This window comes from Coffea arabica, chromosome 2c, assembly GCF_036785885.1.
Source record: "Coffea arabica cultivar ET-39 chromosome 2c, Coffea Arabica ET-39 HiFi, whole genome shotgun sequence".
Lineage (NCBI taxonomy): Eukaryota > Viridiplantae > Streptophyta > Magnoliopsida > Gentianales > Rubiaceae > Coffea > Coffea arabica.
Window position 1 is genome coordinate 31,703,487 of NC_092312.1, and position 56,400 is coordinate 31,759,886.

At 34.7% G+C, this 56,400-nt stretch overlaps 4 protein-coding genes and 1 long non-coding RNA gene across 25 annotated transcripts; 2 read left to right on the plus strand and 3 right to left on the minus strand.

Annotated features, from left to right (window-relative positions):
• Positions 1-5,466: 5,466 nt before the first annotated feature.
• LOC113727204 (uncharacterized) lies at positions 5,467-9,038 on the minus strand. The gene is made up of 5 exons (XM_027251233.2): positions 8,932-9,038; positions 7,809-8,083; positions 6,822-7,062; positions 5,725-6,379; positions 5,467-5,623 (listed from the first exon to the last, which is right to left on the minus strand). The coding sequence occupies exons 3-4, from the start codon at positions 7,051-7,053 to the stop codon at positions 6,156-6,158; spliced, it is 456 nt and encodes a 151-aa protein (XP_027107034.1). The 5' UTR covers positions 7,054-7,062; positions 7,809-8,083; positions 8,932-9,038; the 3' UTR covers positions 5,467-5,623; positions 5,725-6,155.
• A 4,540-nt stretch (positions 9,039-13,578) lies between these two features.
• Positions 13,579-21,308, plus strand: LOC113727205 (uncharacterized). Its single transcript, XR_003457723.2, has 3 exons — positions 13,579-13,736; positions 19,247-19,402; positions 20,744-21,308. It is a non-coding gene; the product is annotated as an uncharacterized lncRNA (long non-coding RNA).
• Positions 21,309-32,497: 11,189 nt separating this feature from the next.
• Positions 32,498-43,103, plus strand: LOC113724272 (putative disease resistance RPP13-like protein 1). Of its 19 annotated transcripts, none has more exons than XM_072075722.1 (6): positions 32,498-32,790; positions 34,451-38,439; positions 38,558-38,607; positions 38,745-38,821; positions 39,073-42,386; positions 42,456-43,103. In XM_072075722.1, exon 2 carries the CDS (start codon positions 34,513-34,515, stop codon positions 38,359-38,361), a length of 3,849 nt encoding a protein of 1,282 aa, XP_071931823.1. In that variant the 5' UTR covers positions 32,498-32,790; positions 34,451-34,512; the 3' UTR covers positions 38,362-38,439; positions 38,558-38,607; positions 38,745-38,821; positions 39,073-42,386; positions 42,456-43,103. The 19 variants fall into 19 exon arrangements, with proteins under 19 accessions (XP_071931823.1, XP_071931816.1, XP_071931824.1 ...); XM_072075723.1 differs by lacking the exon at positions 38,558-38,607 and having other exon boundaries at positions 32,536-32,790; positions 39,073-41,466; positions 42,305-42,386; XM_072075726.1 differs by lacking the exon at positions 38,558-38,607 and having other exon boundaries at positions 32,536-32,790; positions 39,073-40,741; positions 42,305-42,386.
• A 1,255-nt stretch (positions 43,104-44,358) lies between these two features.
• Positions 44,359-46,164, minus strand: LOC140035304 (basic leucine zipper 19-like). Of its 3 annotated transcripts, none has more exons than XM_072075734.1 (2): positions 45,820-46,164; positions 44,359-45,605 (listed from the first exon to the last, which is right to left on the minus strand). In XM_072075734.1, the coding sequence occupies exon 2, from the start codon at positions 45,563-45,565 to the stop codon at positions 44,768-44,770; it is 798 nt and encodes a 265-aa protein (XP_071931835.1). In that variant the 5' UTR covers positions 45,566-45,605; positions 45,820-46,164; the 3' UTR covers positions 44,359-44,767. The 3 variants fall into 3 exon arrangements, with proteins under 3 accessions (XP_071931835.1, XP_071931837.1, XP_071931836.1); XM_072075736.1 differs by having other exon boundaries at positions 45,805-46,144; XM_072075735.1 differs by having other exon boundaries at positions 44,359-45,615; positions 45,820-46,143.
• Positions 46,165-47,485: 1,321 nt separating this feature from the next.
• On the minus strand, positions 47,486-51,838 carry LOC113727194 (protein EIN6 ENHANCER-like). The gene is made up of 3 exons (XM_027251225.2): positions 51,583-51,838; positions 50,246-50,313; positions 47,486-47,865 (listed from the first exon to the last, which is right to left on the minus strand). The coding sequence occupies exons 1-3, from the start codon at positions 51,755-51,757 to the stop codon at positions 47,734-47,736; spliced, it is 375 nt and encodes a 124-aa protein (XP_027107026.1). The 5' UTR covers positions 51,758-51,838; the 3' UTR covers positions 47,486-47,733.
• Positions 51,839-56,400: the final 4,562 nt, after the last annotated feature.

Genomic DNA, 56,400 nt, shown 5'->3' on the forward strand with positions numbered 1-56,400 from the left:
CATTAAAAATGACCATTAGAGCATTGAATATATGATGGAACAAAAATTGAACACTCTTATGTAGGCTTGTCAACGGGCCGAGTCCGGGTCGGAATTCATTATTCCAGACCCGGACCCGGCACACTATATCGGATCCGAACCCGACTCGTTTACCCGATGGGTCTTTACTCTATGTTCCGGATCCAGATCCGACGGGTCCCGGATCCGGATCCGGGTCTACCCGAAAAAAAACTAACAAAATTTATAATTCCTAACAAAAATAAGAAAAAACATATATTTATAAACTAATTTCTAACTAATACAAAAAAAATCAAATAAGAAAAGAAATCAAATTAACCTTACTCAAATACATCATCCTAATCAAATTATATTGATTAGGATCCGGGTCCAATTATATTGATTACTCAAATACATCATCCTAATCAAATTATATTAATAAATATATATTTTTTAAATTAGTAATTCATTTATATCCGGATCCGGGTCCAATACGGGTCGGAATACTATATTTCATATCCGACCCGTTTTTTTGTTTGGCAAAATGGATCCGGGTCCGGGTAACGGAATTAAATCCCTACCCATACCCAGATAAATTTAACGGATCCGGTCCGGGTCCGGGTCTAGACCCGGACCATTGACAGCCCTACTCTTATGCAGCAGAAATGGATGGCTAAGCTAGTAAGATTTTATTATGAGCTTCACTACAGGAAAGAAGCATATAATATGGTGAGAGATACTCTCTTTAGAAAACTAGCAGAACCAAGAGAAGCTCTTGCCATCATCATTGTTAACAGTGATCTTTGATAGTGATTAAAAAGGGATGGCAAATAGATATAAGGCTATAGAACTTCATCACTCAATTACAATTTGATCTTTCTAAGGTCTCACCTTATTACACATGGAGCAACTAGCAGTTAAGGAGGATGGGGAGACTAGTGGTAGAAAATGACTGCCAATTCAAGAATAATATAATTCACTTGTGGCATTCTAGTGCTGTTGGAGGCATTCAGGAGTTTATGCTGCCTAAAAGAAGTTGAAGTCAGTGGTTTATTAGAGAAGAATGTATCAAGACATAGTCAACTATGTGGCTGCATGTGATGTCTGTCAGTGCAACAAATATGACAATACTGCTGATTTGGGTTTATTACGACTTTTACGTGTGCCTCAAAAGGTTTGGAGTGAATTTCCATGGACTTTATGGAAGGTTTACCTAATGCACATGGTAAACAAGCCATCTTGGTGGTGGTTGACAAGTTAGGTAAGTATGCACACTTCTTGGCATTGTCACATGCTTATTCAGCATTTATATTTGCACATATTCCTGGATCAGATCTGTAGACTTCACGGCTTGTCTCATAGCATTGTTAGTGACAAGGATGTGGTCTTCATTAGCACTTTTTGGCAAGAACTTTTTAAGTTACTAAAAGTGCAGATTAATACCTCTTCTACCTACCACCCTCAGTCAGATGGTCAAACTGAGGTGGTAAACAGGTGTTTGGAGTAATATTTGAGGTGCCTGTGTGGAGATTTTCCAAAGCAGTGGTCTATCTAGTTACCCTTGGCTGAATATTGGTACAATACCAAATTTCATGCTGCCACTAAGGTTATCCAATTTGAGGTGGTGTATGGTCATGCACCATCTCTGCATATGCCTTGTCTACTTGGGAATTCAGTAGTGGAAGTGGTGGATAGAATCTTGGCAGCAAGGGAGATAGTTTTGCATCACTTAAAGTACAACCTTCATAAGGCACAAAATAGGATGGAGCAACAAGCTGACCAACACAGGTCTGATAGACAGTACTCAGCAAGAGATTGGGTATATGTGAAACTACAACTGTAGAGGCAACACTCTTTGAAGGTACACTCTTGTCAGAAGTTAGCTTCTAAGTTTTTTGGACCTTTCCAAGTGATCAAAAGAGTACACCCTGTTGCATATCAGCTTTAGCTGCCTAATATGGCAAAAATACACTCTATTTTTTATGTATCTCTTCTAAAGAAGAAAGTGGGCACTCACTAGTTACCTCACACATTCCTTTTGCAATCAATACACAATCAATACATAGGGATAATTATTAATGGAGCCTATAGCCATACTTGATCAGAAATTGGTGAAATGTGGTAACTCTCTTGCTACAAAAGTTTTGGCATAGTGAAGCAATTCTTTTCTTGAAGATGCTATCTGGAAATTCTGGTTTGACCTTAAACAACAATTTCCTGAATTTAATCCTTGAGGACAAGGATTCTCTGAGGGGGAAGTATTTGTTACCTTAGTTTTATTGATAGGGTTTTTTTTTTTTTTTTTTGTAATAAAGCGAGTATGATAGGGACTTAATGAATAAATCCTTATAATTCTTGTATGTCGGTTGGTTGTAATGAATTAGCTGACTTGGACAAGTGTAGTAGCCGAATAAAGAGAGAGGAGGGTGGTAAGTTGAAGGCAGTTCTTGGATTTCCGATTTCCATTACTTGTAATTGATTATCATCTTCATCTACATTCTTCCTACTCATTCATCAATTAATAACAATCCCTAATTCTCTGAGTTGTCTTCTTTCTTTCTTAATTACAGCTCCTTGAATTAGTAAATTGTAGTGGGATCTTCTACTTTCTGCAACATTCACCTTCAAGTGCTTCTTGTTTCCTAAATAACGATATAGCCTTTGATACTATTTTCTTTGTTTTCTGTCTTCGACAGAATTGTTCTTGGAAACTAGTTTTAGGGTTTCCTTTGTTTCCTTTAATTCCCATTTTCAGGGATTTTCTCTGTTCTTCCCTTAATCAATTGAATTGCAAACTCTCTTACAGGACGCAATTACATCAATCTTGGTTTAGCAGTCTGTTAGGATCCAAACATGGAATAAACAACTATTGAGATATCAAGTACGCTACAATTTAATGAGAAACAAGCTACAAACATGAAAGATAAATGACACACTATTTTTTAATGTGGTTCGACTCCACCATTGAATCTACATCTACAGAGAGAAACTCGTTCTTTATTATAAGAGAAAAATTCTATACAAGAACACAACTTGAACCCCAATTCAACTTTTGTATACCATCTCTCATCTCCTAAAAATCCTCTCTCACCACCCATGTATAAGGCTATATGTCGTCTCTTGTGTGCTTTTGTGTGTCTCTTTGTAGTATGCCAACCCACCTATTTATAAAGAATATTATTTGGCCAAAAAATTAAATAATAATAGGAAACCAATTCTAATTTCTAGACTTGTATAGAATAGGAAATAATTTTTAATCCTAAACAAAATAGGAAATTCTTTGGCTACTATTTCAACTAAAACTAATTAGGAAATTAGTTACTTCTACACAAAACAAAAACCTATCTGAAAAGAAATTAAATCAATTTCCTAACAAATCTCTATCTTGGCGAAAATTTCTTTTAACAATTATTTATTTTCAACTACCAAATAATATGGTACCGAACTACACACCCGAATCAATACAGTTCTGATACCAAATTGATTTAATTGCCAAATGAATATGTGTATTTACACCTAGTACAACCTCCAGTTGATTCGTGAGAAGATACCCCAATTCACCTTTTTTCTTTACAGGATTTCTTCTCACCACCACTTACAACCCAAAATCTCCTTGTATGAGCTCTAACCTTAACCATTGAGGCAACCAAGTGATAAAATCATCATACTTCTTCCCTTCCTCAAGACTATCTCGCCACGTGTGGTTTCCAAAAATTCACCTGAAACAAAAGACTCGTAACTGTCAGAATCTTCTAGCGCATAGAAATTAAATCTCTTTATTTTTTTGGGACACATGCCGTACCACTCAAAAAACATAAGTGAAATCTAAAAATCACCGAGATGAAGTATCAACCATTGAAGTTGTGAGAAAGTTTCCACCGATTCACGTCCAAAATCGATATTGGATTCCACCTTTTCCTTGACTCTTGAATCATCTGCCTAGATTCACCATCAAGTATCTCCATGCTTTTCGACTTTTCATCATTCACCGTCAATGCTTTTTTGCTAAACTCTTGAAATAAGGATACCGCCCATTAAATTGTTCAATTGGTAACAGTCACCAACCTACTTGATCTCAATAGCTAACTAGGATCCATCCTTGAACAACCAAACTCTTGATCCAACTATTCAGTTTGTTGGGATCCAAGTGCTTGTGAGCAGCCCAATCTCGCAATCAAGTTCTGATACCATTTGTTAGGAACTAAATGCAGAATAAATAACTATTAAGATATCAAGTACACAATAATTTAATGAGAAACAAGTCACAAGTATAAAAGATAAACAACACACAATATTTAACGTAGTTTGACTCCATTGAACCTACGTCCAAGGAGAGAAACTTGTTATTTATTATGAGAGAAAAACCTTATACAAGAATACAACTCGAACTCAAGTCCAACCATTGTATACCATTTCTCATCTCCTAAGAACTCTCTCTCACCACCCATGTATAAGGTTACATGTCGTCCTTGTGTGCCCTTATGTGTCTCTTTTATAGTATGCCAATCCACCTATTTATAAAAATATTATTTGGTCAAAAAATCCAAATAACAACAGGAAATTAATTCTAATTCCTAGACTTGTAGAAAATAAGAAATAACTTCTAATTCTAAACAAAATAAGAAATTTTTTGGCTACTATTCCGAGTAACTAAAACCAATTAGAAAACTAGTTACTTTTGCACAAAACAAAAACCTATCTAAAAAGAAATTAAGCCAATTTTCTAACACAACCAACTTATGAATTGAACTTTAACAATAATGACATCGGAGAAGAATGAAAATAGATTAAGTAAATCTAGCAATATAAGCCAAACACCTTAAGAAATCTTAGCTGAGCCTTTCGTTATCTTCTGAACCTCCTGCAATTGCGACATCAACAGAACCGTAAGCCTAAATTATTTTTGAAGGGGTTTGGTGCAAGCCTCTCTTGCAGCTGCAATTTCAGTCAATCAGTGGGAATGCTCATTATTTTAGAACCATTGTGGTATTTTCTTTTTCCTTTTTTTTTTCACTTTTGGGGATTCCAACCTTTTGACTAGACTAACCTCTTAAAGCTGCGCAGAGTTTTTACCCCAAAAATACGTAGCAATGTAGAGTTTTACGCCAAAAATATGCAGCCATGTAGTACACGGGGATTAATAATGGGATCTGCCGATAATTATCAGATTACGAAATTAGTCGGACTACCCGTGAAGGATTTGTAGTGATTTTCATTTGATGATACATAAATGTTTATTTTGGCATCCAAATGTAACATAGTTAGTAATAAGCCAGGAATTAGAAATAGCTCGAAGTTTTATATCCAATGAAATTTACAAGTTTGTCTTCAAAGTGAGATAAAAAAAAATTGGGATGAAAAAAACTATAAGTTCTCATCAATTATGTGGATTAATTCTTACGGAATGATATGAAACCTTAAAGGCTATAAGATAATAATTGAAAAAAAAACTCAAAAGAAAACAAGAAAGCGAAAAGTTAAATCATCTATAAATTTAACATTGAATTGGGTGGTAAAATCAATTTAACATTCTCAGGTACCATGTTCCTCGGTGGGTAGTGCACTCATCTGATTAAGTGATAATCCTGTCCCTATCCGCCTCCCGTAGGTTCAGTTGGATCTCTCCCTGTAGTTAGATTAGGATATAAATACAAAAATGATGATTGACAAAAAAAATAAAAAAAAATAATAAAAAAAAATAAAAAATGCTGGGTTTATCAATTATACCCTCAACTCTCTCGTCTCTCTTCAATGGCGGCCAGTAGTCACATTCAAGGCGTGTACGACGTCGCATTGAAGCCTTAGATGCTGCGGTCACTTCTCAGGGAATACATCCCGGACGAAAAACACCCATCAGAAACCTTTCGGACCTCTCTCACGTTGTCTCTGCCATTAAAACTCATTGTCTCCTCTCGGAATGAGCCCCATCTTCCACCGACCAAAAGCTCATTGACGGATGGAATAGACTGATGCCCCAAATCACCACCTTCATGCTCATTTCTTTCGGAAGGAGAATCACCACGAGGAAGCTTTTCAAATGCTGGATGGGTAGAGGTCCCAGAGGATTCTTTATCACTGCTGGTATATTTTCCAAGGTCATTGACATCTGTTTCATCGCCATTTGCCAACCACCTTTCGTACAGATCATCATCCCCAGACTATGGCTGAGAAGGCTCCTTTCCTAGTGTGCTAAAATGAAATGAAGTGTTCTTTCTGTGATCTGCGAAGTGTACGTCTGGAAGGTTGAGACTAGCACTACCATAATGGTCAACTGCCGATTGAATATCTATAAATGGAAGGGCCCTAGGATGTATGAGAACTTCCAAGGTCAAAAGAGCATGACAGCAATATTCAGAAATTTTTGTTCCAGATTCTCGACTGCCTGCAGTCACCAGAACACATAAATCTATGAGCAAGAAGCTAAGAAAAGTAGACTTTTTCAATTCTGTTAACTTAAAAAAAAAAAGGAAAAAAGGTTCAAGTAGCTCTGCAGAAGAACCTCTTACAAGTACCGTTATTCCTTCCATATCTTACAGAACTGAAATAATGAAGACCTCTTACCATCAAATGAAATTACCACGACAAATTGCAGGGATATATCACTCATTTGACAAGCATTTTAACAAGTACTCCAATTATACCGCTCATGTTAGTTACACAAAGGACAAAATCAAGCAACCTCTATTTCAGGTTTACCAACTTGACCTGGTATCCCCTTATCTATCTTAATTATATAAAATTGTTCGTGCCTCCAATTCACACGTAAAACTTGGAGACAGCCCATGGAGATGCATGGGAAGAAGATGACATTGAACAGCACTTACCTCTACGAAAAAGTTCGAGACCCTGAGCAAGATGTGGAGGGCGAACACGACCAGGAGAAAGAAGGGATGCCAAAAGTGCGCGTAAAGCAGCAAGTTGGAAGTCTGCCCATACAGGAGTAGCTTCACCATAAACTACGGTACTATTGTTGTTAGCCCATCCCACTTTGCAAGCATTTGTTGCAACTGTTATAAGGAGACGATCAATATTTGATCGCCAACCATCTGATCTCATGGCACCAGCCTGTTGACAAAAAATAAAAATTTTCATTGTAAGCTCTGAAAGCATATACAGTTTATTGGAATCACAATTAGAGAAAAATAAGAGCTGCATTCATTTGAATACTGAAATACTGACAAGTACATCCAATAAAGTAGATGCCTACCATCTCAGAAAATCAGGCTAATTATCCCATTAAGTGACAATATGGAAACATAATTACACGTGCAAGGGGCAAATTCAGTGCATAGGCCTCCTAAATAAGGCCTGAAAATGCCTGAAGTCTGGGTCAACTTAGCACCAACTATAACATCACAGCCATAATGGATGATATTTAACACTAAAGCAAATTAGATGTGTATGACATAGCAACGGCAAGACTAACTAAGCATACTACTTTAAATAGATACCGGTAAGCATATAACTCCAGATAAGTACAGCTAGATAGACCGTTACACCATCTACATGAAGTTTTAGCACCAGGTGCTTAAATACTGGCTACATAAAAAGCAAAATTAACAGGATCTACCATAGTACAAGACCAAAAATGAAGCACCTCTCTAAGGCTTCCAAAGTGAATTCTTATTCCAAAATAACCACGGAGACAGTAGAAAGAAGCATACTTTTGAAAGAAGCAGAATGAAAGACCAACTTGAGATAGTTTGTGAGCACACCTTTTGCTAAGTCAATAGCTAAAGTAGTATTCTCATAAGCATATAAATGACGGTAACTCAATGCATTTAATTAGCTAAAGAAGGAACATGCCATACTTAAAAGAGCTTCTAATGCCTCTAATGCAGCAATCCTGACAGATATTGCAGTCATATTTTGGTATGTCTCCACTTCTAGACCACCTTTAGCAGATTGGTCTCCAACAGATTCAACTGAAGTTGGATGCTTCCTTTTTTCTGAAAAGATTGTTGCGGTGCTTCCTCCAAGGTCTTTGAGCGTTCAGCAGAGTACGAGCCACCACTGTCATGACCATGAGGATCCAGATCAAGCAATGCATTGTTTATAACTTCTTGGATCAGATACATTGCAATCCCTGTCAAGAACCACCACCATTAGGAGAAACAATTCCATGTGACAGATCTCTGAGTGCATCTGTATTTGTTTGCGAAAGAAGGAAAGAGATAGTAAAGGGTTATTGAATTGAACGAATTACAAGAAGATTTTTTTTATTAGTATCACCAGTACTACTCTAAAAAACATCACTTCAAATTTCATAAGCACCAAAACTATTGCCACTGAGTAAGATGCTAAAATCCCTCCAAAAAAAAGTAAGATGCTAAAAAAAAAAATCTGTTGTAGCATGCTACAAAGTCAAACCTATATCAAATATGGATTAAGAGAAAGGCAGGTAAGGGAAAAAAATTGTCACACAAAATTGGCATAGGATGCACAATGGGTGCACGATTTTTTTGTTAGTAAATTTGGCAAAAGATATATATGAAAACATATTCTAAATCACAAAAAGAAACAAACGAGGTTATATAACAAAAGAAAAAATGTATATACATGCATATACTAATGAAAAAAAAACTGCATAACTTGTTGGAACCACAAATTAAGATGTTCACAGCTTTCAGTTATGAACTTAATTTAACTCATCGGTTTACAGTCCAATTTTCTCTATTACTACAATCAACATGGGGTTAAACTTCTTATAAATTATAAGGGTTCTAAACTGATGTTTTGTGAAGTTGAGATGGGTTGTATTTTTGCTAATTTGAGACTCTCTGACTCAGTTCCATACCATTTTGACTCATACTTTCTCAGTTTACATACCTCTAACATAAATGCGTGTCCCATCTTGTTTTACAAGCATATGATCAAGTGTTACTAATGATTGAGGAGAAATGTAAACATAGAGTGTGCTCTAGAATATTTTACCATGGTGCTGGAAGCAAGGGCGGAGACTCGATTGACCCAGGCATCGACGGAGGACTTCCAGCCGTCAATGAGCTTCTGGTCGGTGGAAGATGGGGCCCATTCCGAGAGGAGACGATGAGCTTTAACGGCAGAGACGACGCAAGAGAGGTCCGAAGGTTTCTGAAGGGACGTTTTTCGTCTGGGATCTATTCCCTGAGAAGTGACCGTAGCAGCTAAGGCTTCAATGCGACGTTGTACATGCCCTGAAAGTGACTACTAGCTAGGGATGGCAACGGGGCGGGGTTGGGGCGGGGGACCCCTCCCCCGTCCCCCGCCCCGTTGCCTATTAGTTCCCCCCGTCCCCCGCCCCGTCCCCCGCCTCCTGCTCCCCCCGCCCTGCCCCGCTTCCCCCGCGGGTGCCCCCGCGGGGTTAATAAAATTTTATTATAATTAAATTTTAATAAATAATCAAGTACTAAAATATCAACACATCACCAAATTATTATTTATTGTAATTTTACAATTGAAACTCATAAAAATAATCAAACAAAAGTTATTTTAATACAATCCAATATGATGAAATAAATATAACTAAAATAGTCAAGTTTTCACTTTTAGTACAAATGCAATCACTAATTCATTATTGTGTTTGTGCTTTTTTTTTTAGAAAAAAGTGTTATTCTATTAAGTGTAATTAGAAATTTAGTATAAATATATTAGTAAATTTAATATAACTAATTAATAAATTCTATTAGTAGACATGTAGAATTATTCATATAATTGATTATATCAATTATATTACATAAACTAATATACATTATATAGTATATCTAACTAATAATATCATTATCATAAGTTTATAACTAATTAACTTATATGTTATATATAATTATATATATATTTTTTTTTTGTTTTGCGGGGGGCGGGGCGGGGGATGGGGCGGGGGAATACTCCCCCGCCCCCCGCCCCGTTTCTAAGCGGGGGGAAAAAATTCCCCCCCGCCCCCGCCCCACCCCCCGCCCCAACCCGCGCCCCGAGAGCCCCCCGCGGGCACCCGCCCCCATTGCCATCCCTACTACTAGCGGCCATTGAAGAGAGACTAGAGACTTGAGGGTACAACTGATAAACCCTGACTTTGAATCAACGAACGAACGTATAATTTAAGGGTTGCAATGGTCATTAGATGGTACTTTTTTTTTTTTGGTCACTGATCACTTTTTTTTATCTATATTCCAATCTATCTTAATTAGGGGTGTACAAAATCAAAAAATTCCGATTTATCGACCGAATTCGAATTGAATTCGGAATTTTGAATTCAGTAATTCGGAATATCCGATTTCAAATTGGTCGAATTCGTTAATGAGATTTTTCAAATCGGTAATGAGATTTTTCAAATATATATATATAACATATATATAATATATCATTTATATTATAATAATAATTTTTATATTCATGAATTCTGTGAAATCAAAATTCCTATTTCGATTTCAATTTCTTTTTCACACACATATATATAATATTTTATATATATATGTAACATAATATTTATATAATAATAATAATAATTTTTATATTAATGAATTCGATGAAATCTGAATTTTCCGAATTCCGAATTGAATTTGAAACGAATTCGAATTCGGGATTGGTGAATTCGAAATCGAAATTGGTCAAAAATTCTGACACCAAAATTTCAAAAAATTCCGATTTCAAAGTTTCAAATTACCGAATTCGATTTCAATTCACACCCTAATCTTAATATAACTATGGGAGAGGCCCAATTGGACCTACAGGGACCGATAAGAACAGAACCACCATCGAACCAAATGGATGCACTGCGTATCCGGGAACATGATATCTGAGAATGTTAAATTCATTTTACCATCCAATTCAATGTTAAATTCATAAATGATTTACCTTTTCACATTCTTATTTTCACAGTGGTCGATGATCAAATGAAAAAAGAAGAAATTATTGTTGCTTTTTCTCGATGCTGTCTCTTTCAACAATGCTGTCCACAGTGCAAAGTATAAAAATAGTCTCCATGGTCCATAGTCAAAAGATTCCCATTAATTTTCGCAAGACCCACATCAATAGACTTCCCTATAAAGCATGATTGATATTCTTTGTTTTGTTTGTCCACGAAAGTTTGCTACAAAAAAAAGCCATTTTGGATGCTAAAAGCAATTTTGAAATGTTTGGTAAATATTATTCCATAAAATTAGGGGTGAAATTTCTGATGTTAAAAGTATTTTTAGTAAAAGCTAAAATTTGATACTTTTATAATAGATTTTATGTTTTAAAAAATAAAATATTAAATTTAATTATTTTATCCTATATTATGAACTAAATATAAAGAGATAAATACATTTAAAAAATTTAAATTTACACATTATCTAGTATAATAAGTACTTATTGAATCATGTATCCAAACAATATACTTAAAAGTACTTGAATACTTAACAAGTGCTTTTATTAAAAGCTTTATTAGGTAAAATACTTCTCAATAATTTACAACAATCCTAAATGGACCCTCAAAGGATGCCATGGCACTTCTACTTCCATTATCTTCTTATAATCTGAAAATACTACATTCTAGTTTCATTGAGTAATTGACGTCTACGTTTTGTGAGTTTCTAGTTTCAAAGTACATTTTAGATTTTAAAAAGAAAACATTTCATTGTTGGACCACTAACTGTAATTATCTGCACCCATAAAACTAGTTAACTTTTTGCCCACCTCAATTGCCTTTTTCACTGACTAGCAATATTGAAAGAAAATCAATATGGGTTTGTGTAAAGCATAAACTATTGAAATTTTTTTATAAACTAAGAGCCCACCTGGATTGCTAAAATGGAAATGCACACCGGAGGTTGGAAAAACAGAAGAGTATTTGTTAACATCCACTATGGGGAAAAATAAAGGTTCAAGGCGAGAAGTTGGCTGAATGTTCTAATAGGGCAAAATACTCTTTACCTCCCCATGATATATAGTATTTTCTCACGTAATCCCCTTATGATTTTAAAAGTTATACATAATCCCCTCATGAATATTGGACTTGACATTAGGAGATGGGAAGGATGCGGAGAGAGGTGGAAAATGTAAAAAAAAAAAAATTATCCTATTTGATAGAAATGATATATAATATCTTCATAATTTGGACTAAAGTGTCGAATTGATAGAAATGATCCTCTGTAACGGAACCCGTGAAAATATCAAAATTATTCTTATTTAAAAATCAAAATGGTTGGAATGACCAACTAAATGGTCAAAAATACTCCTATGTAAAGTTGAAAATTATTTATTAATCACAGGGAGTTATATATATTTTTTGAAAATTATAAGGGAGTTATATGGTAAAATACTAAACTATAAGGGAGTTATATGGTAAAATATAAAACCGTACGGAGTTAGAGTGTCATGTATATTATGTTGATATATTTCGGTCACTTCAGCCATTTTAGTTTTTAAACAATGGTAATTTCGATATTTCTATGGGTTTCGTTACAAATGATCATTTCCGTTATTTTGACACTTTAATCTAAATTATGAGGGATTACATATAACTTTTGAAACTATAAGAGATTATGTGAAAAATTGCTAGACCACAGGGGATAAAGTGTATTTTACCCATTGAATATTGGACTTGACACTAGGAGATGGAAAGCGTGCGGAGAGTGGTGGAAAAGGTAAAATTTTTTTTTTCCTAAAAAAAATCTCATAGAAAAATACCATAAAATAGCCTATTTATAACCCTCTGAACTTAAGTGAATGAGAAGCCACTCAAACACGGGATTACTTAATATAACACCAATTGCTAAATTTAAATTAACGAAAGTCCTAAAAACTTGTTTTATTTTGTCAGCAACTTACAGCTGCCAGTTTCAATAGGAGTAATTATTGTGAGGCTTTGTGCTGATACAAAGTCTTGGTTAATGGTTCATTGACTTGACACTACCCGGACGTGGGTTTTATTTTGATCTTCTTTTCTTTCTAGGCAGTTTCCGGGACGCTGGACGGGTCAAGGTCATCCTCGTTGCGACCGCATTCGCCCTCTCGTTTCTCGTAAGGTTATTGCCTTCAAAATTCCTCTGTTCACTTTTGTCCTTTGAACTGGCTTTCAAATCGTGTAAATTGCATATTAATTCTTCAAATTATTCTTGGAAACCCCCTGTGGCTTTTCTTTTTTTAAGAAAAAAGAATGAAAAGCATTGCTTAATTAATTGGTCAGTAATTCAGTAAGTTTCGCTACATCTCCATGCTTTAGTAAACTTCTCAAATTAATATATAGCAAAGTAATATGTTTCCCCTCTATACAAAACTTGAAGCTAAAGACAGTAGGCTAGGAAATAAAACCAATTCTAATTCTATTTTAAGCTCGTATAGCCATATTAAATGTTACTATTTCAATATTACGAAGATCGGAAAGGAACATATTTATGGGATTTGGACTGTAGTTAATTGCTATGCAGTCATTAATTTAGAATTATTTGAACGCATTTCCCTTGCTAAAGCGGGTAGAAACTTCCACTTTCTTTCTTGCACCAAATATGATAATAATTGCTATAGGTCCCATACTCTTTTGGATTATTCACATCAAAGGACAATTTCTAGTCGCTGGTCCTTCTCATCATTTCATTTTTTATGACTTGGTAACACCTTCTTATTTCCAAACCTTTTCTCCAACTTCACTCGTCACCGTTTCTCATTTCACCAATTCACCCTCTGGACTGAGAGGAGAGATACAGAGCTCAACAATTCACCAAAGAGGCAGAAGATATAGAGAGCCCGAAACCATTTGAAGCAAACCTGTTTTGTCTGCTACCGTAAGTTTCATTTCGCTTCGACTTCACTGCATTTTTAATTTTCAATTTTTGCAACTGCTTGGCATTTTGTTAAATTCGTGTCATATGGTCTTAGCAAAATTAATTATTGTTCTTTATTATTACTAATATTCTTTTATAAACTCTACAATTAGTTTCCAGTTTGCTTTCAAGTTTGCAAGTGAAGGTTTGAGGTTGAGAATGAGGAGATATAAACAATTTTAGTTGGAAGATTGGCAATTAAAATATTTTGCCAACTTATTTTAGTTGATTGTCTATTAATTTTTCAATTTTTAGAAAAAAAGGAAATTTTCGTTTCGTTTTCCTTTTCAAAATTCATCTTCTTATTAGTTAATTTTCATGAAAAGGAAAAAGAAAAGCAAAGGATTTCATTTTGAAAATCAACAAATCAAACAGAAAAAAAAAAGAAAAGAAATATTGTAGAGATCATTCCTTGCTAGTTTCGTTCATAACCAAACAAGATGAGGGATTTAACATTTCCAAAGCAATTTACTTTTCTTTTCTTTGATTTCCTTTTCCTTGCTAAATTCGGAGAACAAATTGGGCCTTATTGCTAGGAATCTTCCCCCCCCCCCCCCCCCGGTCTTAAGGTCATGCTATGGTTATGTTAACGCGCTCATTAGTATAAATCCTGAATCAACTGGAGTTGAAATTGATGAAAACGTGTTTGATTTTGAAACTCTTGATCCCATGCCCATAAGATTTTCAGAAAGAGGATTAGTTTGAGTTTATATGAAGATTGATTTGATATCTAAAAATATAAAGGCCTTCCATTTCTAGATCACTGGTCAAATTATAAACTTCAAAACATGTGATGCCATATTCCAAAATCAACTTTTTTTTAAAATATATATAATCAATCTAAGATAGTCATGAGATGGTGTCCTCTATTTTCAATGGTACCTTAAAACTTCAATATTTTGGATGCACCGTGGAAGAATTCTTTCGACAATTTATCTTACAAGGCTACAATTCTCTCAAGGCAAACCAAAGTTTGGTGTTTTGAATACCACCATGAAGCAAAATAAATAAAAGTTCAGAAATTACTTTTTTTCTTATGCACTTTTTCTGCTATACTAGTAGAATTGGGTTGAGTATGTTAGACAAATACATGATGGTTGTGATCTTCTTGTTTTAGTTGCTGTATTATTTTTTTTTTGGGTATCAATTTCTATGTTTTATCATACAGTTAAATGGGATAATTGTTGAGGTATAGGATACGAATTTAGCTGAAGCCCTGAGATTGAACCATAGAACCTATTTCCTATTTCTGCTTTAATAAAAATTACAATAGAACTAAACAAAAATAATAGTAATGGTAACCGATTATTTCTGAAGAAAGAAAGCTAAAGTTTCCTATAGTTTTTTGCAATCCTATTATACTTCAAATGACTGAAGCAAGGAGAGCGGATCATCCCCAAGTCTAAAAATTTATGTTATTTGTCCCCGAAATTCTAAAAGATTTTCATGGGAATAGGGGATGACTTTAAAAATCTTTCTAATGTCAAGTCGAATGGACGGTAACTGATCAAGTGGACGTGAAATGGAGGGTTAAAAAAATCTTTAAAAACAAAAAGTAAAACTTGGCCTACAAAAAATTTAGAAACTTTCACATTGACCCAAATTATAGGTCCTGACTGGGCAAGACTTCCTGATCAGGTACAATGAAACTCCCCGTAGTCAAAAGCAGAATTTTTAGTCTTTGGCTGCTTTCACACGAATGCTCATGCAAATGGAGAGGCTCACAAAGCCAAAGGTTTATGAGACTTTCACATTCTTTTCAACATTTTAAACACTTTCTGAAACTTTTTAAATCAAACGTGTGTAATTTGATAAAATACTTATCAAACATGTGTAATTTGATAAAAAAAAAAAATACACAATAAAAGCGTGCAAGGAGCTTTTCGGAATGCACATCCGGTCGTGAAACCAGAATAACATGTTTTACAATGTTTATTATTTTACTTTCGCCCCAAAATTTTGCAAATTTCTTTCCCTCACAGTCACTTTTGAGTAATCGCCTCACAGGACAATTTCTTGTCACTTGTCAGTCTAATTTGATGTAAAACTAATCAGTAGAATTATGGGCGGGCTTTGTGTAAAACAAGAATTTCTTGCAAAATAGAATCTAAAGAAAGAATTAAAGGAGAAAATATACTCTTTGTTTGCTTGCTAACTAATTCCAACTTAAATTTAAGCTGTAATTTCATACGCTGTCTGTGTAAATAGATAAATCTATATTTAAAAGATTAAAAAAATCGCTTCGGCATAAGCATGATTGATCTTCACTTGCATTCCTCAAGTAATTGAGGGAAGCTTATCATAATAATATAATAGATGTGAGCGTTTTGAATTACAGTTACTGTCATGTAAAATTCAATTTCTACTTTCATAGTGCTGTAGATTAATCACATCAAAGGACAACTTATTTCTCCCTGGTCAATTCATATGTCCGCACCATCGAAAGGGTGCAGTGCAGTGATTAGCCACACATTTGCTTCCTGGTCCATTCATTGCTCAGTTTCCATCATCTTCTTTCGGACTGCATTCTAATTTCTGTATATTGTGTGGGACAACAACGAACTTTGAGCACAGAGTCCACACCAAAAGGAGTCGGTAGTGAAGCTTCATCCAGTACTGGACTGGACTGGACTGACTACTAAGTACTGAGCCCGATACCATTTGACCATAAGCTTCATTTTTCTTGAATTTCTTTTTCATTATCAAAATTTGCAAATTCTATTGAATTCCGTTAAAATTCGTCAAATAGGGCAATTACAATCACTATTTTTAGCAAAAGATGGAAATTTATTACGATCATTGATAAAGTTTTACAAGAGGAAAGCCTCAAGTAAATCAATAACTAATATTGAACTAAGGGTAAAAAAGGCATTTGTGGTTAAACGAGCATACAGGAAAGTCTCAGTAGTTTTGAAACATATAATCTGATATCTCATGGTTTGAACTAAACTGAAAAGGTAATGGAAATCGTCAAAATTAACGTGTTTAAGGCACACGCGCTTGTTTTGCAACTGATAGTACCTGAAAACAGTTTTTTATAATCAATTTTCAATCGATATACCTATTCTGTCTCTTATAAAAAGCATCCTATGGTTAACCCAACCTATAGAAAAAAAAATTCTCTGTAATTTCAAAACATACAAGTTGGATTTGATCCGAAACTTTCAGAAAATATATTGAAAAAGGAGTAAAGTTTCTTGAGAGAAATCAACTACCAATCTTATGCACACTACTTTTGAGGTATGGTAAAAGTTTTAAATTTGGATTTTTGCTATTATAATATTATGTTAGAGGGCCTTTTTTAAAATTTTAAAGTAAGAATTTCAATACTTTTTCTCTGTATAAAGTGAAGAAAAATTTTGCAAATAGTTGCTTATATCTGTCTCAAGCTCTCGGGTAGACAATAAAACTAGACCCTACGATACCAGTACAAGATTTGTGAGTGTTCACAAAAAGCGAAAGTAAAAATTGTTGAGGTCATAAAGGCCATCAAAAGGACTATTATACTTTTATGTGTGCAATGAATGATTGTGGTTTTTTTTTTTTTTTTTGTTATCATCGTGTTACTCCATATACAAATATTAACCAAATCAGAACAACTATTTTATGTGTGAAAGGGATGAATATTTTTTTTTTTTAAACTACTGGAGGCTTTCTTGTAAGTTGTTTAACCAAAAGAGGTGTTTCTGCATTTTGTCCTTATATATATTAGGATATTTTTGTCATTTGGTCTACTCACGTCAATTAATGATTTTCATCGTCTTTTCAATTTAGTTTGAACAATAAGATGTCAAATTATATATTTTGAAACTATTGACAGTTTTCCTATAAATTTGCTTGACCATAAGTGGCTCTTTTTTTTTTTTTTTTTAGCAAACTTTAGATAAATTGGAGTTGAAATTGATGTAACGCAAATCTGTATCCGCTTTCAACTTTAGTTTTCAAACTCTTGGTTCTTGGAATATATTGAATTTCGATTCACGTGAGAAACTTGTTTTGCTCAGGTGATATGTTGACTGTTTTTGGACTTATACATGATTGCAAAAAGTTAAAACTAATAATTATGATAATCACAAAAAGGGGGGAAAAATTGCTATTATATTTTTCACCAATTCTCTTCTGTCTTCTATTTTTTCACAAGTTTTGTGCTGACCATTCTGATTTTTTAAACGTTTCAATTGGTCTTTAGTCCATTTAATAAGGTTTTATACTAAGTTTAAAATTCATAAAAAATCTATAACAATAAAGAAAATATAAAAATATACTAAAAGAATATGTGAAAGGAAAAAAAATTCCCTAATTGTTTTGTTTTCCTTTTTTTTTTTTTGTCTGAAAGTTCATTTGATTTTAACAGAGACTCAAATGCTACCCCCATGCATACGTATTAATTGGACCAAAAAAAAATCGTCACGAGGCCTGGGGTTGGCTGCGCACCCCCCCCCCCTAACCCTCCCTCCGTCCCCCCCTCCTCTCAACAAGAATTATAGAAAAATGGTATTGCCTCCCCTTCACTTCAACTTTTTGCCTTAGGAAAAATATTAAATTGTCTAAATATTTTTAGAATGTTCCTAAATTAGTTGATCTACAAAATTTAATTTTCTAGTAAATGCTTTATATTACATATTATTTTCTTCGAATTTTGTTTATTGTCTCCAAATATATCCCATTATTAAGCATGTATTATAATTAACTTTTGTAACTAATTGGCTATTTCATTTAGTACTTTAAAGTAAAACTCTGGGATATGTTCATATTGATAGATTTTTTTCCTTATGTAGGGTGGTATGAAAACGAATATAAAAACATGAGCTGCAATATAAATTTGGCATGGTAAGACATTTTTTAATTCAATACTGGTTATACAAGTTGAATCTGAATTTATTGGTGTTCTTACAATTATCTTCATAACGAAGAACTTATTGTTAGACAACTTTGGATTAGAATATTTTGTATTAAATTACAAGTAGATATCAAGTTCGAATCATTAAACCAAAGAAATGGAAAAGAAAATTAATTTATAAGTCCAATACTATTCTGGATTTTTAGAATTTTTTACAATTTGATTTCTTGCTTTTCTTTCTTTTTTTGGCATTAAATGGACTGATAATTGGAGCAAAGTCACGAAGCAAAGGTTGAGTACAATCATTGAGAATTTCTAAATGGGTGAATCAGCGTCTACTTCTTTCGTTCCTGCATTTCACTTTCTTAAGCGGTTAGGAACTTCGACTTTCTTTCTTACACCCAATAAAGAAAGAACACACACACACACACACACATATATATATATAAATTTTCCATACTATTCTGGATTTCTCACATCAAAGGACAATTTCTTGTGGCTGGTCCTTCTATTTATTACTCACGTAATTGCTCCATCATCTTCTCATCATTTCAGACAACATTCCAATTTCATATTGTTTTCTAATGACTTGTAAACATCTTCTTATTTCTTGGCCTTTCTTTGATCACAGACTCTATTCCAAACCTTTTCTCCAACTTCGCTCGTCACCATTCTTCATTACCACCAATTCAACAAAGGAGCAGAAGAGATAGAGAAGCTTTCATCAACTTCTGGTCTGACTTGTGTGCCCGAAATCATTCGAAGCAAACTTGTTTAGTCTGCTACCGTAAGTTTCATTTTGCTTCGACTTCACTGCATTTTTAAATTTCAATTTTTGCAATTGCATGGCATTTTGTTATGACAAAATAGACATACTTTTATAATTAAAGTTAATATTTGATATTTTAAGATATCATATATTTAAATGGATGAAAATTATTTTGAATATAATATATTAAGATAATTTTGTTCAGAAAAATTTTGGGCCCCCTCCCAAGGAAAATATCCTGACTCCATTCTATACTCTATAGAATGGACATTCTCAATTATGAAAATAATCGAAACAAAGCTCCAAAACAGGATAAAAAGATAACTTCTTGAATGATTGCATAACAACGTACATAAAGAAAAGAAGTTGTCAAAAATTTAGCATTGATTTAATTGTACATCAATTTAGTTCTATGAAAGAACGTAAAACTCAATTTACTTTTAATAAAAGAGGATGAAATTTCAAAGTATGTTAACATAACTTTTATCTTTTTTTAATTGAAAATAGTTATATTTATATTGCATAGTTATATTTTTCTTTTTGCACAAGTGACATATTGGAGCATCTTCTCAAAATGTGCAACTTAGATGGTTTGTGATGTTATAAGATATTTAATCAAAGGTTATATCTTGTCTTAATTTTAGTTATGACTATGTTGCATATTTATGAAATAGACGTACCTTTATAATTAAAGTTAATACTTGATATTTTAAGATGTCATATATTTAAATAAATAAAAATTATTTTGAACATAACATATTAAGGTAATTTTGTTTGAAAAAATTTTGGGCCCCCGAGAAAAAAATCCTGGCTTGGTCATTGGTCTTTGCAAAATATTATTGCTCTTTATTATTACTGTTATTATTATTAATATTCTTTTATAGACTTTACAATTAGTTTCCAGTTTCCATTCAAGTTTGCAAGTGAAGGTTTGAGGTTGAGAATGAGGTGATCTAAACAATTTTAGTTCAAAATTTTGCGTCAAAATTAAAATATTTTGCCAACTTATTTAATATTTTAATAGACAAATTACACTTTATCCCTCTGTGGTTTAGTATTTTTTACATAACCCCCTTATAGTTTTAAAACTATACATAACCTTTTCATGGTTTGAATTAAAGTGTCAAAATGACAAAATTATCACTCGTAATGGAACCGTTAAGAATGTTAAAATTACCCTTATCAATATATGACGCACTAATCCTGTATGATTTTATATTTTACCATGTATCTCTCTTATGGTTAATTGATAGGTTGCAATTTTATCATTTATTTTATTATTAATTTTCCCTATTACTTGACCTGATGTGAATTAATTGTTAGATTCTACTCACTTTTCGTAATTTATATTTATTTCAGGGAGTAGAACAAAAATATCACAATCAGGGCCAATTTGACAATTATCAAGAAAGAGTTCAAGTAGCAGGCATCTAGGGACATTTTTGGAATATCAGATCACAACCCTTCTTGGTAATTGGCCCGAAGACAGCATTAAAAGGAGGAGGCCGAAGTCTTCTTTTCTCTCTCGGCTGGGCGGCGGACGCCGCACAGTAGGCATTAGAATAGGAGCAATAGCTTAGCTTTTGATTTTTCATCTCTTAGTTTAGCCTAGTTTCTTTGACTTTTCCATCTTTTCGTCATCTAGTAGGAACTTTTCCTCCTTAGCTTTTGATAGTGGAGTTCTCCTGTGCATGTCAGGAGCCTTACGAGGAATTGCATCATTGTTTGTAGTTGCTGGTTTCTTCTTATTCACTCGCATAAATTGATTTCTCACGAACGAGGCCGATGGCCGCTAGTGTCGCTCCAATTTCTCGCGGATTTTGTTCATCAAATATGAGCTAAATTTCTTCACTCTAGTCAAGGGACAACGGATGCTTTGGGTCATCTAAAATTGTGAGATCGATTTAATTTTATCTTTTTCTCTTATTTATTGGTATTTGCATATTCCCTGGTTGTAGTGCTTATGGTTGTTTAATTAATTGATTGTCTTGGATCCGGATAATTAGTTAATTTAATAATCTATTGTCAATTGGGACGTTAAATCCGTAATTGTTTAATTGTCTCAAAATAGTGATAACTGGCATGATTGGATTCGTGTCAGGGGGATACGCGGGCTAATCTAAAATAACCCTGGTAGTGTGTTATTTGGTTAGAATAGGGCTCCTCTAATATGTAAGGCAATTGGGGAATTAAATTCTACGGGCGTACCTAGAATTATTTCTCAATTAGGGCAGTGATTAACGGGCGTACCTTGATCACCGACACAGTAAGGAGGGGTTGACTGTCGTCGCTTGTTTGGCAGTTATAACCTATTTATTAGTAAATAATTGGAATTGCCTTTGCTTATCGATGATCAATTAGGTGAACCATTGCTGAAGTTATTCTTTGGCTAGATCCTTAATTATCACTCATTAGATTTTAGTAATTTGTTATTTAATTTTTAGTAGTTTCTTAGATTTTAGTTGAATTTCTTTGATTGTCACCTTCTGCACAAAAACACCCCCCTTTGTCACTGTGAATTTGGAAAGGAACAATTACTCCCAGTCCCTGTGGATTCGACCCTGCTTACTGCTATCTACAGAAATTACTTTTAGTTTGAGCAGGTATTTATTATTGCACAGGCTTCGACACCCTGTCAACTTTTGGCGCCGGTGCCGGGGACTGGCGCTAGTTATTTGTTTCTTTTTAAGTTCATCTTGTTTTCATTTTTTTTATAGTTTATGGCTGCTAGCATTCCATATTTTGATGATAGACCGGACTTTGTTCCTGAATGGGGTTATGAGACTCATGTTTTTCCTAATGATCAATGGGCTGTTGCAAATTGTGGAACTTATTTTGACTCAGGTTATTCAACTGACAAATGCCCCGCATTTCAAGACAATCTAAGTGCTCCAATTGATACTTTCGGAGATTTTCCACCCCAATATCAAATGCAGTATGACCCTTATTCAAACGGGTATGATCAAGGATGGTGGGATAATTCCAGTTTTGATTATGCGACCGGGCCAATGGACTTTCAACAGCAAGAGTCTCAACAACCATCGTCCCTGTCAGGGTACCAGCAGCAATACCAACCCCGACCACCTCCGCCCCCTCAATCTGGTTCATCTACGGAGGAGATGCTGAAACAAATGATGACAACCATGGCGCAAAATCAGCAAAGGACGGAGGCAGCTATTATGCAAAATCAGCAAAAGACGGACTCCGAAATGCAGGACATAAGGAATCAGATAGGTCAATTGGCCACCAGAATGAACCGTTTGGAGTCCCAGAACCAAGGGAAGCTGCCATCTCAACCGGAGTTGAATCCGAAGAACGGGAGCGCAATGATCCTAAGGAGTGGGAAAGAGGTTCAAGGGCCTGAGCCTGTGATCCCTAAGGACAAGAATGAGGAGATGCAAGAGTGTCAAAATGAGAAATCTACAGATGCGGTTGAAAAAGAAGCCGAAAAGGAAGAAATGGAGCCCCAACCGCAACCCATTCAAGTGGAAGAATCCAGTGAAGAATCATCAAATGTGGTGACACCACCTCCATTCCCTAACCCGCATTTTCTTAACTCTGACTTTATGATTTCTGTTAATGAGATTAACTTTGTTATACCGGAAGTTCTTGAGTCTCATGGCAGGAATGAGTTAAGAGTAGCTATGGTCAAATACCTTGAGCCGTTGAGTGCTCTTGATGGAGGAGTGGATGAAGAATTGAAATCACTGCTTGATTATTTGGCGCCATCAACTAGTCCATGGAAGCCCGTAACTCGTATGCTCAAGGATTACTCTATTTACGAGGGTTATCAGGACTATATAGAGGATGAAGCATTAAAACGAGCCACACGATTTTATCTTCCATGAACAAAACATGGCAACGTCTAACCAAAGACATTAAAGAAAGGCGCTCATTGGGAGGCAACCCAATTGTTTCTTTTAGTTGTTTGTTGGTTTCGTGTCATAGTTTGAATCTGTTTTCCTTGAATTTGACTGATTTTGGGTGTTAATTTTCGTTTTTGCTGATTTCTAGGTGACCTTCACTCATGACGCGCCCGCGTGGCGACGTGCGGGAAGCTCACGATCAGGAATTTCTGAAACTTCTGGGAGCTCTCTTGGCCTCATGATGCGCCCGCGTAATGATGTGCAGGAAGCTCACGATCAGAAATTTCTGAAACTTCTGGGAGCTCTCGTGCTCTCTTGACGTGCCCGCGTCACGTTCGCGGGAAAGGTAAGATTCAAAAAAAAAAAATAAAATAAAGAGAATTTTTCTTATCACCGTAGCTTTAGTTTCCAAAATTCAAAAAAAAAAAATTTTTTTTTTTTAAAAAACATTGATTCCCGTAGAAAAAAAAACAAAAAAAAAAACAAGAAAAAAAGAAAGAAAAAAAATATTTCTCACCGTAGCTCCAATGGAGCCTAAAAAAAAAAAAAAAAAATCTTTTTTTTCTTTTTCTTTTTCCTTCTTTTCTTTTCTTTCTTTTTCTTTCTTTCTTTTTTCTTTCTCTTTTCCTCCTTTCTTCTCCCCTGTTTCTTCTTCTCTTTCGGCCGAGCACACCTCTTGGCCGCCGCCATCTCCTTCGCCCACGGAGACGCCGCTGCCCGACGCCATTGACGTGTGCCTCCTTTCCCCCCTGGCGTCCTCCACAGCTCCTCGGTCCCCCTCCAACCTCGCTGCTCCACCCAGCTCATCCGCCTCCAGCAGCACCAGAGGCAGCGCCCACCTCGCGCCTCCACCAGCGACCACCAACTCGTGCGCCGCCGCTGCTCACCAACCACGCCGCACGCGGCCATGAAGCTTCGTCGCCCACAACCAGTTCGCCAGGCCCAAGCCGCTGCCCGCGCTCATCTCTCTCTCTCCGCGAGCTCCGCCACCATCTCCTCGCAGCTTCTACCTCCACCACGGGCAACTTCACTTCGCGGCCAGGAGCTGCCGCAAGCCAGACAGAGTGCCGCCCATCTCCCCCTTCGCTGACCAGTCCGCCGCCGCCTCTCCCTCACTCGACGTCCACGCTGCCATCGCCCACACCAGCGGTCACCCTCGCAGCCAAGACGCGCCACCAATCTCCCCTAGCTCTCCTCCACTCTGCCCAGGCTCCACGACCACAACCACCACTTCTCCTCCTGCCCAGCAGCGCATCTCCCGTTCTCCTCCATTGCCGCACGTCATCACCTGTCAAAATTGACAGGTGGAGGTATTGTAATTTCTTCCCCGATTAGCATAAATTTCTGGAATTTGTGTTTGGGTTTCTGATGATTAGAAGAAGGTGTTGTTTTGGGAAAATTCTAGGGTAAAATTGTGGACGGAATTGGGTTTAATTGCTGCCATACGTGGGGATATTTCCTGATATTTATTGAGTTGCTGCTGTTTGATTTAAATCCTCCCTGTGTGTACACCAGTGGTACTGGTTGTGGTGTTGACTAAAATTTCTTAATCCTTTATGCTTGACTGCCTACTTGATTCTTGGGTTTTAGTGCTTAAATTGTTTCTCAAATTCTAAACGGTGGTTGCTAGAATTGCCAGTTGCTTGGCTCAATTGCTAATTTTGGTCGGTTGAATTGGGTAATTAAATGTCCAATTGGTGACATTTGTTGAATTTCACTTGCTCCAATTGGTTGAATTCTTTGCTCTGTTGGGGTCCCTGTTGGTATCACTTGAGTTCTGCTTTGTTAGTTTCTGTATCATGCCCCTTAATCTTATTTTGACTGAATGGGTGACCCAGTGCATATTCATTCAATTTGCGGTGTTGTTAGGGTACTTTTCTAGCCTTTGGGGTGCCTCAGTTGTGCTTTTTATTCATTGGGTTGGCCATGTGGTTCCCTCCTTTCCTGTGTATACATGAGTGGTACTGGTTGTGCTAATTTGCTTACAATTTCTTATTTCGATATGATTGAGCATCTGTGACTGAGTATCCTTCGATCTTTCTGCTTTGTTGGGATCGTTTTTGGTGTCAATCGAGTATCATTTGGTACTTTTTGCCTGGAGTCTATTGAGCTGCCTTTGGTTGGGGTTTATTGCATTTAATTGATGCATTGGACGGCTCCTGTGCCATTTCCGTTGCTTATTGAAGTAGGTTGCCTCTATTTGCCTTGGGAGTTATTTGCCCAATTGACTACCATTTTGGTCTTTTCGATTTCTGGTACTGCTTGGCGTTGCTTGGAATTATCAATACTTTGGGTTGGTCATTTGCTTTAATTTTTCCCTGTGCCTCCACCAGTGGTACTGGTTGGAGTAATTGGACCTGGATTTGTTACTTTTATTTGGTTGGTTGCCTGCCTAATAGCTACGAGTTTGTAATTGAGATACTGAGGCCAAAGTTGTGCGCTACTTTGCTGGATTATGTTGGTTTCGAAGGTCATATGCTTATTACTGTGAGCGGTTATGCTTTATGGGAATGTTCGCAACTAGTGGTTGGGTGGATTTTCCTTGAATTGCTTGATAGCAATTGGTAGAGTACATTTGAATTGGTGGGCTGTGGTTTCAATTGTGGTCGCTGGCCTGTTTTGTTCTTGTCAAAATTTGGATCTACTATTGCTAGAATTGTCGATTTTGAGTTGAGATACTCACTGACCAATTGGAGCCTTTGTTGAGATTTTGGGTGGACAGAGTTTGGCATTTGCTGGTTGAATTGAGTTATGATGTCTCAGAACTTGGGCGCGTACTTCCACCACATCGGTTTCCCTCCATCGTCCCCGCCTACCCCGTAGCCACTTGAGAGGGAAGTTTCGTTGTCCTCTTCACTTTAATTGCTTTAATTCCTCCATTGAGGACAATGTAGGGTCTAGGTGTGGGGGGGACAGCTATACTAGTTCTTTATTTTTAGTTTGTTATTTGTCCACCTCTCGTTCATTATTTTTTTTTTCTTTTTAGTGATTGGCTCGTAAGTGCATGCCAAGGTTTGATGTTGGATTATTGTCTCTGTTTCTACTATTGCCAATTTTAATAATAAACGGGTATCAAGTTAATGTGGTTGAATTCAAGAACATCTCTTTGGTGAATATCAATAATTGTTTTACTCTTATAATTTTTGGTTAACTTTCCTAGGCATAGGGAATGATGATTGGCATTTTCATGTTAATTGGTCCGATTGTTATCCTTAGTTCTCCATATTTGAAAATGAGGCTAGCTGATGCAAGTTTTCTTTTGGTTCTTGTGTTATATTGAGTTTTGTGATTTTTAGCTATGAATAAACTTGACTGTACTCCGCTATTAGTTACTACTGAGTAACCGGGGATCTGCACCTAAAAGTGTTGATTCTCGCGTCAAAAGGTAGTAATTGCTATGAGTACGTGGTCACGTGACGATAGAAGCTGAGTAACCGGGCTCCTTCATCTGGCCAATGTTGGAGTTCGCGTCAAAAGGCTCTAATGGCTAGCGACTAAGTCTTTTGTTACTATTCAAAAAAAAAAAGAGAGAGAAAAGTAGAAAAAATTGTGAAAAAAAAAGTGAAGGTTGTGTTAGTGTATAATAAAAGCCAACTAGCCGATTTATGGATTTAATGTTGAGATTTTGGTTAATAGTTGGACCATTTGCTGATAAATGTTATGCGTTATTCCTTTTTCTTAGATTAGTTAACTTGAAATTAGAGAAGTTTATGGTTTAGAAGCTAACCGGAGTGATGTTTCTTGGACTTGACCATTGATGCTTGACTATTATTTTTCTTGGTATCTTGGCAATTTGTTGGATAGAGCAATAGTCATTATCAAATTTTGGTGTTCGTTTACTATTCTTATGCTTGAGGACAAGCATGGTTTAGGTGTGGGAGAAATTGATAGGTTGCAATTTTATCATTTATTTTATTATTAATTTTCCCTATTACTTGACCTGATGTGAATTAATTGTTAGATTCTACTCACTTTTCGTAATTTATATTTATTTCAGGGAGTAGAACAAAAATATCACAATCAGGGCCAATTTGACAATTATCAAGAAAGAGTTCAAGTAGCAGGCATCTAGGGACATTTTTGGAATATCAGATCACAACCCTTCTTGGTAATTGGCCCGAAGACAGCATTAAAAGGAGGAGGCCGAAGTCTTCTTTTCTCTCTCGGCTGGGCGGCGGACGCCGCACAGTAGGCATTAGAATAGGAGCAATAGCTTAGCTTTTGATTTTTCATCTCTTAGTTTAGCCTAGTTTCTTTGACTTTTCCATCTTTTCGTCATCTAGTAGGAACTTTTCCTCCTTAGCTTTTGATAGTGGAGTTCTCCTGTGCATGTCAGGAGCCTTACGAGGAATTGCATTATTGTTTGTAGTTGCTGGTTTCTTCTTATTCACTCGCATAAATTGATTTCTCACGAACGAGGCCGATGGCCGCTAGTGTCGCTCCAATTTCTCGCGGATTTTGTTCATCAAATATGAGCTAAATTTCTTCACTCTAGTCAAGGGACAACGGATGCTTTGGGTCATCTAAAATTGTGAGATCGATTTAATTTTATCTTTTTCTCTTATTTATTGGTATTTGCATATTCCCTGGTTATAGTGCTTATGGTTGTTTAATTAATTGATTGTCTTGGATCCGGATAATTAGTTAATTTAATAATCTATTGTCAATTGGGACGTTAAATCTGTAATTGTTTAATTGTCTCAAAATAGTGATAACTGGCATGATTGGATTCGTGTCAGGGGGATACGCGGGCTAATCTAAAATAACCCTGGTAGTGTGTTATTTGGTTAGAATAGGGCTCCTCTAATATGTAAGGCAATTGGGGAATTAAATTCTACGGGCGTACCTAGAATTATTTCTCAATTAGGGCAGTGATTAAAGGGCGTACCTTGATCACCGACACAGTAAGGAGGGGTTGACTGTCGTCGCTTGTTTGGCAGTTATAACCTATTTATTAGTAAATAATTGGAATTGCCTTTGCTTATCGATGATCAATTAGGTGAACCATTGCTGAAGTTATTCTTTGGCTAGATCCTTAATTATCACTCATTAGATTTTAGTAATTTGTTATTTAATTTTTAGTAGTTTCTTAGATTTTAGTTGAATTTCTTTGATTGTCACCTTCTGCACAAAAACACCCCCCTTTGTCACTGTGAATTTGGAAAGGAACAATTACTCCCAGTCCCTGTGGATTCGACCCTGCTTACTGCTATCTACAGAAATTACTTTTAGTTTGAGCAGGTATTTATTATTGCACAGGCTTCGACACCCTGTCATTAATACTTTACCATATAACCCCCTTTATGGTTTTTAAAATATACACATAACTCCTCTTGGTTAATGATAATTTTTAACTTTACATAAGGGTATTTTTAATATTTTAACTAGCTCCATTACCAATTATCATTTCTGTCATTTTGACATTTTAATCCATACCATGAGGAGGTTATATATAACTTGTGAAACCATAGGGGGGTTATGTAAAAAAACACTAAATCACAGGGGGCAAAGTGTCATTTGCCCTATTTCAATTGATTGTCTGTTAATTTTTTAATCTTTTAAAAGAAAAAAAGAGATTTTCGTTTCCATTTCGTTTTCAAAATTTGTCTTCTTATTGGTTGATTTTCATAACTAAAAAAGAAAAAGAAAAGCAAAGGATTTCCTTTTCAAAATCTACATACCAAACAGGGGGAAAAAAACTTTTGCAGAGATCATTTTCCTTACTACCTCCTTTTCAAAATTCAACTTCTTATTAGTTAATTTTCATTTAAAAGAAAAAAGAAAAGCAAAGGATTTCCTTTTCAAAATCCACAAATCAAACAGGACCAAAAAATGAAAAAAAACCAACTTTTGTAGAGATCATTTTACTTACTACCTTTCGCTCATAACCAAACATGATAAGGAATTTAACATTTCCAGAGGAATTTACTTTTCTTTTCTTCCATTTCCTTTTCCTTGCGAAATTTGTAGAACAAATAGGGCCTTCATACTAGGAAAACTTCCTCCTCCCCCCTTCCATCTGTCCAAAAACAAGACCAAAAAAATCAAGCTCTGGTGATGTTAACGCATTTATTAGTGTAAATCTTGGATCAACTGGAGTTAAAATTGATGAAAATGAGTTTGATTTTTAAACTCTTGATCCCATGCCCATAAGATTTGTAGAAAGAGGATAATTTTGAGTTTATATGGAGATTGATTTGAGTTCTAAAACTATAAAGATCTTCCATTTCAAAATCACTGGTCAAATTATAAACTTCAAAAAAATGTGATGCCATAGTCCATAATCAACTTTTTTTTAATACATAATCAACCTAAAATAGTCTCTGTTTTTGAACTTCGAATGACTTAAAAACAAGGGGAGCAGATCGTCCCCAAGTCTAAAAATTTATGTTATTTGCCCCTGAAATTCTGAAAGATTTTCATGAGGTTAGGGATGACTTTTAGAGTTCTTTCCACTATTAGATTCTTGTTCACGAATCCAGATGACAATTTTGAGCTGGGAAGGATATTGGCATGAAAGAGAGGGTTAAAAAAAGATCTTTAAAAGAAAAAAAAAAGAGTAAAATTTGGCCCTACAAAAAATTTAGTACTTTCATGTTGACCCCAAATTACAGATTGAATTCTTATCCTGACCTAACTGGCCAAGACTTCCTGATCAGGGTACATGTATAATTTGATAAAATACATAATAAAAGGGTGCAAGGAGTTTCTCAGAATGCATATGCAGGCCATGAAACCAGAAAAATGTGTTGTACAACCTTTATTTTACTTTGGGCCAAAATTTTGCATAAAGAAAATAAACATTATGTTTGTATATCAAATTTTTCTAAAATAATATTTTGCTTGTATTATAAACACATTTTTCAGCCCACCTTTTTATATTCCTAACTATCTTTTTATCTCGCATACATCATATCACAAAAAATATTACCGTAATTATTTTATATAATTATTTGAAATAATACTCTATCCAAACAATTATTTTCCTTTTCTTGAAATAGTACCATAGGTCTTGCAGTCACTCTTGAGTAATCACCTCACAGGACAATTTCTTGTCACTTGTCAGTCAGTCTTGTCCTTTTCTTGATCACCACCAAAGGGATTTAGATTGGTGGCCACCAACAAAAAAAGGCTTAAGTACCATAGATTCAAATTCCATCCTTTGAAAAAAAATTTTTTTGAAGAAGTTGTCAAAATACTTCTTTAATTTAATCGAGTGTGTATGTTTACTAATTCTTTATACAGTTTTTTTTCTTCTCTCTATAGAATAGGATAAATTAGATTATAGAAATATTGTTGGATAATTTCAGAAACCTCCCCTGAGATTTATAACAATTTCATTGAGCTTCCCTATGGTTTGAAAAATTACACTGACTTCCCTTAATTTGATAGTTTTAGTAACAAAATCTTAAAATAATATTAACTTGGTTAATTTTTTAAATGAATACCCAAAAATACCCTTGTGTAATGAGTTTTAATTTATTTTTTTATATATAATTATAAGATTATTTAGTATAATCATAAGGAAAGTGTGCCAAATTTTTTATGTCCATATCTACGATAAACAACTATAACAATAATTTTATTACTATGATATGATACTTTTGATGGTATTTTGTTATAGATTTAGATTTATAAGATAGAAAAGGAAATTTTGAAATAATTAATTTAGAAGTTATGAATTTTTGGAGTAATGGGATTATCATAATTTAGTAGTGCTTTGGGGCTATTTTTGATTTATTGTTAATTTTAATACCAAAAATAGAAAACAAAGATCAGCAAAAACATTGGATAATATATAAAATTAACTTGTCAAAAAAATCACTAGTTCGATATTTGATTATAATAGAAACTAGAGACAATAGTGGTAGTTTTATAGTTTCATTAGCAAAAAAAAAAGCAATAAGAAGGAAAAAGAATGAAAATATAATTTTAAAACTCATTCTAAGTGTAAGCATACCAAATAAGGGAATTTCATTAAAATATTTAAGAGTAAAATTATCATTTTAAATGATTTGAGAGGTATATATAATTTTTTAAATTTTAGAGGAGCTTAGTGAAATTGTTAAAAATCTTAGGGAAGGTTTTTGAAATTATCCCGAATATTATTGTAGTCAGCCAAAAAAATAAAAAAAAATAAAAGGAATCAATGTCGTTTAATTTCCTCACCAACCGCCATTACTTTTCTTCTTCTTCTTCCTTTTTGTTTTTGTTTTGCTTTTGTTGGTTGAAAATTTTGTCCACCATGTCTGTTTAAAACAAGAAATTCTTGCAAATAGAATCTAAAGAAAGAATTAGAAGAGAAAATATACTACTTGTTTGCTTGCTAACTAATTCCAACTTAAATTTAAAATATAATTTTATACAGTATCAAAGTAAATAGATAAATCTATGTTTAAAAGATTAAAGAAAAAGTCGCTTCCGATTAAGCATGATTTCTCTCCGCTTGCATTCCTTGAGTAAGGGAAGCTTATCATAATAATATAATATAGATGTGAGCATTGAATAAGAGTTACTAGGGGCAGCAATCAGGTCAAAAATAGGTTGACTGGTCGAGTTGACATCCGAGTACAATAGAAAATCTACTGACCCAAACACGATCAGTCAATTCAAAATGGGTCAGAATACTTGACCTGAACCTGAAAATTTTGGATGGACGAATTAGCAAGTCCACTCGAATAACCTGAAACATAATTTCAACTTATTAATTTACTATTGTAGTTTCTAACAGAATAAATTTCGCATAAGACTAATTACATAATTAAATAATAAAAATTTTGATAAAACAATTCCAAACCGGATTTGAAATAAGTTAAAACACCATAAAAGTGTTTTATCCTAAATTAGATCTAAAAATAAATTAAGATACTATAAAAATAGAAAATAATGTAATATATCATTTTTCCAAATTTAATAATTCTAACTTCACACAAGTTAAATAAACCATACCTTGGGGGAAAAAAGAATAACTTAGTTTAGTTAGATAAATTTTTTTTTATATTTATTAAATTATTTTTAATTTATAAACGGGTTATCGGTCAACCTGTGGATGATTTGAATCCGACCTATTTTTTTTCGGATTTATCGAATTCGATTCGATTCTGATTCAAGCCCATGTTAGATTCATATCATGTATTCAAATTGTGTCGAAAATTAACACCCCTATTCTCATATATGAATCAATTTCTACTTTCGTAGTATTGTAGGTTAATCACATCACAGGACAAATTTTTCTCTCCATTCAATGACCGTATCTTCCCACCATTAAAAGGGTACCGGACAGTTGTTAGCCACACATTTTGCTCCCTGGCCCATGTATTTGCTCAGTTTCCATTATTTTCTTTCAGACCACGTTCTAATTTCTTTGCTCATAAATTTTCTGTATATTTGCGGAACAACAACGAACTTATTTGATCACAGGTTCTACCCCAAACCTTCCTAGCATCATTCTTCAGTATCACCACAAAAGGAGTCGAGAGGGAGAGAAGCTTCATCGAGTGCTGGACTGACCATAAGTACCAAGCCCGATACCGTTTGACCGTAAGCTTCATTTTTCTTCATTTTCTTTTCTTTATCAAATTTTGCAAATTCTATTGAATTCTGTTAAAATTTGTCACATACGGTCATTACGATCATCTTTTTTTTTTTTTTCCTTTTTTTTCAGCAAAAGATGGAATTTTATTATGATCATCCATTAAGTGTTACAAGAGGAAACCTCAATTAAATCACGAACTAATATTCAATTAATACACTACTAAGCTAACAATCAGCCAATTCCCGATTATCCTTCATGCCCCCCTAAGTTCTAATCATCTTTAACGTTTCAATATTGTAAATTAGATAAATTGGAGGTGAAATTGGTGTAACTCAAATTCGTATCAACTTCGAATTTTGGTTTTCAAACTCTTAATTCTTGGAATGAATTGAATTCTGATTCCCATCATAAACTTCTTTTTTCGCTGTGGATATGATGATTTTAATGGAATTGATATTGGATTTATACACGATTGCAAAAGGTTAAAATAATATTACGAATAATAATGATGAGAGTGAGGGAAAAAATATTATTTAATAGTGTGGTTTTTTTACCAATTTCTATCTTGTTGTTTCAAATGTTATGTGCTGACTGCTCTCATTTTTTTAAACGTTTAAATATTCTTTATTCCCTTTTTTTCCATTTTCCTTCTCTTTTTCCCCCTTCTGAAAGTTCGATTCCGTTTGAATAGGGACTCAAAATGCTATCCTATGCCTATGTATTAATTACCAAAAAAGGGTAAATTACTTGTACTTCTCATGATTTAGTGTTTTACTATATACTCCCCTATGGTTTAAAAACATATATATCACATTCTCATAGTTTGGGTTAAAATGTCACCATTAGTTTTTTTTTTTTATTAAAACTAACAGTGAATAGTAAATAGTTAAAGTCAAACAAATAAATTGACAAATTCACCCTTTCACTGCTTTTTTTTCTTTTTTCCTTTTCTATCTCTTTTTTTTGGGAAAGAAAAGAGATGATTTTGAAAACCTATACTTTGATTTACAAAATCTTAATTTTCTCCAAATACAAAGAGATGGAAGGGAACAAAAACATAAATAAGAAACAAAAAAAGAAGGAAGGGAAATATAAAACAAATATATAAGGAACAAAAAATATCAAATCTTTTTTTACTGCAAATATCATTATAGATTTTTAAACAATATCTTTAATTGTATTTTCTAGTTCTTATTTATTTATTTTTATTTCAATTTCTCCTTTTTTATGTTTGGAGGAAAAAAAAAGAAATAAGAAAAGGGTAAATTATCAATTTATTAGTTTGACTTAAACTTTTTACTATTAATCATTTGTTAGTTTTAACGAAAAAACTAATGGTAACACTTTAACCCAATTCATGAGGGAGTTAGATATAGGTATTTAAATCATATGGGATTATGTGATAAAATATCAAATCATAAAAGGTAATTTGTCCAAAAAGTCAAAAGTCAAAATACGCGTGTTGTACAACTTTCGGCAGGTTAAAAGTTAAAACCCAAATTAGTTAAAATATCAAATCTTTGGCTGCCAATTCCTGTTTTACTAATGCATATTGATTAAACAAAAAGATCAAATGAAGCAGCACCAAATGAACTGCTTTACTGTTCATGTTCTTTCCTTCTTTCTGTCTTTGAGCTTGGCTTTTCCCAAACAAAATTATTGCAGGTCTCTCTCTCTCGTTGGTTTCCTTGTGCAAGTCGCTTTCACTTTTACCTCTGCCTGGATATATGGCTGCTGCCTTAGTGGGAGGCTCATTCCTCTCCGCTTTCCTTCAAGTGCTATTTGATAGGATGGCTACGCCGGAATTCGTGAATTTGTTTCGTAATCAGAAGGCGAATGATGATCTCCTCAAGAAGCTCAAGAGTGAGTTACGCACTGTTGGAGCCGTGCTCGATGATGCAGAGAACAAGGAAATACGGAACCAATATGTCAAGGAATGGCTTGAAGAGCTTCATGATACATTTTATCAGGCAGAGGATTTAGTGGACAGAATCAGCACTGAAGCTCTGCGAATTAAGGTAGAAACCGAGTACCAAAGCTCAACCAGCACTTGTACATATTCGGGTGATGAGTTTCTTAGTAGGATCAAGCCCGAGATAGAAACAATAGTGGCGAGGCTGGAGGGATATAACAAACAAATTATTCCCTTGGGTTTGCAAGTTCTTCATTCCAGAATAAAGTCACATCACAAATTTGAAACATCTTTGGTTGATGAGACTACCTTTATTGGGAGAGATGCTGATAAAGAGAAGATAATTCAAATGTTGTGCTTCGAGGATGCAGACAGAGACAATATCACTGTGATTCCAATAGTTGGACTGGCTGGGCTCGGTAAGACCACCTTGGCTCGAATGGTTTACGAAGATTCGAAGGTGGAACTGAGTTTTCCTACCAGGGCATGGGTCTGCGTATCAGAAGAATATGATGCTACCAGGATAACAAAAGAAATCCTAAGGGAATTCCGCATTTCTTTTGGTGAGAGTGATAACTTGCTCTCCCTTCAAGTGAAGCTACGAGGTGGCCTAACTGAGAAAAAGTTTCTTCTTGTTCTGGATGATGTTTGGAATAGTAACTACAATCAGTGGGATAATTTAAGGAGCCCTTTCAAAGGTGGATCACGTGGAAGTAAGATCATTGTTACAACACGGAATCAGCAAGTTGCAAGGATGATGGCCAAAGAAAGGTCAATTCATCATTTGGATTCCATGCTAGAGGAAGATTGCCGGTCTTTATTTAAGAAGCATGCATTTGAAAATAGAGATGGCAATGAAAATGCAGAACTTGAAGAAATAGGAAACAAAATTGTGACGAAATGTCGAGGGTTGCCTTTGGCTGTGAAAACAGTTGCAGGAATTTTGCGTTCCAAAACTACCCCTGAAGAATGGAAAGAGATTTTAGTAAGTGAAGAGTGGACTCAAATGGATATTCCAGATGGCCCCCTGCCAGCATTGAGATTAAGTTACATTCATCTTCCTTCCCATCTTAAAAGGTGCTTTGCTTATTGTGCTGTATTCCCCAGAGATTACCAGATTAGAAAAGAGGAAATTATTCAGTTATGGCAAGCTAATGATCTTTTAGGGTATCCTGGAGAAAATAAAAGAATTAAGAATGAGGGTGAAAAGTGCTTTCATGAACTGAGAATGAGGTCATTATTTCATCAGTCAATTGACCATACTTTCTCCATGCATGACCTTGTGAACGATTTGGCTTGCTTTATTTTTGGGAAATACTGCCTCAGGTTGGAAGATCATCAGGAAGGCAATGCTACAATATCTGGTGCAAGACATTTTTCATACCATCGTAGTTGGTATGACACATTTCACAAATTTAATCTCTTGAGTCAGACTAAGAATATAAGAACATTCTTGCCATTGAGAACGGCTCCTATGATTCGTCTAAGCAACAAATTCTTAGAGGATGCCTTGCCCCAATTCATGTCTTTAAGGTTTCTATCGTTGTCCTATTATGAGAATATTGTGAAGTTACCAAACTCATATAGTGGTTTCAAACAACTTCGATTTCTGAATCTTTCTTCAACAAAAATAAAGGAGCTGCCGGAATGGATATGTAGTTTCTATAATCTACAAACTTTGTTGTTGTCATACTGCAGAGAACTTGAAGAGTTGCCGGAAAATCTGGGAAAGTTAATTAACTTGTGTTGCCTGGATATTAGTGGAACTCCGTTGAAGAAAATGCCACCACAAATTGGTAGACTGATAAACCTTCAAGTCTTGACTGCTTTTGTCATAGGCAAGGACAGCGGTTCAGTGATTGAGGAGTTGGGCAAGCTTCCTATGCTACGTGGTAAGCTAATCCTCTCCGGGCTAGAAAATGTTTGTAGTGGTAGGGATGCATCGATGGCGAATCTAAAGGGCAAGAAACACCTTGACGAGTTAACTTTGGAGTGGAATGGTGCTATCAATGATTCGCAAGCTGTGAGAGATGTGCTTGATAATTTACAACCTCATTCAAGCATAAAGCATCTCAAGATCATAGGATATGGCGGGACAACATTTCCAGATTGGCTAGGCAACTCTTCTTTAAGCAGTTTGGAATCCTTGAGTCTATCTCGGTGTAAATATTGCCACTCCTTGCCTTCACTCGGGCAGCTACTGTCCTTGCAATCACTTGAAATTGTTGGAATGAGTTGTATATCAGACTTGACACAAGATTTTTATGGAGACGTCAGTGCAACCAAACCATTCCCATTTCTGAAACAGTTGACAATCGAGGAGTTGCCAGAGTGGGAGAGATGGAAAATACCAGAATGTGAAGTCTTCAATAGACTTGAAGAACTCAGTATAATTGATTGTCCCAAACTGATTGGAGAACTTCCCCGACAACTTGCATCGCTGCAAAGCATTGAGATATCAGGCTGCGGCAATCTTGTGCGTCCCAATGGTCAATTGAGCATCCTGAATGGAGAGAATCAACAAAATTTTTCATCTCTTCGTCGATTGAAGATTTCAGAGCTAGAAAATTTGAAAGAGTTGCCCCTACAGCTCAACCAATTATCCAGGCTTGAGGAATTGAATATTTCAGCGCTAAAAAATTTGGAAGAGTTGCCCCTACAGCTCAACCAATTATCCCGACTTGAGGTATTGACGGTCGATGATTGTGGGTCTCTCTCACCCTCGCACGTGAGTAGACCACCTGCCTCACTTAAATCACTTCGGTACAAGGGACGCTGCAATTTGGAATTGGAGAGTTCAAGCGGGGAGGGTGGTGGGGCCTTGGAGAACTTGACATTACTAAATTGTGACTCCGTCAACGTCAAAGTCGAGTGGCTTGCCTCGTTTCCCATGCTGAAATTTGTTGCAATTTATAAATGCAAGAGTGTTGAGATGCTCTCAGTTCCTGCTGCACTTGCACTTGGGATTGGGAAACAGAGTGGCATGACAACAACAACAACTACTACTACTAGTACTAGCAGTGTGATGACGTCACTTCAATCCTTGTCCTTCTCGGGCTGCGATGATCTAATATTGTCTTTTCCAGCCCCCAGTCTAGCGTCGCTTCATATATGCGATTGCAAGAAGCTCACGCCGCTGCCGCAACGGATGGAATCCCTCCTCCCGTCTCTTCAATCTCTGCGTCTAAGCAATTGTCCAGAAATTGAGTGCTTCCCGGAAGGGAGTTTGCCCTCCACCCTACAATCCCTTTACATCTACGATTGCAAGAAGCTCATGAGTCGCAGGAGAGAGTGGGGTTTGGAGAAACTCCCCTCTCTCATGAATTTAAACATTTGGGGTCCCTGTGATGAAGTAGAGTCGTTTCCAGAGGAGGACTGGCTGTTGCCTTGCACGCTTCAATATCTCTACTTGGACTCCTTTCAGAATCTGAAAGTGCTAAACTATTCGGCTCTTCGACACCTCACCTCTCTTCAAAACCTACACATTAGTGATTGCCCTCGACTCCAGTCCCTACCAGAAGAGGGACTGCCCGCCTCCCTCACCCGACTACATATCACAAATTGTCCACTGTTGAAACCAAGGTTAGAATGGGAGAGAGGACAAGACTGGCACAAGGTTGCCCACATCCCCTGCGTCACAGTCGATGAGCAGCCAATTCCTTGACGGTGACGCTGGTTAGTCCTGAGTGCTTGCCTCCCAGAGTCACAAGATCCTCATCATCATCTATTCATATAATTAAAGGTACTTCTTTGTTTTACAGTTTTTTTCTTTTCTTCATGTTGTTGGCTCTCTCATAATACTCTAAAGCCTCGAAAGGCAAAATCACAACTAGTTAATACATCTTTTGTTATTATTTAAGTGCGAATTGCCTGTTGTGAATAACTAGGATGTGCTGAAAGGACAGTTGAGGTAGTGGTCTTTACTGATGCAACAATCTCATTATATATTACTTTCTAGCTACAGATTTCACCATTTGTATTTCTTTTCAACTTTTTTTTTAAAAAAAAAATAAGAGTCCATGCTTTTGGTTCATTTCTGTGCTGTAGATTCCAATCAAGTGAGGCCACCAACTCAAGCAGACAAATGCTTTCCTCGTTAAAGAAAACCTTCAATGTTCTATAAGGTATTTCCAATAGTCAGACTGTTCTTAAACTTGCCAGGTGCATTCTATGCTTTCTTTGATGCATTCAATAATTTTTTGTTTGAAGCTATAAGCTTATTTTGCTTGACTTGTTAATGTGCTTGTTTTATAATCCTTTTAATTCTGCTTTAAACTATAAAACACAATTTGCTTCTTATAAGGAGCAGTCATAAAGTGCTCTAATCTTGTCAAAATTTGATGTATCTGCCATGACATGGATTGCTCTCTCCCAGTCCAGGTGATACACCTTTCTTAGTATTCTAAGGACCATCATTGCTCTCATCTTCAGCCATTGAAGAATTGGGGCTGGTGACCTCCCTTTTTATGCTAGAAATCAAGAACTACTAATTGCTGACAATACATTTGGAGTACAGAAAAGAAGAAGATTGGCACAAGGTAGCTCATATTTCAAGGATGTCAACAATCAACTTTTTCTGTGATCAGTTGTGCACTTTTAGTTTAAATTTTTTTTTTCTTTATTTTTTCTGTATATTGTAGTTTGTTGGCATATCAATATGCTTCCTTGACATCAAGATCTATGCTTTCTCTATGCCACAGTCATGGGAACTTTTAAAAATGTTTGAACACTACTAAGTACGATGTAAGGCAAGTCTATTGCAAGTATTAGTCAACTCTAATTAGGGGAACTGTTACACACCCAGTCTATATGAGTATTTGTTCCTGATGAGATCATTGTACCTTCACTTTTCTTTTCTTTTTTTTTTGTTAATTCTTGAATTTCCTTAATCTCTTCTGTATTTTCATGCTACTGCAAGACATCTTTCCTAAGATTTCTTGAATTTAAATGCTTCCATCCTATTACGCATTTTTAACTATTGTGGCAATTTCTTTTGCATCTTTTATTTATAATTTGAAGTTTACTGATTAATTGAAAAATTTTTGTTGCTAAGATGCTGGTAACCTCCACATATCTTTTAGCTTTCTCGGTTTTCCATGTAGCAAATAGACCACTCTGGAAACCATCAACCTAAACATCACAAGCGGAAATCTATCATGCAAGTATGTTTTTCGGGGCTTAACATCATGTTCTCATTATTCCTTTCGTAAGTCTTGGCTTTCAGATCTAGAATTGTCACGGCCCTTCTAAATATAGTCTAGACTTGGGTGCTTTATGTTGAATGGGGATGCTAATCACCAGTTTAGAATTGACAGCAGTAGGAATATCAAAAGGCACCAGTGCTAGCTAGAGATTTTTTTTTTTTTTTAATTCTAAATAGATGAAAGAGTTGAGTAAATTGATTTTCAGATTGCAAGATGGGGTAAAAGAGAAAAAGAAAGAAAGGTTCGAAATAGTAGGAATGCATATTTATGTTTCTTGATTTCATCCTTATCTACTCCTTGTGTCGTCTTTTGACACTAATCATCAATCATTCTGATGATAGTTTCTAGGGAATCCTAAACATTAAACTTATTTTAGCCCTTGGTAATCAGAAAAAGAACTTTGGTGATGAACTTTTGGTGATCACAAACTTTTTCCTACTTTTATTGAAGGCCATCCTAGCAATATTGGAATCTTTGAAGTGAATTTTAGATGAAGGCCTCGAATTTTAGTTGAAGTCCTTTAGAATTGAAAAAGGACTTCTTTCTGGCATGTAAACATCTTAAACCCTATGATGCATCAACTTGGTCTTCAGAATTGAAAAAGGACTTCTTTCTGGCATGTAAACCTCTTAAACCCTGTGATGCATCAACTAGATCAAGCTTAGTTATTCAAGTGAAAATATCTAATCAGGTTGTCTTATTACTGGATGAAAAGTGATGCTTCAATATCTTGACTCTTGGAGAACTTGGTTAGTTGATCTTGGGTCCTATAGATGTCAACAGTTGTTTCATATCCAGAGTTGGCTGGCTTCTTTTGAGCTTAAGCTGAGAGGATACCTGGTAAGAGCCATATTATCACCGTCATATGTTTTCAGTCATTGATACCTTACTACTTAGCAGCATGTTTTATGTCATTTGAATTTCCTATGTATTCCATATCATATGAAGTTCAGTAAAATCTTCAAGTCGCATTAGTTATGTTCAGTTATCTGCTTCTTTGTAGCTCTTTTCACCGAGCTTTCTTCAAAATATTCATTTAATTTTATATATCATAAGACATGTTAAACAAGACCAAAAAGTTGAAACGGGAAGAAATTGTGGAAATGAATGGAGGAAATGATAAATTGAAGGGATATGGCACAGCCTGATACCTCCTTTGTCTCAAACACAAATTGTCATGGGTTTCAGTAATGTCATCCTTTGCTTATTCGTCTTGGAAGGCATATTTCCTTTTTTGAGTACTTTGTTTATACAAGATGTATTGGGGGTGCCAAAAATAATCCTTTTCTTTATGGTTTTATCTCTGTCATAAAGATTGTTCTTAGATTAAAATGTTGCATACCACTAAGGTTATCAATTCCTGTATATCCTTCACTCTTTTTGTGAATGAATATGCTATGCAGAATATCTATCCGGACATTTTTCCAAGTTAATATTTCCATTACCTTGTACTCCTATTTTAAACTATTGCAGTGCTTCCTTTTGCATCTTCCACTTCTAGTAAGATGTTGGTTTCCTTCAAATATTTTTGGCTTCCTCAGTTTTTCATTATCCCTCGCATTAAGGTAATGTTTCTTGCTATAGACTTGACATGGCCCTTTCTGAATATAGTCCAGACTTGTGTGCTTTTTGTTGGTTGCAATGGTATTTTACCCCTTTTGACTTGGTAGCATTAGGCATGTAAAAGGCACCATTGCTAGATATTTATTTGTGTCTAATCGTAAATAGATGAAGAGTTCATAAAATTAATACGGAGAGAGAGTAGAAAGGGGTGCAAAAACAAAATGAGCCCAAAATCAGTGATGGATATTTGTGTTGATGACAGTTATGACTATATTTCATTCTTATCTACACCTTGCATTCGTGTGATTGCTGTGTAAATTTTCAACTTTCCAAGATCCTTCTACACAAAGAGGGTATAAACATCATATGAGTAACTTTTTTGAAACTAACCATCAACAATTCTTATACTAATAATTGATTGAGAGTTCCAAAACATAGAACTTCAGGTCACTTGTTTTAATAATAAACAGAAAGGAAGCATACATACTGAAGAATCAAATTTTCTGAAAAGGAAAAGACAACTAATTTGAAGTGGTTTCTGCTATCTCTTCCCCTTGTATGCTTTTCCATATGGAGTACCATTGACAGCATTCTATCTCTGGTATAAATTGTTTAGTTCTGTATTTGCTGCACAATCCATCTGTAATACTCTGCTCCACTGCTACTAATATTTTCATATTTACCCTATGCACCGAGATATTCTAGGTATGTTGCACTTTGTGTTCATTGTAAATATTTTCATATATTCTTGTAGACCTTTGATAAATTGGAATGCATTCCTGTAATTCAAGCACTATTCTTGAAACAACTGGTACTTAAAAGAGGTCATTCCATGAACAGAAAGTGCGGAATCACCTGCAGTTGCCTTTCCTGCTCCTCCTCTTTCCACTTACCCCATAGGAAATGGAAAAAAATTTGAAAGGTAAATCATTGCTGTGTTTGATAATTCTTTGCAGAATTGGGGCTATGATTATTTAGCGCCTCTTTTCAGAAGTACGTATTGCAAGGAGTTCAATTTGCTGCTTGGAAAGATGCAATCCTTCCTCGCGCATTAATGTTCAAAAATGTGGGAGCATCCTGTGGCTGAGAGCATTTTAGCTCGATGTTGCCTCTAGACTGCAACCATACCCTTTTGATGGTGGATATCCAGAGTTTCCCCTCTCGCTGAGAATCCAAGATTAGTGGCACCGATGAAGAAGAGTCGCTTCCATGATACTGGCTGCTGTCTTGCACGTTGCACCCTTACAATCTCTCACTTGGAGCAGCATAAGAGCTGAAGAACAATGACCTACAAGCGTCTTCAACACTTAACCATTTTGAAGATATGGAAATAGCTGACTGCTTTCAGCTCTAGTCGCTGCAAAAAGAGTGGTTGGCAACTTCCCGGCTTCCCTTATGCATGAAAAATGTGGCATGAAAAATCTTAGTTCATTGCTCCAATTACTATATAAGGGCAGAATGGGAGGGGAAAGATTGGCCCCAGGGTTTGTGATGTAAATTGCATAGCTTTCAATAGTGAACTAAATAGAATATTGCTTAGAACTTGATTGAGCTTGACCTCGGGGGCCTTTATCAGATTCATTTTCTTCTAATGCTCCAATGCCTCAAATCACAGGAGAATCATTTCCTGTGCATACCATCCCACCTTTCTGCTGAAAATCTCCTCAACTTGTTCTTTAGCTCTTGTTTCTCTTTCGGGATTTTTCTCTGTTCATGGCCAACCTTGTAGAACATCTAATTGTCTACTCCAACGATGTTATTGAAAAAGTGCAAGCCACATCTTAGTTCTTGCCTTGCATTTGCAAATTCAGGAGTTTTTCAACTTTTGAGATTAATTTCTTCTTCCTTTTTGGTGCATTCCTCCGGAGTCACTTTTTACATTGGATCATAGAAAAACTTTTCCTTTCTCTTTGCAATTAACAATAGGGCTACATTTTGTAATTCCTTTGCATTTCTTATTTGATTTCAAAACTTAGTTTTTGGACACTCTTGGCATATTTTCGTTTCAATCATATTACTGACGTGAATTTGGGAAGTATTAACATGATTATGTCTGCATTCAAACTTCGAATCATCACATCCACTAGGAAATGGAAATTAGTGTTAAAGAACTAAACGAATAGCAGATTGTGAAAATACAGAAGGAAAGTTAAGACACAAATATTTACTTTTCAGTGAAAATGTGGCTTGATTGTCATGTTAAATAAGTATTTGCTTCACCTAGTCCAGTCAGCAGTTTAAATCTACTACTTTTGACGACTTCTCTTCAACATTTGTCAAGTACCATATTCGATTTGTTTCTTGTATAATCTACACATCTTTTTTGTTAATGAAAATTGTTTACCTCAACAGATTATCCATTTTGTCACCTCAATGAAAATTGTTTACCTCAACGAATGGGACAAGTTGGTTAATATCTTGCGTTTAATCAACATGTATTATGAGAAAGGATTAAATGTTCAAGAATTCAGGCGTTCGTTGAACTTCAAAATCTTTATGGAAAACTTACTTATCAGAAAAGAAATGTTGGAGTAATTAACCACCCTTGCAAGGATAGGAAATGACCAATCAATACTCTGTCCTTAAATGATACTGACATTCAGCAAAGTGGAAAGATTTGGGATGCTTTACCCTATCCATCAAGCTTGTCATCTGTACGGCCTTGTATAGATACAAATTTCCTAGTTTCATAACCTGCACCAATCTATGCTACACAAAAACCCTTCTATAGATACAAATGTCCTAGTTTCATAACCAGCACCAATTTGTGCTAAAAGGAAACTTCAGATAGGAAGTTGCTAGTGTAAAGAAAAAGAGCTTCTTCTTCAATTGGTGCCTAAATTCCTAATCAAAGAATCTTTGCACAATACAATCAAATCACACTTACACCAACGTAGAGAAAAGATAACATCCATTAAGTATTCTGGTAGTGTACCAGAAATCCCACCACATAGAGAGCTACTCAGGGGTGCTATTATACAACCACCAAAATGTTGAAAACCGCACTACTGAAATAGATATTTATGTACATCAATCAGTGCTCTCATACGTGGAGGATACCATATACTATAGAGGACATTTTTTTTTTCCCTTTCGAGTACAAAAATATCTACAGGTTCATACTTCTCTATAGAACAGAGTGTTAACCTGATTTATGACTATATTCTCAGAATATTCAGTACTTCAGATGTGTATTACCCCAGCCAACCAAGCATAGTTCTGCCATAAATTTAACTGAAGCAGAAGTTCTATAAGACTTGACAATCGGGAAGGTCATAATTGAGATCTTGCCTTGGCTCTTGATTACTCTGCTTGAGATGCAGATGAAAGCCTTGTTTCCACGGAGTCCATACCATTTCTTTCTGCAGGTCCATTAGCTTTACAAGCAACAGTTGCAGACTGGCAGTTTCCTTCCCATGATGAAGCTCCCATTTTATCACATCCACCAAAACCACCATCCTCTATGGATGAATCCCCGTGAGGATGGAAGCAAGTTAAATCATTCTCACACTGAAGCTCCATTGCCAGACCAGAAAATTGCATCCCAGAATCCCCTTCTTTAACTTTAGTGCTTGAAGTACACTGCTTTTGTAAGGGATAAGCCCCCAATTCGGTATCAATCTTCCCTCTAACATCGAGCAAAAGGCTTCTAAGCCTCAAGATTTCTGCTTCAAGAATAGCTTGCCTTTGCACTTTCCTAATCAACTGCTGGTTTACCAGTCTCAGTTTCTTAGCTTCCTCTTCCAAGTAAGCTGTTTGTGCCTTTTTCTTCTCCCTATATTTCCTAACAGCTTCTCTATTTCCAGAAGACCTCCTAGTCTTTGATGTTGACTTTCTACTATCACAAGGACCATCTACTTTCTCACTAGGATTTTCTACTCTTTCAGATGGAATGACTTGGGTATGAGTATGGTAACATGTGTGAGTATGTGCAGCATCAGGGCCAGGAGGGTTGCAAGTATGTGTGTGAGTACATGTTTGGGCATTTCTTAACAACTCATCAAGAAATGAATCCACAGAGATTGATGCTTGAACACTGCTAGATGAATCAGAATTAGGAACCAAGACAGGGTGTGATAGCTCTACCTCTCTATCATCCATCCTATCTTATTTCCTCAACAAACAAAAACTGCAGGGCAACCTGAAAAAAGCTAAAATTCTTATAAGTTCAGTAAAACTTCATAAAATCCAAGAAATCAACGAACTTGGAAATTTGAGCAACACACAACCAGAAAGTATCTAAACAAAAGACGTGCAAGATAGAAGGATAAAGAATTTCACATAGATCATTTTTCAAAAGCAAGGATAAAGAAGCTCAGCCAAGATAGAAGAATTCATACGGTTTTCGCAGGTACCTCTAATTAGGAAATAACCCTTTATCAATGAAGAAAAGCAAGCATCAGTTATCTAACAAGAAAGGCAAAGCCCAGATGGAAATTCTTGACAGCAACCCCAGAGGCAAGGATAAAGTCAAGATTCTATACTAAAAAATCTTTTGAAGGAAGTGGTAAAGAGAATCTGAAGTCAGGTCGGACAAGCTGAGAGAGTAACAGAAAAGGGCATCATCTATCTATGGTGATCCAGGTAGAATAAGAAAAGTCAAAACACAAAGGTCCATTATTTTTCAATTCTAATTTTATTTTTCAGTGCACACTTGTCTTCTTCATAGGCAAGTGTAACGTTCTAGTTGTTTCTCGTTAGAGGCAACTGAATTTCGTGGCCTAGTTAATTGTGTGAGGTTTTATCCTATACGAAAACCAGCTGATGTTCCTAAATCAAAGGTTGCCGTTAAAAACAGTGTACACACTTCTAATATTAATATAAATTGAAAAATGAATGTATTCAAATTGAATTCGAATTAATAATGATTTATTCGAATTATAATCACCAACTAATCAACTTATTATAATAACATTTTGTATTTAGTATAATTCTTAAGTCCAACTCGAATTTAACTCAACTAAACATAAAATTTGAAATGTAAGCGTAAAAACTAAAAATTTAGTTTAAGCGATGATCATTTTGAAGCTATTACAGCAGTATAAATTTACTAGAAAATCCAAGTTACAGAAATGCAAAATTGACTATAAAAATTAGCTTTTTATTGAGAAATTTGTCAGCTGGAAAATTAAAGCTCTTTTTTCTTCTCTGGTTATTTTCCTCATGATTGTGTGTTATCTCGTGGAACACTTGTATAATTTCTATTGGAGGGGGTTGGGATGAACATTAGTATCTTTTCTCCCTTTCTTTTGGGCATCCTAATGTGGTTTTTGTGTCTTTTGCACATTTTGCCACTGTGAGAGCTATGATATTACTGATATTGTGTATCTCGTTCATATAGTTTTTGCTCCATAATTTTGTTCAACAGTTTTTGACTTTTGTCTTAGCTATGCAGATGGGAAATAATCACGTAGATTCCCAAATCTTCATGATCATTACCCCAAACACATGAATAAATTGAGAATTTTGGGTCAAGGAGCTTTTCCAATCGGAAATAGTAGTTCTGCTCATATGATTTTGCATCCCTGAGTTCGTGTTGAAGCTAACAACATTTTGTCCAAGAATCAAATTTGTGACTTTGATCAAATATTTTCAGGATAGTATCCAGTGCGAATTCCTAGTTTTGAAGCTGCTTTAAGAGCTCATAGCAAACTCCAAAGTTCCTGGAAATATGAGGCTGGCCCTCGAGTAAGAAGCCAATCAGAGGCGAATCAATTGATGAATATGCTTTGCAAGTATGTGGTTTTGGTCCTGCTTTAACTCACTAATTTTGAAAGGATGATGCAATTTAAGATTACTGGACTGTAGTAAAAGAACCTAGAACCCACCTAGAACATTCACAATGCGGTAATGATCGTACAATCCTGGAACAAAAGATCGTAGTGTATTAGGCACAAGTAGCCATGTATCATATACCAAGCAGATTGATGAGGTTGTGGGTAATCAATTCTTTTCTGCTGAACTACTGCTTTGCTTGGCTTATCACCTGTATTAATTCTACTTTAGTTGAAAAATCTGCACTTGAATCAGAAAAGCTATCTCATGCATTTATCAACATTTGGCCGACAAACCAACGGTAACTTCAACTATAAAGGGGTCAATGGAAGGCACATCATACACACAGGGAAAAGGTGGATATAAACACAACACCGACTGTCATAGCTGCTGTAGCCGACAAATATTTCAGGCAACCGATGAAGAAGTACTAGCCAAAAACCCTTTTCAGGTTACTATTCAACAACCTACCTAAAGTGAGATGTATCATACAACTATTTCAATACAACTGCTGCATTTCTAAGGGCCAAGTACCTCTGGACATAATCATTAGGAAGGGATCTTATGACCTTGAAGACCTCTGCATTAGCATAACGAAGCTTGGTCCTTGGATCAAAGTAAGGTGCCTACAAGGAAGAATGGAAGCAGTCATGTCAAATTATGGATGAATAAGCAGTTAGTGGTGTAACTCAAATGTGGGCAATGCTTATATTATGAAGAAGTTAAAATGAGAGCTGAGATGAATCTAAATACAAGAATTAGTTATGTACGACAACAGATCAGACCAGGTAAAGAGTACCTGCATCTAATTATATTACATCAGAGCCATCTAAAACCAAAATCAGGCCGAAATCAGCATCCACTGATAAACTGAATCTCTAATTCATTTACCAATCTAAGGTAGCACGCTCCTAGGTGCATCAACAATTCTGTATGCCAGGAACATGGCTAAGACAATGCAAAAGATTGATGTAACCCACAATTAATCATTAAACACACGGATACTCAGGACGCAACAAGCTGCAATTAGAATTTGTCAAAAAAAATTTATCTCAATAACCCTAGTAAAATAACTCATAATGCAGCATGCAATTCATTATCAAAAAGCTTGGTTATTCTACATTAGATAAACCATTTGTTACAAATATTTCCATGCCCTGACATGAAAAAGCAAATGGTTCCACCAAGTTCAATCAAATGTTGCTTTGCAAACCATACAGCAACTGCAGATTCCATTTTCCATTAAATATTGCTCAAAAACATAACCCGAAAAATATTTGGCTTTTGCCTTTGCCACATTGGCAAAATAGACCAAAAAATCACTTTGAGACCAAAAAAGACTAACACAAATATTTTAACAAGAATTCGCAGCAGATACTAACAACCCAGCAAAATCTATGCCTGTTTGAGATCCACCCACCAATTCGTGAAGGCCCACATGAAGTTCTATTTCTCCATTGACACGTGTTAGAGAAGAGAGATGAGAGGAATTAATTTGTCTGCTACAGAGAGAGGAGTCAGAGGAAAAATTGAAGAAGAGGAAGAGCCCTGGACGGTAAGCATTTTTTGGAAGAGGAGGTGGCTGGAACAGCTTCTTCGGTAGAGTTACCCTGTAAGTCCCTGCAAGTTGTTTTCCATTGCATCTGGCAAAACTCATTTTGTCGGGAAAAATTACCCCAAGATTTTATGCAACCAAACACCAAAGAAATGGGAAACCATTTCCCATAAATTGTTTTACATCCAAACGCAGAAGACCATCAATTTTTTATATTCCCTAGGATCGGATTAGAGTCAACCTTCAAAACTCCATCATCTACCTACAGTAGCGCAAGGTTGTTTCTGAAAGATGTTAGCTCAGATTTGCGCAAGTATAAAACAGCAAACTGAGTGCTGTAAGGTATCATTTCAAAAGTAGGTAGAGAGAAACTCCAAACTATTTCTGGAGAAGAAGGAATTATACACAGGAACAAACCCCCAAATTTAGGTGTTCACCATGTAGAAGATTAGTAACCTTCTTTATGGGCTCCAAATAAATAATCTACCTCCTTTTCAAGACTAGGTAACGAGATAAAACCTCCTACTGAAAAGAGATCAACACAAAAAACTACAATTGAGACACCAATGGATAAGAAATCAAAATCAGGTCATCCAGTTTAGAAAACAGATTTACAGAAGCAAAGATACGCAATGGAATAGTGGATGTCAATTTGAGGAACATTCAAGGACAACTAAATTTCACTAAGGGACAACACTGACCAGCAGTTTATCAATATCTAAAATCTGGTTGATGCAGAAGAACAGGAAAGCAGAAAAACTTCATAGCAACATCAGAAAATATACCATCACAGTTCCCTAACTGCCTTAAGTGCTTAGAAAACAACACACACACACACACAAAAGGAGTGCCACTAGGGAAAAAAAAATGGATGCTATTCTAATCATCTTAGTGAAATGGATGCTATTCTAATCATCTTATGTTAATGTCACATAAAGAAAAATGAAAAACGCTCAAATCCATGAGAATCAATCAACTAAAGTTAGATACGAGGAAATAGAGGCAACCACAAACAATGTGTGACCATTTTGGGAAGTATATTGTCAAAATTTCACGGCTTCATGATACCATAAACTTTCTTCTAAAACATCAAATGATAAAAGCTTACACAGGAAAGAAATTTACAAAACACTCAAAGCCAAAGTTGACAAGGGCAAAAAGGAGAATAGAGAAAAGCATCGGAATGATTTCTTATTACAAAACAATCTTACATGCAACTAAAAGATCTATTTTCAGATAATATCACTTAATTTTGCAAAGTTAAAGTTGTCAAAAATAATGATTTATGATCACCGATTTCCATAATTCAGAAATTAGGCAAACTAATTTCTACGTGTACTTGTGCCAATATCAGTCATCAGAGACGACATAACAGTGCTAAAGAATTTCCACATGGGAAGAAACAAAAAGTAATAGAAAAAAACACAGATAAATAAGTTAAAAATTAATACCTCAAAGCCGGTTATATCACAAATTCTTTTGCATGGATGCATTGGAGGAGGTGATTCAATATTAACATCTGGAAAAAATGCCAAAATCCCAGTAGGAACAAAAAATGTTAATAAACAATTTAAATAAATGCATCTCAAAGAAAATGAAACAAAATGCATAACAAATCACGACTCTTGACAAACAAGAAGTTTGAATAAAAGAAAATAGAAAGAAAAAGAATCTTAGTTCATGTTTACACTGTTGTTTCAAAATTCAAAATTGTTGAAGCATAAGACAAGGAACATTCAAAAAAAAAAAAAAAAGTCATCATCTGTTTTAGCAGAAAATTTAATGCATAATACAACCCGAGTCTGCAGAGATGGAATCAGGAATCGAGATCAACCAAAAACTATAATCACAACACAAAATTCATGAAATGGATGCTATTCTAACATAAAAACTTAAAATAAGTGAGCTATAAGTGAGCTACAACTAAAATTCTAGCTGTGCTCATTCTCATCTGCCAACATCAATTTTTGAAGAATGGGACTACAGTCTACTGTCTTCTAATAAAACACTCTTTTTTGCATACAGCAAATGGTGTCATCTAAAAAAAATTTAGTCAGATTTGGTTCTTAATTGTTTTCACCAATAATTTTGAAGTTGTGAACTCTGTTTTATTGTTATTGGCTATTAAAATCAGTACATAATCAAGAAATTTGTTGATCTCATCTTTAACACTCCTGCAGTGCTTGTACCATCAAGAACCTAACCAATAAGACAGCCAGATGCCCTGTCTTAAAATCATTACTTTCAGTTAACCCAGGGTAATTCCAGATGAGCTCTGCTCGATCAAATATCTCCTCTCTGGTTTTTCTATTTAGCCAAATTATCATATTCAGTTTCCCAGTTCATCATTTTTATTAATGCAATTATTTTGCAAATCAAAATTTCTCTGTACAGGATTTCTTTGTAAATAAGTTGATTGCCAGTAGTTTTCTAGGAAACATCAAATCCCTTTAACCATCCCTATAAATTGGCCTCGTAACACACACTTGCTGTACATGAACGTCCAACATTTTCAACAAAGCAAACAAGAAATAGGGAAGTTCAATAAACAGTTCTAGACTTCCCCCGCAAATAACAGCCACCAAAGCACATAAATCTAAAAAGGTAGATACCCTTTTTATCCCCTCAGAGTACTCATATCCTAAGACGGTACAATTAATCAAGAACTTAATCACCAAGAATTCGAGCATAAAAAACTGAAAGGTCCCCATGAATTGGGCAATTCAACATGGTAATCAATTAATTAAACAACATAAGCGCTTCATTAGAGTAATTGGGAACTACTCACAGTTGGGTTCGTCAGGGGGATAGTTCTGATAATTCTCAGCTTGAATGATCTGCTTGAGATGTTTCCAGTGCCTTCCTCTAGCTTGACCCTTTGGGTACTTTTCATACATCTGAACCCTCTTGAAATTCAGGTGAGTCGGCAACACAATCTCAGCTTCAACCACTTCTGCCTCCATCTGTACAAACTAAACTAATTGCCCTCATGGATAAAGGTTTTCAAGATTTATATATGCAGGGGCAGAACCCTCCAAGTTTAGGTCAATTTTCATTTATGGTTATTGTTTTGGCCCCCCATCATTTTAACTTTTGCCTTGGGAAAATTTTTTTTAACTTCTCTAAACATTTCTTTTACGGTTATTAAGTTAGTTGATCTACAAAAAGTATGTAGTATTTGTATTATATTTCAATATGTAACACAATTAATAGTTGTAACAAATATTTTGCATTTTAAAGTAAAATTTTGTGATATATTTATGAAAGATAGATTTTTTTTCCTTTTTTTTTTTGTGTAGGATGATAAGAAAGAAAAGATAAAAACGTGAGTTACTATAAAAATTTAACATACTAATGCATATTATAATTCAATAGTGGGCATATGACTTCTTTATTATGTTTTGTAGACTTAATTTTATTAGTGTTTTACTAAAATTATCTTTGTAATAAAGAACCTTTTGTTAGATAAATTTAGTATAAAACATTTTTTATTAAATTGCAATTGGATAGTAAGGCAATGAAATGGAAAAAATTAACGAGAAATTTATAATTTTCAAAATTATATTTGTAAAAATAAAACTCACCTTTTATTATTTCAACCCCTGCCTAAAAATCTTTGTTACATCATTGGGTATGCGTATTGTTATCAGGTAAAAAGAGAAGTGTAAAGACATATCATCATCTACTGAAAGTTTAAAAAAAATAATGCAATGGACATTACACCATCTATTATATCGCTGCATACCCTTAATAAACAATCCGTTTTAATCCTTCTTCTTTTCTCTTAAGTTCCAACGGCTACTTACTTGGTAGAATATAAAATATAATATGAAAAAAACACGAAATCTAACTAAAAAATGGGATTTTATGATTTTTTTTGTTTTTCTATTATGTACTACTGTTATTAGGGTTAAATTCCCCTTGCACTTTGACCTCAGTTGCATGTTGCCCCCTGAACTCATAAAATAAGCACTTTGCTCACTATTTAATATTTTAAGACAAAAGTGCCCTTGTTATTTTATTTTATTTTATTTCTTTTTTATTCATTCATTCATTTATTTTTCCTTTTTCACTACTTTCTTTTATTTCTTATTTTTCTGCTTTTGCTATTTTCTTTTTTCCACTTCTATTATGTCACTATTTTGTTTCAGTTTTCTATTCATATTATTGTAATATTGTAATTTGTTTTTCTTATAATTTCATTCTTACTTTATTTATTACCACTATCAGAAATTTCAAGATAAACTATATAGTGTAACAAATTAATATATCCCTATCATAATAAAAAATGTGCATATTAGTAATAATTTGACCATTTAAAGAGTATTAGCAAATTAGAATTTTAAATTATTTAATATTTAAAAGTATATCCCAATAATAAAGTAATTAATATTTTTGTTTACTTTTATTTTATATATAGTTGATTAACCAATGTGTTATTATGATTTGAATTTGTTCCTATTGTTATTAAAATTTGTTCTAAACTCTAGACGTATTGATTTAAGTAATATATGAAATAGTTATATGCATAAATGGCATATATTTTGTTATAGCATGGACTTTATGATAATTATTATTTCAAATAACAAAAGTAAAAAAAGATAGAAATAAATAAAAAATAAGTTCAAGAAGATTAAAACTAATATATGGATAATAATAGCAAAGACAACAAAGTAGCTGATCACATGAGACAAAGGAAAAAAATTTTAAAAATACAAAAGAAAAAGGACAAAAAAGAGCAAAATAAAATAATAAATAATATGGAAGGCACTGTATCCTAAAACATAAAACAGGGAGGTAAAGTGTTTATTTATTGACTTAAAGGGCGTAAGGTGCAATTAAGGATAAAGTTCAGGGGTACAGTACTTTTAATCCTCGTTTTTTAATCTGTTGTATATTCATTTCTAGCGTACCTGTAGTAGTTGGAACTTAAGGGAAACAAGAAAAACTTAAATGGGATGTTCATAAAGGTTATATAGTGATATAATAGATGGTGAACTAAATTTAGTTTAGTCTTTTAATTATGTCATGAATTATATTTAGTCTCCATTTGGAGTTACAGTGTTTTTAGTTTAAAAAAAATAAAGAACATTTTTAGGTATCAAAAGTACTTTTAGGATGCTTGATAAATACCATCCCATAAAATTAGGAGTGAAACTTTTTGGTATTAGAAGCACTTTTAGAAAAAAACTCAAATTTGGTGCTTTTAGAGTTGTTTTTGTGATTTAAAAATAAAATATTAAATTTAATCCTTTTATCCTATATTATGAACTAAATAAAGAGATAAATACATTTAAAAATTTTTAAATTACACATTATCCAAAATAATAAGTATTTATTGAATTATATCTCCAAATAATATATTTAGAAGCACTTAAACATTTGATAAATATTTTTATTAAAAACTCTATCGAAAAAATATTTTTTCATAAGCCAGCCCCAAATGGGCCCTTAGTCCCCCCAAGTTTTAAAGAATAAACGAAGAACTTTCAAAGAAAAAAAAATGAATAAACGAAGAAGTTAAATATGTTAACCATTTATTTACCAAAAAAATTGAAAGGCTAAACAAATTCCATCTTGCCAAGGATAACGATAACAAAAAGATGCCACTGAATAGCTTTAAATTTCATCTTATGTCTCTTCATATCCTCCAACACAACTTTCTTTACCCAAAAAAAAAAAAAAATTCTTAAACTCGGACAGTACTAGTTAGTCGGTCCGACTAGTTAAACTGAAAATCGGTTAGGTATTTGATCTAAATCTCCTCCAAAAAGCAGGTCCAGCTGGCCAGGATTTTTTTTTCTTTTTTTTGGCTGCTGATTCCTGTTCTTCCTAAATTTTCTTCATCTCTAAAGCCCTAATTCCATCTCTCAAGTGATAACACATTTGAAATCTCAAGGAAAAATGTTCAAAAATTTTGGAAAAAGGAAAGAAAAAAGATAGATCTATCAATCGTGAATTGTCATCTTCCAAAGATTTACAGATCTAAATAAAAAAAAAATAACAAAAGAAAAAGTCGAATTAGGACGCCACAAGGTAACAAGTTTCTAATAAAAATCGATTGATGTAAAACCTACTGCTATTTTTGGTATTATCACTAAATTAGTTACAATAAATTGACAAATGCAAATTTACACCGAAGTTGTATGAGTTTATAAAAAAAAAAAAAATTTAAAGCAACCGATTTGAATTGAAAATTTTTTAACTTGTGAACCCCTTGACCTGGAGAAAGATGGTGGGAGCCACCGGAGAACGGCCTTTGCCTCTTCAGAGAGAATGAATAAAAATGGAAATCATAAAAAAAAAAAAAAAAATGCAGAGGAATCTGGAAACCGTTATGTGATGATGACTGCCAGAGAAGAAGATGAGGTTTAGAACTTTTCTAGTATTTCGTTTTGACCCTCCATCTTTTACACAATCCAAAATATACTACCAAACTTCTTTTTTTTTTTTTTTATAATTTCTCTATGCGACTTTAGCTTTTGCATTTTGTACAAATAAGCCTCACTGTTGTTCTGCACTTATCCTCCTAAAAAATTTTAGGCTCATCACAACGCACATCTTTTAGAACCATTAACAAATTAATTTAAAACTTGACATTTGTGTTTTGCTTAGGCTTAATTCTAAAATGCCCCTTGTAATGTACTTTAGTGGCAAATTATTCCTTGTGTTCATGAAATACGCAAATTGCCCCCTCTAAATTATGAAAAGACAGTCATGCCCTTATGTGCTTATTTCTTTGACATTTTTAACCTTTTGGCATTGAAAAACTAAATCTGTAGACCAAAATTGGTATACAATATACAACTTTTTGGCTCTGCAATTAATTTTTTTTTTTGTAGAAAACTATTATATTAATAAGGGTAAAGTTTCATGAACGATTAAGCTAAAGGGTAAAACCATCTTACAGTTTTTTTTTTCGGATTAAAGAAAATCTTATAATTTTACTCTTAAGAAAATTTTTTCTTGTTTCCTCATACTCAAAACTCAAGAAAAATCATCAAAATTTGATTGATATAAAACTCTAAATTTTTATTTGAGGTGTTTTTAGGGTCCAACCAAAATGTTTTCTTCATAATATAATAACTTATTATGAGTAAATTTCTAGAGTTGTGTAAATTATACCTCATTCTTTTAATATGTTATAATTCTTGTCAAAATCATGTAGCACTTAGTTTAGTAAAATTTTCATCTAAAATAACTAAAACCAATATGCCAAAAATATAATGATCATATGTGTAATATCATGAAAAAATATAGCAAAAATGTTATTTGAAACTAAATTGTAGTAGAAACTACCTTAGCTTAAGTGCTACATGATTTGGACAGAATTATAACATAGCAAAATTAAGAATAATGTTACAACCCTCTGGAAATTCACTCATAATATGTTATTATGAAGAAAACATTTTGGTTGGACAGTGAAAACACCAAAAAAATAGTTGAGATTGGAAACTTTCAATTTTACGATTATACTTTAGAATTCAGAGGCTTTATTTGGATTGAAAAATTTGATAAAGGATGTAAAATCCACCCAAATCACACTAGTTGTTTGGATTACTTTAAAGATATTTGGGTTTTACTAAAATACATTTTAAGTACTAGA

Excerpts from the sequence above, each read along its gene's own strand:
- LOC140035304 (XM_072075734.1), bottom strand. The coding sequence starts at position 45,565 with ATGGATGATAGAGAGGTAGAGCTATCACACCCTGTCTTGGTTCCTAAT.
- LOC113727204 (XM_027251233.2), bottom strand. The coding sequence starts at position 7,053 with ATGAGATCAGATGGTTGGCGATCAAATATTGATCGTCTCCTTATAACA. Across the intron at positions 6,380-6,821 it reads TCTCGAACTTTTTCGTAGAG|GCAGTCGAGAATCTGGAACA; the intron begins GTAAGTGCTGTT and ends TGGTGACTGCAG.
- LOC113727194 (XM_027251225.2), bottom strand. The coding sequence starts at position 51,757 with ATGGAGGCAGAAGTGGTTGAAGCTGAGATTGTGTTGCCGACTCACCTG. Across the intron at positions 50,314-51,582 it reads TCCCCCTGACGAACCCAACT|ATGTTAATATTGAATCACCT; the intron begins GTGAGTAGTTCC and ends CATTTTTTCCAG. Across the intron at positions 47,866-50,245 it reads GTGATATAACCGGCTTTGAG|GCACCTTACTTTGATCCAAG; the intron begins GTATTAATTTTT and ends TCTTCCTTGTAG.
- LOC113724272 (XM_072075715.1), top strand. The coding sequence starts at position 34,513 with ATGGCTGCTGCCTTAGTGGGAGGCTCATTCCTCTCCGCTTTCCTTCAA.